Source organism: Barbus barbus, assembly GCF_936440315.1.
Source record: "Barbus barbus genome assembly, chromosome: 3".
Lineage (NCBI taxonomy): Eukaryota > Metazoa > Chordata > Actinopteri > Cypriniformes > Cyprinidae > Barbus > Barbus barbus.
Window position 1 is genome coordinate 34,218,555 of NC_136731.1, and position 57,372 is coordinate 34,275,926.

Here is a 57,372-nt window from a genome sequence, read left to right on the forward strand (position 1 = left end):
CTGTATTTAAATTTTACTGGTTATCAGATGAAGGCATAACACATTGATTTAATTTATATTTTAATTCATGAAAATGAAACATTTAAATTTTTGGCAAATAAAGGGGGTTTACTATTAAAATTAATATATTTTGTGATTATTTCTCCAAAAAATAAAGTTATGTTATTTTTCAACAGTAGTAGTAGTATATTACGCACATTTTACTAAATAATAGTAATATAGCCTATTTCTGGCACAATGTCTTTAATATGTTAAACCGAACTTTTATTTTGATGGGTTGCCGTGAATAGCTTTAAAGTTCTGCGTGTATATGATATGACGCTAGTTTTACTCAAATGAAATGGTAAAATGCTCGTGAAGTGACTCTCAGATCAGTTCTGGAGATATTGATGATCACCGCGCGCGCGCACTGTGTATCTGCTCCATTCATACAGAGACGCGCAGAACATGCAGGATTCATATTTAAATCGACTTTTGCGGCTTAATATTTGACAAATTACGTGACATTCCGCGTAAAACTGTAAATTCCGATTTTAAGACTGGATTCCGAGATTCCGTCCGCGTTTTCTGCATCGCGGAAATCATAGGGCCCACGTTTGGGTGTAATCATTGAATGATCCAGGTTCATTTGAAGCTTAAACAGTTGCCAGGTTAAAGGTATAACATTTACCAGGACAATCAATACGATGAACAAGCAATCAGTAACGTATTCATTTTTTACATTAATATACGTTTTTATTCAAACTAAGTCACATCAAAATAAATAAATAAATGCATAATCAAAAACAGCAACTACAATCATATAGTAACACAAACATTTTATGAGGTGCATTAGTGCCTTTAAAAAAGAAAAGAAAAATTATTTTAATTCATTTTTCCCTTAGGGATTTTAAAAAGTTTTTGTTAACGCTTTGGTTCATGGCTTTAACAACAACTTTTAAAAATCCTTAAGGAAAAAAAATCAACCAGCTACAAGGTGAATCACAACATTAAACTTTAGTGAGGAAAAGAACTGCAATCCCATGAAGCGCATATGACAGAATCGAATTTAAAATGACAGTGAAATATAAAACTATTCAGTTAAAGTTGTCGATTCTATAGAAACAATATATTTTAAGTTTATTGCATACAAATATGTAGCAAATATGCATACGCATACACACACTGTGGAAATTTACCTGTGGAAAAAATGATGTTTTACTTACAGAACCTGACTGTTGCACTGTTACTAATAGTCACCTACTTTTTAAGTCACAAATTACACCACAGATGTAATTAAGTTCTCGGGCATTGGTTTTTTTTTTTTCCAAAGGCTTCCTGAAAAGGCAATTGTACATTTTACATTCCTGTGTTTGAGATCACTTCATCAATTCTTGTCCCAATGTCCCAAAAGCCTGCAGTATGTGTACAACACAAGACTTTATTTATTTTTGCATGTAGGCATCTCATGCATTTAGTCTAATTTCATCAAAAGTTCTGCTTGTTTCAGTTCCGTCCAGCTGACTAGATATAAATCTAGTGTTCATACATCATACAGTATGAAGTGACATACTGACAAGTATGGTGACCCATACTCGGAATTTGTGCTCTGCATTTAACCCATCCAACGTGCACACACACAGCAGTGAACACACACACACCGTGAACACACACCCGGAGCAGTGGGCAGCCATTCATGCTGCGGCACCCGGGGAGCAGTTGGGGGTTCGGTGCCTTGCTCAAGGGCAATGACCTTTCCACCTCTCTACTAATTAACATGTATTAACTCTTGCTCTACATTAATGATCAAGCATGAAGGGCAACTTGCTCAAGGGCACCTCAGTCGTGGTATTGAGGGTGGAGAGAGCGCTGGACATTCACTCCCCCCACCTACAATCCCTGCCGGCCCGAGACTCGAACCCGCAACCTTTGGATTACGAGTCCGACTCTCTAACCATTAGGCCACGACTTCCCCCTCAAATCTGGAGAGATGAGAGGAACAGTCATGACCTTTCCACCTCTCTACTAATTAACATGTATTAACTCTTGCTCTACAGCATTAATGATTAAGCATGAAGGTGTAGTTGCTCTCACTGTCCCAGAGCAGCAGGATAATGGATGGGGAACAAGAATCTCCCAAGAGCTATGTTTTGTTCTAGGACAATTACACAACAGTTTTTCAGCTAACTAAATTTGTGTTTTATAACTTCAAATATGCTGAAATGAAGTGCACAGCTTAGTAAATATCTCACTGAGTAAGTGAAAAATTACTTAGTGTAAGTTGTCTTTTGTTAATACACTATAAGTTGATAAGTGATAAGTTGACTTAACTTAAAAAAAATTGAGGAAACCCGTTGCCTTAAAATTATCAAGTAAATAATAATTTTTTAAAAAGTAAGTTAAGTGAACCTGACAATTCACTTAACTTAAGTTTTTGAAATTCGGAGCTCCTCACTATCCGCGCTGAAGCTGAAATCCTTCGCCAGTTTTGTGAAATGGTGTGTGGCACATTATACACGTCACATGTAATGTCACGTGTCTTTATGGGATCTTTACAGGTTGTGTGTGAACGCACGCACAGATTCCGGGAAATCACTGGCAGTGTGAATGAACCATAATCTAACGATCCGGGAACGCCCGTTTATTTTCCGGAATCTCTGTGTGAAAGGGGCTTATGTTGATTTACTTGAGTTACCTTTAAAGACACCCATCTGAACAATCAATTGCCACTTTACAAAAAGCTAAATGTTTCTTTTTATTCTGAAATTTAAAAAAAAAGAGAAAAAGAGAGATTTGTTTATTTACCCTGATCGTTAGATTTGAAGTGCTCTCCTTCCTTTTTGTGTGAGGCTCTAGAAACTGCAGGCGGTTCAGTATCCATTGCTGCCTGCCAATCTTCTGAGCTCCAAAACTTCCTGAGGGTCCATGTTTCTTGTAACGCATGTACTGGGTTCGCAGTGAATCCCACCGCTTCTTGAGCTCTTTCTCTGGGGGGCAAAGTCCATTTTTTTAAGCATTATGTGTAGTTATTAGGTCAATTTCATGACTATTTGTAATACCAATCATGGACTAATGAAAAACAAACAAGTTTCTAAAGACCTCAATTGACAAAAAGGAGATCTTACCAGATATAACAAGTTTATTTTCGATCTCACGCCACAGCTCAGCTTTTGCCACACGGTTGACATAACATTTTTCCTTAATGTCATACAAAGCTGGCCTTTCCTGGATCATGCTAATCAATTCATCTTCACTCGCCTCGTTCCAGACAGCCATATCTTTTTTTAAATATTCACGTATCGGAATGAGAAATGCAAAAAAATAATGAGCGTTCTGTGTATTCCCTCGTGACTTCGTCGTTTACTTACTTCGTCACTTCCGGGTTTTTTTTTTTTTCCTCGCGCACTAGTTCGCCAGCTGAACAGCCAATCAGAATGATCAGATGGCCCGACTGACCGACGAGCCCCGACGCCGATTCAACATGTCGAATCGGCCGAAAACAAGCCGACGAGGACCAACTTCAGCCGACGCCACGGAAAGCCGGGCTCACACTGTGCGATTTTTAATAATCTTTTGCGATTGTTGCTTGTTACACTGTACGAACATGATCCCCATGTCAGACTGTAGGATCTCAGTTGTCTTAATGTCAGACTGTAGGACAGTCAAGACGAGACAAAAACGGACGTACTTTCTTTTTTTTTTTTTTACAAAAACGGACGTACTCAAGAAGACTTGTCCGGAGTTTTACGTCATCAATACGTGACCCGCGTTCTCTCGCTATAATGGTAGCTAGCAAACAACAGCAACGTGTAGCGTTAGTTTTATTAATTACATGCCTTGATGTAAAAAAAAAAAAAAAAAAAAAAGAAAAAGACAACGTGTGTGGAGCAAGTCATGGCTGGGCGAAAGAGGACTTTATGGACTTCCAGTTCTACAGAGCGAACTTGAGGTAATTTTGTTATTCGAGTTTAAACATCCTGCCCCTTAATAAATAAACTTTAAGTAAACTTTACTTTGTACATATTGTTTTTACAAATAATGAATGGTTTGACGTTGTCGCGCTAATTGCGTCATCAAGTTCAGTGCTCCTATTGGTTCTTGGTTTGACGGTCGTCGTAGGAGATGTCACACTGCAGGAAAGTGTCTGAAATCTTCTGACACTGCCAGAATTTAATCGGAGGAAAAAATTGATCGCAACGGCCATTAATCGGCTGTCGGTGAACATGTCAAACCAGCGATCTAGACAACCAATTTTAGCCTAGGATTATAGGAATCTTTTAGGATTTTAGGATTTTCAAAATTTGTCTCAGACGACCAAATCCTGGCCAAAATCGCACAGTGTGAGCCGGGCTGAACACACTGAGAAGACTTCTTCGGCCGACGAGCAAAAACTGCCCGACGGCCGACCGTCGGCTTGGTGTGTAACTACCTGGCTTTAGGGCACTCGACTTGCATGACGTGACTTGTTTGATTGATTGTGTTCACTGCAGACCTAAGCACTTGAAACCCGGTTGTGACTTGCATATGAGCGACTTACTCCCACTGTTTTCCCACTGCGCCTGTGAGTGTGGATATAAATTGGGTCCTGAGTCCCAAGCATGATGCCGGCTGAAAACGAGGATGTGTTTGCCTGTATGTTCTGCGAGATTCTTCTCAGAGACACTTAAAGTTTTCTTTTGTCTCAAAACTGAGATAGCAGAAGTTGTCTTATATTATTTCTCTGTTAAGAGTCAAGACCAAGTCAATGGTAAACAGAAATGTAGACAATCCTCAGTGCATAAACATTAACTTTTAGGTTGTATAATATGATCTTTTTTTTATTAATTACGAGGGTATAGCATAAATTAGATGTTAAGCCACTTGTGTGGTTATCTGTTTCTGAAAATGTTACAAAATAAACAGTTCTGGGGTCCCAGGGATGTCAATGGATACCCATCAACAGCATATTTTCCCAGAACACTTCTCTGTCTTAAGGCTTCCTGTGTGTTGTCTTTGTTCCCTTCTATTTTCATCCAGAAATAAAAGGCTTTTTTCCTTTTCTCCCACAGCCACTAAACTGTAATTAGCGTAATTCTTTTAATTAAAAGACCTCAGAGCCTTTTTAGACAGTCTGTGATAGCAGATGAGCCCACACACCTACAGCAGAAGTGTCACTGACAATTAGCCAAACAGGGCAAAACCATGCAGTCTCCACATTTGACTGTGTTCACACGGATATGATGAAGAATTCACACGGCAGGCTGGCAAAGCGTTTTCAATAGGCAGATAAAAATGACAGCCATGCTCTACGTCAAATTTCAGACGTCTGTAAGTTTAAAGTAACATTTCATGTACGCCAATAACCTCAAGTAGTCGGTCTGTATTACTATGAAATGAAATGATGAATGTACTGATATTATGAGATACGGTTAGCTCATTATACTGGTCATGAGTCAAAGTCAAAACCCTGCCATATTAATGAAGAGAACTGTAGAGAAAATACACCACCACCACAGCACCCATTAAATATGTGAAGTGACATTCAGCCAAGTATGGTGACCCATACTCGGAATTTGTGCTCTGCATTTAACCCATCCAACGTGCACACACACAGCAGTGAACACACACACACCGTGAACACACACCCGGAGCAGTGGGCAGCCATTTTATTCTGCAGCGCCCGGGGAGCAGTTGGGGGTTCGGTGCCTTGCTCAAGGGCACCTCAGTCGTGGTATTGAGGGTGGAGAGAGCGCTGGACATTCACTCCCCCCACCTACAATTCCTGCCGGCCGGTGACTCGAACCCGCAACCTTCGGATTACAAGTCCGACTCTCTGACCATTAGGCCACGACTTCCCCGGCATATGTGGGGAAATGTGTATTTATGCATGTCCAACTCACTTTCATGGCAATTTGTAGGCTAAAAGCCAGTTCACACCAAGGTCGACAACTACAATGATAACAATAATGAAAAATATAGTTCTAAGAATCATTCAAAATTTAAAAGAAATAGCAGAGTCCACACTGCAGTTATAATGATAACGGCACAGAGAAACAATATAATTGGAATCACTTTTTTCCAGCTAACAATACAAATATTTACAGGCAGAATCCGTTCTGATTTAAAGAGTTCAAGCAGGATGTAATCTAGTTGCTAATATAGTGATCTTTATAGTCATCTTCAAAGTTCTTGTTGTGAATGGGTCTAAATTTTTTTTAGTTTTTCGTTCAATCAACTCTATGCCCCCCTGACGTTTCGGTTTAGGGGTTGTCCTTAATCTTGCTTTAAACCGCTCTCTGTACAAATCACATCATATGAATTCATATTTGGCCACGACCTATTGGGTAAGACCTTTAAGAACAGTTTTGTACGTACAAATGCAAGAATATCCTCGTGTGTGTGTGGCTGTTTGCCATAAATGAGGTTATGAGGTGGATAATGTTACAGAGTTTCACTCCTCTGCCTTCCCAAGTTTCTATACTGTAATTACATGCATGAAAATCTCCCTCTGTTCTCTCTCTCATGGAATTCATGCATAATTACTTGCATAATTATAGTTCTCTCCATTCTGCCGATATGGTTTTGTCTTGCTCACCGTAGCACTCTCTCTCTGGTTCGCTCGGATCCAGAAGCATATCATAGGACACTGTATCTCAGCGCTTATCGAGCTGCTTACAGTGCCTCTCCTGAGCTGTCGAAATGGAGTATGTGAGAGGCCCTGCTGAGAAAAGGTGGTGCACACTCCCTGCCTGTACGCTTCAGACGAGTGTTTGTGTGAGTCCTTGTGCTCTGGAGTTAAGAGAGTTTGGTAAGAGAGACACAAGGATGTCAACTTTACCCATTTAATTTTTATGGAGACAATGCAAATGTGACGTCCCAGCAGGTACAATTAGCAAGACTGCTTAGCAACAGAATGTCACTGATGAGGGAGTAAAGGAACATGGGAAGATAAAGTGGAGCGTTGATGGGAGCATGACAGCTGGATGTAAGGTCTTATTTAGAAATGTCTGTAGGAGTTTATTTGGTTATAGCCTACTTTGAGGACAAATTCTCAAAAAGCAGAACATTTTCTTATAGGCTTAGGACTTGAGAGGTTAGAATAAGTGTGTGGTATAAGCTCATTTAGCTAAATAAGGGGACACAATAGCCTAACAAAGTCCAAAAATGCAAAAATGGGTCACTAAAGAAAGTAAATAAATAAATACAATTATTTTAGTAGGCTATAAAAGATGCGTGGGTCAGGGTTTGCATATTATGGGAAGCAGCCAAGAGAAATTGCTTAATAAACACTGCATAATGTCTTAATGGAAATCTAAAAATGCAAAAAGGTTTGTCATAGAAGGGTTAGCCAACTTGACCCTATAGAACAGGGTTCCTCAAATCTTTCCCTGGAGGTCCAATCTGCTGCAGAGTTTAGCTCCAACCCTGAAAAAACCCCTCACCTGCCTGTAGCCCTAGTAATTCTGAAGACCTTGATTAGCTTGTTCAGGCGTTTTCATTAGGGTTGGAGTTAAACTCTACAGGACAGCGGCACTCCAGGATCAGCGTTGCCTACCCCTGCTATAGAAAATAGCATACATAAACAACTGAACAATACAATAAACAATACAATTCAACTGAAAATCTTTAGGTGTATTAAGTCACATGAGCATTTGCTCTTAAATTGTTGTCTCTCACCAAAACACTGGACCCTCCACGTTTTCATTTTGATCTAGGCCTACCTCGTTTTACACTAATAGGCTACTTACTGCACATATTTCCACACTGTGCATGTCTGTACATTTTCTTATCATACTCAGCAAAGAAAAGGGGATATAACACAACGAGTGAACTTTTAGTGAAAGTAACTTAAATCCTTTAAGGTCATAGGCTATTATTAATTTATATGGGTTCGGATGTAAGTAAGGGTCCAATTTAACTTCATTCCAGCTGAAATCGTGTGACTGTCCTGAAGCTATTGTTGAGTAAGTTAGGGGCACCATCTGCTGGTCAGTTCGAGAAGCTTTTGTTTGTTTCACAAACTGACACATTCAGCGGCCTCCGCCTCACTCCTCGTATAATAACGTACGTGGTATTTACTTTAAAAAAAAATACATTTCATGTCTTGATGTTGCTCAAATAACTATTTTCTAATTTCTCAAGCCCACCTTCTGTCGCACGGATCAGGGACTCGGCAGCACCGTCCTGGAGCGAGCGCACCTCGGGGCCCGGGCCGCCGCTTCTCCCAGCGGAGCCACGCTGGTGTGTTTGTTTTACCGGTGTGTAAATTAGCCGTAATTCATTTGCTCAGTAATGACGTGGGAGAGAGCTAATTGGGGCAGTGTTGATGGCTGCGTAAATGAGTCTCTAGTGTGATATGCTAATGAGACTCTCCCTGATCAGCTAGCAGACATAGGGGATGAATGATATCATTTTGTTCACAAACATACAAACAAACGTCTATATGGCGGCTTTCATTTTAAGTTTACTATGAAAACAACAAATTTTTTATTTTTCATGTACTTTTATTTCAAGCTTTAACTTGACATACCGTCAGAGAAAAAATATTATACTAGCCCAATTATACTCACACAAAACAGTACCGGTATTACCATAGTTGTTTAGTGTTTTTTTGTTTTTTGAGTATTTTTGTAAAAGTACCGTGTAAATAACATGGTAAATGATCGAGGGATATCACCGAATACAATGGTATTATCTGGTAGCACCACAGTACTTTTTGTAAAGAGTCAAAAGTAAAAACACAGAGACAGCATATAATGACAATTTCATTCTAAATCGATAATTCTATTTTTTATTGCTTTTCTGACACTCATGATGCCGTCTGACAGCCATCTTTAGGGTATCTTCGTTCACTTCTTTGCCTCCTCCTTTTCTGTTACAACTTAAGCAAAACAAGATTACATTAGAAAATATTACAGAGGGTTGAGGGTTTAGCCACAAACTAAACTCATTTTAAATGCTACAAGTGAGTTTTGGCATCATAACATTGGGCTTTGTGTTATAGTTTTAAATTATCAGTGTTTTTAATGAGTAGCATTAAGTGAGGCAAATGTAATTTAAATATAAAAATAGAGGAAATGAGCATGCACAATTAAATATCCAAGGTACTGATTTATTGTGCATCCCTAAATATTATGTCATAGTCAGAGTTACAAACTGGAGATAATGGAGATTTTTGTCTTACCTCGAACCTCCAGCTTGCACTCTACTTCATCTTCTCCCAGGTCATTGATGGCTTTGCATGTATATTTCCCTCCATCAAACAAGCTGGGCTTACGGATGTTTAAAGTCAGCACACCCTGGTTATTCTGCATGAGATACTTTGGATCCTCGCCAATAATCATCTTATTTTTCATCCATATAATCTTTGGCTGAGAGGAGAACAAAAGCGAATGAGAAAGAGAGTGCATTGTTGCTTAATGGGCTTAGAAGCGACTGCATGGGTGAATGGGTTTATATAGTCAGGGACTATACTAACACTTACTTTCGGATACCCACGGACAGCACAGCTGATGGCAGCTCTGTAACCTGCGATAACAGACCTGTCCATGAGAGGTGTGATGAACTTAGGAGAGCGGTACGTGTCTTTTTCCTTGTAGGGTTGCAGATTTTGTTGAAGACCTACGAGAAAGAGAATGGAAATAGGATTGCACATTACAAGTATCGCTTCAGCAGAGACACTTGGGCAATAATCATCATGTAAAGCAACATTCATTGTTTCAAGATGAGTTTTTAAACCACCAGTATACCTGTTTTGGCGATGACAGCTGTGTTTTTGCACATGCCAGCATCATCACTCATGCCACAGATGTTCTCGCTGAACACACGGAAGGTGTACTCGTTCCCCATCACCAGATCAGACACGGTACAACTAGGTCTGCGATTGTGTTCAAAAACCGTGAACCACTCCTAACAGGTGAACCAGCAAAAGACAAATTTTTAGTTAAACAGCCATACACACAAAGAACACCTGCTGTTATTGCCCTTGTACAAAACCTAGATACAAACCCTTATCTATATCTTCTACAGTTGATATGCTAGGTTTTCTGTGCTACTTCTTTTTTTAAATGACTTCAAATAAATTATATATATATATATATATATATATATATATATAAATCGCAGACTACATAAAACCATTCAGGTTTATTTATTGATTTGAAGTATATAACAGCCAGAAATATTAATAAATCTAGTGTAGGCTAGTCAAGTTCTCTCACACCTGACTACAAGTTCAGTAAACAATTCTTCATGGTGCTCACTTTGTGCAGAAGGAGCGGAAAACAATCCTCTCAAAACTGTTGGAAACACTCAAACCTCTGAAATGGCATTAAGATTTAAGGGGCCTAACCTGCTAATTATAAAGGAGTATTCACATACTGTTGGCCAATACAGTAGGTACTGTAGCTGGTTTACCTTGGTTTTCAAGTCGGCCTTTTGGATGGTATAGCCAATGATCTCACAGTTGCCATTATCTTTGGGAGGCTTCCACTCCAAAGCAGCATTGAAGCCCCAAACATCAGTTACAGTGACAGCAATTGGAGGCCCAGGCTTGTCTGTGAGAACGGGAAGGAAAGGGAAAGAAAAAAAAGGACTGTAGGTATTACTGTAGATCTTGACACCAATACACTATCCTAATTTTAACCATGAGAATAATTAACGTGCACTAAACGGAGAAGACGCTACAAGTGAGTGAGCAGAGGAATGATAAAAATGAAAGAGAGAGAAGAGAAAAAAGAGGGTGAGCACATGAGCGTGAGGTAAGGATAGTGAGATCAAGCTAAAAAAGAGAGAAAAAAGATTGAAAGCGAGAGAGTTGGAGTTTGCGGCTTTAATCCTGGGCAGGCTGCTGGGATGCTGGCAGCAAACTGTGACTAAATGGCTGTCTGGCTCATCTGAAGGGTTTTTGCACTCTCATTAGCTTACCTCCCAGCGGGAACACAGAGTGAGTGTCCCCTAATCCTATCCTAATCCCGTTCAACACCAGGAATAATCCAAACAACACCCCGCAGAATAATCCCTGCAACCAAACTGACCTATGACATCCTCGATTTTGGTGAAAGTGTAAGTGTTTAATATGAAACCTTTCTGACAGTTTAGGAGTTGGAAATTCAGCGTCACTTTTCAAAGTGATCCTCAAACACTTTCCACAGGTTAACAAAATTAACCTGACTCACACTTCACTTCGCAGGGAAATTAACCTTTTGAACTGTGCAGTTTAATCCTTTAATTTTCTGTCATCACTGTATTTGTGGTCCAATATAGTGATGTCTATAATGTTGATCTACACAAATGAATGTGCAGCATCTTCAACACCCTTAAACAAAACTTTGTATTTTTTTCACATTTAGTTTTCTGTTTGCAAGGTAAAACTATCTGCATCTTTAAATTCACCTTTTTGTTACCATTAAACCATTGCAAGTACATCCGTACTCATTGTGGTGGATGTCTTCAGTCATCGCATCACATCTCCCTGTTTTTTGAGCATCCTGCCACGAGGGTTGCATTTTGTATGATGGCATGTCAAGTTGGAATAAACATTTCATAGAGACACAGCCTTGTATCACACAACAACACTTTGGGAGGTTTTATCCTGATATCAAAACAAAATGATTAAAATGTAAAATTCTTAAAAAAACCACAAAAAACCTATCACAAGATCCCAGCATTCTGTTCAAATTGGTTGCACAGTACTTATTAAACACAAGAACACATCTTATGTAAAGGCCCTAAGAAGTGTGTGCAACCTAAGTCAAGTGAATGCTTGTGACTTCTTAGTCAAATTTATAATTCAGCCAACCCACGCCTCTGTAACTCTTAAATTTGAAATTATGCTGTTGTGCATATCCCTATTAAAACATCAACCAAATCATTTTGTTGACACTAACCTACAATCTGGATTTGAAGATTGACTTTGTCCTCCATGTTCTCAATCTGCACGGAAAGGGTGTACTGGCCAGAGTGCTCTCTGGCCGCCTGCCTGATGAACAGGATTGTGTCCACATCACTTGTGCGGACACTCACCAGCCCGGTGTCTAGAAGCGCGCCATCCTTGAGCCAGGTCACCACCGGACGCGGTTTGCCCTGATAGCAGTTGACATGGTGTAAGTCGATAATTTGAAGTGCTGCAAAGAGCAGCGACTGAACGGAAAAGTAGCACTACATAAGTACAGAGCAGAAGAATGTATGTGCATGACTGACCTGGAAGGGAATGACAAGGTTGACCTTCTCACCCACTCGTTTGATGTACTTAGTCCTAAGCTGCCGAGGGAGGCGGATTTTAGGACGCTCTGAGAAAGGAGATTGAGAGAGGAAAAAGACAGAAGAAAACTTGCTGAAAATGACAACAGACAGTGGGGTGTTTATACTTCATGTTCAGTGAGTCAAAGACAAGTGTGTTGTGTCAAATCTGCATTGAGTAGTTAAAGGGATAGTTCACACAAAAATGAAAATTCTCTCATCACTTAAAGGATTTGTTCACTTCCATAATAATAATTTCATGATAATTTGCTCACCTCCATGTCATCCAAGATGTTTTTCTTTCTTCAGTCGCAAAGAAATTAAGGAATTAGGAAAACATTCCAGGGTTTGTCTCCATATAGTGTACTTCAATGGCGACCAATGGGTTGAAGCTCCAAATTGCAGCTGTAGCTTCTAAGGGCTCTGCATGATCCCAGCCAAGGAATAAGGGTCTTATCTAGTGAAACGATTGGTCATTTTCTAAAAAAAACAAAACAGTTTCTATTCTTTTTAACCACAAGTGCTCATCTTGCACTAGCTCTGCCATGTGAATGCTTGTCAATCAACATTTCAATCAATCAACATTTATTTATATAGCCCTTTACAACACTCAAAGTGATTTCCAATAAAAAGAGGACAATTAAAAACAAAAATATAAGCAAACAACAAAAAATTACATAAAATACACAAAAATGTCACAACATTGCTAGATATTAAAAGCCAGTCTAAATAAATAGGTTTTAAGCATAGCTTTAAAAAGGCCCAGATCAGTGTGCATATGGGGGTGGACGCTTATTCCAGAGTCTGGGCCCAGCTACAGAAAAAACCCAATCACCCCAGTGTTTGTCTTCACGCATTACGTAATCACGTTGGAAAGGTCACATGTGGTTAGTTCTTCGTCTGTGTACTTTGGTTCCGAAAGGTAGGGTAAGGTAAAAAACGCCATCTCATTTTCAACTTCAAAATCATCCTATATCATTGTTTTACCTTTTTTTTGTAAAGGGTGTTTGACTTTCTTTGCACGTTCACTTTGTAAACACTGTAATCACATTGGAAACGTCACGCGTGACTTTTCCAATCTGATTATGTAATGCCTGAGGACAGGTAATTTTTTCCTCAAATATTACCTGTAATTTTGCTAGATATGACCCTTACTCCTTGGCTGGGATTGTGTAGAGCCCTTTGAAGCTGCATTGAAACTTCAATTTGGACCCTCAACCTGTTGATCCCCATTGAAGTCCACTAATGGAGAAAAATCCTGGAATGTTTTCCTCAAAAACCTTCATTCCTTTTTGACTGAAGAAAGAAGGATATGAACATCTTGGATGACATGGGGGTGAGTAACTTTTATTCTAGAAGTGAACTAATCCTTTAAGAAGATATGTGGAAAAATGTTCATACAGTGACGGTCAGTGAGATCCAGTGTTGTTTTGAGCAATATTTATCCCTATTTTCTCCTATTTTTTTGGAAGACAATATATCAATATGTGAATATTGGCTTAAGGTTCATCTCTTCAGTTTTCATGAGTTTGAAATGAACTAAACTCCACTAGCTCCATTTTTGATTCCTGATAATGTATCGTATGTTGTTTGTGTGCAAGTATGCATGTGTGCGAGTCTCACCGACAATCTCCCGAACGGTGACAGCTTGCGCCATCACGGCCGGAGGGCTACGACCAGCGATGTTCACAGCTGTCACCCTGAACAGCATCTTCTCTCCAACGGGCAGACCTCTGACCCTGTAACTATTCTTCTCAACAGGGGTCTCGTTGGCCTGCACCCACTCAGTGGCTGTGAGTTCCACCAGGAGCAAAGCAAGCGGCACACCAATAAGATATGTAAACATGTCAAAAAATTATCAAAAACAATTACTTCACTGAGACGGCACTCTATGTCAGCTCTATAGCAAAGTCCACCGCGTGCCTCACCTCCCTCAACACAATATTCAATGATGTACCCATCGATGCCACCGGCTCCAATTCTCTCTGGGGGAAGCCATTTTAAAGCACAGGTACCATCTGTAACGTCATCTACCATCAGGCGTGTGGGTTCACTAGTTGGTGCTGTGAAGGAGCAGGAAAACCAAGAGAAGGAATGCTGAATGAGCTGAAATATATGAACTGAATTGAAAAAGCAATAAAATAAACCAAAAGTTGTGTCAGACAGCCTGATGAGGAACTAACCAATGGGCATGAAGGGTTTGGAGCTGGCGCTGGGCTGGGACATGCCAATACTGTTAACAGCAAATACCCTCATCTCATATAACACACCCTCAATCATTTTCTTAGCATCATATGTTGTGGACTCATAAATGTCAAAGTTCAGCTTTGTCCATCTGGATGAGCCCTTCTTCTTTCTCTCCATTAAGTAACCTTGAAAGTACACCAAAAGTGTAAGGGGTTTCCCCACACATGTATCAATGTAATTCATAACCTAATTAAATATTTTCCGGGTATGTTTAAAAAAAAGCAAGACTGAGAGCATACTGACAAAATATTACAACGATGTAATATCTGTTGTCAAATTGGAGACATACACAAATGGCGAGAATTTTACCTTTCACTGGAACTCCACCATCAAATTTAGGTGGATCCCACTGGACAGAAGCACTGTCCTCACCCACCCCAGTGCATTTCACATTCTCAGGTGGATCAGGTACATCTGAACACAGCACAGAAAAAGTACAGGGGTGAAGAGTTGTAATGAAGAGATTTGACAAAGCAGCTAATGAGCACAGAAAGAGAGGGTTGCAGATGGTTAAGATGCATAAACTCACCAACAATCTTAACCATGACATCAGCCTTGTCCTCTCCGGCTGGGTTGGTTACAATGATATGATAGAGGCCCTCATCGGATCTCTCTGCCCCTTCAATAATAAAGCAGCTCAGGTTTTTCCTGGTCTCCACTCTCACACGCCCTTCGGCTTCAGAGATCTCCTGCATCATACAAACGTCATGCTTTCAAGCAAGCTGATATGCTGGAGATGCTACATTTCAAAGTTGATTTGCATATCCTATGTGAATATTTTCCTGCTGGAAAGATCAGCATGAATTTCCATGCTGGTTTTGTGTTGGTGTAGGTGTTTACCAGCAAAATCTTAATCAATGGGGTCCACAGCATGGGTAAGCTGGTTGACTCTTGATGGTTAAGTGTGGTAGAGACACAATTTGAAATACAACATATGATTGTGACCAGCACTGCTGGGCTTTGCAGCAGGGTTTTCTCACTGAATCTGATATGAAAACAAGCCCATATGTGTTGTTGGCTTTACATAAAATGGTATTATGTGACAATTTGCCAGGAAGCTCTCACTGTATCTCCTTTTTTCCAGCATACAGTGGGAGGGGGCTCCCCTGTAATGTCAACATCAAACCGGAGCTTGTTTCCTGCAACGACGATAATGGTGTTTTTGTTGACAAAGCTGCCAGTGGTGTCCAGGTGGATTTTTGGTGGTTCTGGTTAATGAAAGAAAGAATTGTGTCATTAAAAAACTGTCGCTCTTACACAAGCTATATTGCTAGATTTGTCGATGCAGGTCAGACATTTACCTTGACGAGGAACATAATCAATCTTGATCTCTGTGGGTACAAAATTAAAAAGCTTGGTGAATGCTGAAATTTTAAATTTGATTAAAAAAAGAAAATAACTCTTGATTTTCTCTCTTACCCAAGAAGTTGAGTTTGGCAGAAAGAGAAAGAGCATAACCATCTGGTACAAAGGTGTAATCTCCTGCATCTTCAGGTTTTACATCATCTATCACCAGTTTGTGAGTCCTGAGATACCAGGATGTAAAAATGTTACCACAACATAAGAAGTGTATGCCACATTATTTTTACCCAAATAGCAATGAATACACTACTGAAAGAATACAATTCTTTCAATAAGAAAGAGCATAATGGATACTTGATGACTAATCGCTTTTAGTGTCCTGGCATAGAGCAATATTGGTGAGGTCAAGGACGAGGTGATGCTGCTTATGCATGAATCGATAAGGGTGGCTGTAGGTGGTCCGCTATACCTGCCGATGTGTGTCATTTTGATGCGGTTACTGGGAATGACCTCCACCCCATCTTTAAACCACTTGCCAGTCACTTTCTCATCTGACACTTCACACTTGAAGACAGCCTGTTCTGCTGCCTTCAGTGTCAGATCAGCTATACTCTGCAAAACCTCCAGTTCCTTCTCTATAATAGAGAAAGAGAAAGAAGGACAATGTGTCCATTAATACTAAAAATAAATACAGAAACATAACTTAAATACCAGCCAAATGGTGGAAGGACTAAGAAGGGAGAATTGTCATTTTACTCTATCAAAACAAGTACCTTCCACTTCCAGCTCTCCCTTGGACTCCCCCCCACTAGTGTACACATAGTATGTTCCAATGTCCTCTGTGGTTGCCTCATTGATGATGAGCCAGTGCTTTGTCCCATCTTTCTTAAAGCGATACTTTCCATCTCGGCTCAGTTCCACTCCATCCTTCATCCTGAGAGAGATGAAGAGAGACAGAGGGAGAGCGAGACAGAGAGGGACAAAGATGGAAATAATGTTCATAAGAAACCGAGGAAGGCAATTTATGCCAAAATTACTGAAGATAAAATGAGAAAGAGTGGGACGTGTACAAAGAGAACATGGATGGAAAAAAACTGGATGGAAAGATAGTTTGTCCTTTGATACAGTAGAAAACAACCTTGAAAGATACGTATGATACTGTAATTGTATTGAGAGGATTGATCCTACTGGAGCTTTTATCATTTCTTTAGCATGTAAATTAAGGTACATCTTAAAGCCTCAAAGCTGAAAGAATTAACACCATGAGGAGTATATAATAACACTGGAAAGTTTTCCATCTGCTTGTCTGAACTTGAGCAGAAATGTCGAAAAGCACAAGCAGTCACAGACAGTGCTCAGCCACATTACTCATTTAAGCAGAGAGAGGTAATGACAGAGAAAAATGCATAATCTGAAACTAAATGTGGCATTTATTATAGGCTAATAGGTTTTTGTGTTTTTTGACATAACCATAGTAGTTGCTAAATGAGTCATTGTATTCTATAATTGTTGGTAATAAAAGAAAAACAAAAAATCAGTCGGATAATTTGCCGTTTAGCCTATTCAATGTTAATAATGGCTTGGTAATGTTCAATGACAATAATTAGTGATGTTGACCTTGATAGTAATGAAATTAATTTAGTCAGCTGGTGATGTTTTCAGCATTTTAATTTGTACAGTTTGTCAATTTATTTGTAGGCCTGTTTACTGAACTAAAGAAGCTGGTGACCAACTGACCAGGTTAGTGTCACCACCTTGGTCCAGTATCTCACCATTTCACATTGGCTCCCTCGTCAGACACTTCAACCTCAAACTCCACCTTCTCCCCAACCACCACATGGACGTCATCCAACATCTTAGTGATGGTGACAGGTGGTTCTGTTCATATAAACACACCAATAAGTGGTTAATACAATCAAACACTGTAAAATTAACAACATTTTCATCAAAGTACAGAGCAGCTACGATGCCACATATCCATGAAGATATCCATGAAGAACTAAAATGGGAGACAGATGCAGAGACTTGGCTCAAGAAAAAAAAAAAAAAACATGGCTCATGTAAATACAAGGTAAGGACGGACAGCATAGACAGTTTTAAAATAATCAATAGGCAGATGGCTACCACTCAGGCAAGGCAAGGCAAGTTTATTTATATAGCACATTTCACACACAATGGCAATTCAAAGTGCTTTACATGTAAGAAAGTAAAAAAGTCATAAAAAAATAATTATAATAATATTGATCACAGCAATAAAAATAAGGAGTTGGAAAGGACAGACAGGACACAGGACAGTGACAGATAAACAGAAAGAACAAATAAATTACAAAAAGGGGGGTGTGCTAATGATGTCATTGATGTTGATGATGATGAAGATGGTGATAATGACAGTGTACCTTGGACAAAGACCTCAGTGAAACTCTTCTCCTCTCCAATCACACATTCATATGCGGCATCGTCAGCGAGGGTGCACTTGTTAATAGTGAGCTTACGGATACCACCCACACTCTCAAAGATATATCTAACAGAAAGAGAGAAATTCAGCACAAGCCTCATGTAAGGCATCGAGCATCAACCATCAATAGCGATCATCAATGATGACCAGTGCACCTCTCAAGTGCTGTGTAAAACCATTTATTCCAGTACTTTTAAACACAAATACAAAAGGTCATACTTGGCTGAAGGTTTGATCTCCTGTCCATTTCTTAGCCATTTGACTTGAGCGTTGGGGTCAGCCAGCTCCACACTAAGCAGTATTTTCTTTCCTTTCTCCACAGAGTAAGCAGGATCCAACTTCTTTAGGAAAGCTTAAAACAGAAGCAGCACTAACATATTCAGTCCATTACAATACTCGCCCACCAATACCAAATCTATTTTGCTTGTTTTTAAAAAAAAATCTAAATTACATATTAGGTTTGGATTTGTACCCTTCATATTTATGTACGTGTGTGTGAGGAATCATGACTTGGTACATCCATCATGTGTCTCACCATCACTCTTTTTGGGCTCAACCTTCTTCATCTTCTTAAGTCTTTTGAGCATGCCCCTGAGATCAGTAATGCCGTACTCAAAGGCGATCTTCTCATAGTCACATGGCTTGGCATTTTTCAGGATCTCCCACACATCCACATCCATCTCAGGATCCTCCTTCTGCTTCCTCTCTCTGAGACACATGGAATCCAAAAATATGGTTAATCTTCATGTTTGGTTGCGATTGGCCATTTTTATGTTGAGTCCTAGGGACCCCAGTGATGTTGTACTTCCTTCAAATTCTATTAATATGTTTCTATGACCTACTCAAAACCGAGTATGCTGATAGTAATGAGGCTGCTCAGTTGTATCATGAAATATGCATGCATATTTTAGAAATTTGACTCATCCAAATTTCTCAGACCCCAGACAGAACTAATGGTCAATGTTAAAGCCTATATTAAATTTCTGCAGTGAATAAATGACACAATTAATTATAATGAGGCAGTGATAACTATGTATGCAATTTGCAGAAAGCATGATGTGAAAGTGAAAGGGAAGCCCTTCAACTGCACATAAAGTAAACAGAGTGAGAAGAAAAACCATGGAGGGTGTAGAACATCTTCCAAACCTTTTCTTGAGTAAACCACTGAAGTCCAGTTCACCTGCATCCTCTCCTGCATCTCCCCTACAGATGACAGAAGGTAATTAAAAAGAAAAAGAAACAATTAGGAGTATATCATGTTTTTCATAAATACAGTTTACTATAAACTCACATAACAGATGCTTACTATTACACACTCTTAAAAATAAAATTTCATGAAGAACATCCATGGAACATCCATATTGCACAAAAGATCATCCATTGAAACCTTTGTATATATCAAGGATACAAGCAGCATATTACCGACAATTACAGTTATGAATTTGTCAAAGGTTTCATCTGAAATAACTAACACTGCATTTAAGATATGCATTTTATTGGTTCATGCATTCCCTGGGACTCAAACCTATGACACAAACCTATGGTATTGCTAGCATCATGCTCTTTGAGGAACTCAAGAGTAGATCAAGGAGTCTGGCTCAGTCCTGGGGCTAAACAAAGACCTCTCCAAGCTGGACCTGGAGTCAAACTCTCAGACACGAGGAAAAACATCTCTCAATCAGTCCATGAGATTATTACTGCTCAGAAGAGCTGCTTCTGGCAACAGACCCTCAATGATATGCAAGAGTATCATACAATCTTGCTTGTATGAACATGAGGAGCATGTGCACTAAATTTATGTACTCCTACAGCAGCATCTAAAACATAAAGTCACTCTGACAAACCATAAACCATAAACATCTTTGGAGTGCGTTAAAACAATGTGACATCAAGACATCTATCAGTTACTAATGAGTAAGAGACACAGACACACAAATGAACTTACGATCGTTTGAATGCCTCCAAAATGTTTGTTTGCTGTGTCTCTTCAGCAGCTGAAGGAGAAGATGAAATACATGATGATGATGATGTGAGTGTTTGATTTGCTCCACAATCTGATTACATCAAAGCCAATAAATGTGTAGTGCCGATTTACTAAGTGCTGCGAAACTAACAGGAGAGGATCTAATCAGCTAAATACCTACTGAATAATGAATCAGCTCTAGATTACAGTAAAGTGTGCATACACACATACCAGGTGAGTGTTAACTGACTTTAATAATCTGAAAACTACATTACAGTATATGCATTATACATGATGAACATCTGGTGTTTCAAACTAGTTTCAGAGATAACACGAGAGTTTGTGAATCTATTTGTACATCAGAAAATGTAAAATGTTCTTTTAATACCCATAGCTGCATTATGTCCTACCTTCGACGGAGATGTCAAACGTGCAGCTGTCACACTTGTCTTTGGAAGTGACCTCACAACGATAACCTCCTGCATCTCCATCCACAACCTTAACAATGGTCATCTCATAGGTGTATATCTGGAATTAAGAAATATAACAGTTAACTCTGATCTGTAATGAACAAATCTCAAATAAAAAGCACTGTTTTTCTCATACCTTGGAGTTCCTATCGTAGGTTTCTTTGAACTGCAAGTGTTTTCCAGCCTTGCTGCCCAGATCCATCCATTTCCCCTTCAGCCACTTCATAGCTGGCTTCCTCAGCATCTGAGAGGAGTCCACCTTAGCCACAAATGTGACATTTTTCCCTGTTACAAATAAAATGACATGAATAAACAATGCTGAACTTTCTATATATTTATGAGAATACATTAAGCAGTACCACACAAGCAAGTGTGCTATTGTTATGAATATAGGTTATTTTTAGCACAATTGTGTTTCTGATATTGTTTGTATTCTTACAGTTCAAATAAAAATACAGGATCTGCACTCACATGTATACGTCTTAATGATTTATGCACTTTTAATTATACAAAAAGAACAGACTGATCCATTTGTGCTTTTTGTATAATAAAAAAATCCATAAATCATTAAGAAATATACAAGTGAGTGAGGATCCTGCATTTTTTATTTGAATTCTTTATGATTTTTATTGATCTACACACCCAAACTATTGGTTGAGCGCAGTGATTTAACATTTTTTGATTACTTACAGTTCAATAAATAAGAAGTTACATTATAGCCACAATGTTGCCAGTTACCTTATGTATTGTTGCTCTATCAATGGAATTATTTCCATAAGAAGTTTAAACTGTTGCACGTCTCTGAGCAACACGCAACAGTAGCGTTTGGTTCCAGAATGAAGTGGTGATTATGATTTGTTTATGATTATATTTGCTTGTTTCATTCCTGAACAAATCAGTGCTTTGAAGGAAATCAATTGACTGAATCAATCATTGATCCGCCCATAATGACAAGCACTTGCTTCATTCCTGAACAAATCAGTGTTTTGAACGAAATGGTTAAGTAAATGATTCAATGACTCATTCATAAATGCAATCACTTTTATCATACTTAAATGAATAAGTGTGCTGAATGAACTGACTAAGAGAATAATTCAATGACTCAGTTAGAAAGACCTACTGGCGTAACAATTGAATCTGCAGAAGCAGTCACTAAAAATCACCACTAATGCGCAGACTAGGAGCCTGGAAAGAAATTGTACAGCACACCAATCTTGGAGTGAATTCAGCAGTGCAGCTACGAACAGTTCAGAATCTCACCTTTAATGGCAGTGACACTCTGAGGCTTCTCCAGAAACAGCCCACTTATCTGAGACAGCTGAGGCTCTTCTCCTGGGACATGTTCTACCGGCAGAGTCAGAGAAACAATGTAAACTGATATGAACTACAGAGAGCCCACATTAATGGACAATAAGACAGGCTATAGTCAACCAGGACTGAAAAGAGGCTGAAAACAGTGAATCATTCATGATACTTGCTATTCATATTGACATGTAAGCAGCATGGGGTAAAGCTTCCTAAAACATTTACCACCATATAACAAAACACAACTATTGACTCTCACCTTTCAACCCTTCCAGATCCATAAACTGATAGTTCACCCAAAAATAAAAATTCTGTCATTTTTTGAGTAAATGATGACATAATTTTATTTGTGTGTGTGTGTGAACTATCACTTTAGGATCTGCACTGGGATGTGAAAGACACTTACACAATTTCCTTTTGCATGAGAGATACATTTTTTTTTTCATGTATATGTCATTGACAATACATGCTAAAGGATTTGTGTGTCTTACCATCCTCAGGCAATTCTGTATCAAAGAAAAAGAGAGAAAACAGATTGAAGGAAACCATTAGGAACTTATATGGCGTAACATTATGGCTCTTTTAAGACTGACCTTTTAGGAGGCATTCACATACACACATACTGTACATACTAACACACATAAATGTAGAAACTGACGTCCTTCTGTCCTTCAGTATTTCAGAATGAAGAAAGTGCATAGCCGTTAATTAAGTTATATTCTTCACTATCCAGTCAAACCCAATCAACTTCAGTGTCCTGTAAACCATTATAATCATAGTGGTACGGATGGGTGGGTGTATTTTTTTGGTAGATGCTGGTTAAAATCGAGTTAAATGGATGGCTTTGATGATTGATTATTTAAAACCAATTTTTGCATTCTCACCCTCATTTTCAAAATCAGATAACATATCAATAGAAAAAGTCACAGTAAATACGAAACAGACAACATAACAAGCCTAAAAGTGTGTCTGTGGTGGGATTAGGCCCAGATAATGTCATGCATTTCCATAAAACCAGAGAACAAAAGCTTCACTCTGTTTTATGTTTATGCAAGTTAATTTGATAAACTGAACAAGGATGAAAGGTCACAGTGCAATGCATAGTTTGGCTTATATTCAAAATAGTTTTGCATAAGGCTCTCCTATATAGCTTAGAACCACCCATCCTATTTTATGAAGATGATTTACCCAGATACACACAACCCAGATAAGATAGATGTAGAAGTAGTTTAACACTAATGTCAGCCACTAAACATGTACACTGTGAAAATGCTTGTCCAGCTCTGGGTGTCCTAATTTCATGTTGCTAATTGGCCTGACCCTCACACTCGCACGCTGGATCTCATACACAGATCCAGATACTTCCAATGGTGAAACTTTCAGAGGGACAACCACTTCAGAGTATCAGTATACTGCATAACCTTGGCTTCATAAATGCTCACCGCATTTCTAAAAAGAGGTTAAAATAAATAAAACACATCTAATGTATAATAATATATTATTTTATAAATTAATTTTGTATGTCAGTCAATGGTGCTAAATTCAATTTGTATTCAGATGGTGGTGTTACGACATCTGCAGGGGTAAAACTATTACTATTATTACTAAAGTTGAAAAAAATAAATAAATATATATATTGTGGCGGGAGGAGCCAACGACAGACACAGTGGGCGTGGCGTCAAGCCTCGGAGAGGTTTTTATTAAACAATATTTAAAATAAAGTGTCCAAAGGGGGAAAAGTGTCCAAAATAAACAGGGATCTGGTGTCCTCGTTGTGCTGCGGGGCTCGTGAAGGAGGGCAGTGTTCAGGAGGGAAGGGTCCAGGTAAGGGGCGGAGTCCGGCGGCCGCACGCGCTCCCGTCTGGAGGTCCCGGGGCGCGGGTGACGGCGGCTTCTGTGGCGGCTTCGTCCAACTCCTTCATCCCCGGGTGCTCGACGGGATTCCACGGCCCGGCGCCCTTGCCCGACGGCCGTATCGCGGGTGCAGTGTCGGCCGGACTGCGGGTCCGGCCGCTCGCGTCTCTGGCGGCGGCAGGTAGTTCCCTCTACGCTCCCTTTCCTGGACCCACGAGGACACCAGCGTGCATGCACGGGGAAGAGACCGGTCTCTCGAGGAGAGGCGCGCTCGGCGTTTAAACGGCGGCGGTGATGAGGCTCCATTCACGTCAGGTGCGCCTCATCACACGCCGCCAGCCCTGCGTGTTCAGCGCCCCTCCTCTCTCACACACCCACTCCCGTCGGGAGCCTGGTGAAGGGCGGCGAATACAGGACGGGGTGGTGATGATGGACAGGGGGGAGGCAGCCGACTCGTCACAATATATATATATATATAACATGAAAAATTACATTAAAAAGTTTAAGTTGCAGGACTAAAATGACTAAAACTGAAAAAACAAAGCTGAATAGAAATATTATTAAATATTGAAATATTTAAAAAAATATGAAAATGACAAAAGAAAAATGAAAACTTTTTTAATGCTTTCTAGTAATATCTGTCAGGTAACGGGGATTTTATGAGTGAAAATCACTTACACTCTTCATCTGGATGCTTTGGCGAAACTTAATTTGAATAGACAGCCAAGACTGTTTTCTTTTATAGTTGGTCTAAAAAATTCATATGGCCGTTAAAAAAGAGAGCACTGTTCAGTGACCAATGAACTAACATGAATGAAAACAGACTTGCTGGCATTCGCCAAAGCAGTCTCAGATTTCAAACCACTTGTTTGCTTGCTGGTCTTGATTTGGCCAGTCAGAACCCCTGTGACAGACCTGCGGACCACCGACAGAGACAGTGACTGACATTTGGTCACATGCACAGTCACAGGAAAGCAACTTGCACATTGACAAATAAGCACACACACACACAAGCGAAACAAAAGGAGTGTTTCTTTCCCTTACCGTCGCGGCCCTCATCATCTAAATTTAAAGAAACAATGGAAGCATAATGAGGTTAAGGCAGCACATACAGAGAGACGGGTTAAACACCAACATTATAAAAAAAAAACTACGTCCCAGTGTCTTGTGTCTGGAAACTAGAGCTGGAGAGAAAGTGTAAACAGACCAAATAAAAGAATAGCAGCATACCTGTCAAACAATGTCAGCAGCTTTGAATAAACGTGATTTGTTTTGGCAGTTAGTTATATAATGCAGTGACATTTACTGTTTGGAGTCACTGTAGGCTGTTAACACAAATTCACAAATCCACACTGAAATGTGAATCCTAAGCACATCTGATTGAAAAAGTACACATGTTGACACCACATTACACTGTGTACAGATCTCACCCTTCACCCTAAGCATTGGCTCTCCTCCAGAGGGAACGATTTGTACCTCAGTACAGTGTTCATTTTATGACACTAAATTCATGACAACATGATCCAAGAACTGCAAAAACGTATGCACAAGCTTACTGTTCATTATCGTATTAAGCTACATTATCACAATAAAGCTCACAATCAGCTTCAGTGCACATTGTTAAAAGAAATGCATAAATGCATATAAACACACACACACAAATACACACTGTTTAAAGACTACAGCGCTTACTTCCTAAAGCTGTTCAAAAATATTCTTTGGGCCACTGTGGCACTTTAAAAGTGGCACTTAAACATCAATGACAAATTTCATTTTGTTTTTCAAGATTAAATAAAAGGTCTTTTTAGAATAGTGTTTACTGCAGTCTCACATTTTGCCCTTTAAATGCCAGTGACAGCATCTCCCACAGCAACTGGAAAATATTTTAAAAGAAATTGTAATTTAAAAATTTAATGTTTTTAAATGCATGCAGCACAGCAATAATAAGGTAACTTTTATATCACAGCATATGCTGGGCTTTTGTTTATAACACATCTTCCTATTTATGTAGGAAGATGTAATATACTGTAATTTATGTAAACTGTATTATCTAGACACAGAATAGTAAATAAATATGGCTCTGCATAAATACAAAGTTAAATTCACTTCTATTTATTTAAAGCAGGACTTAAGTCAGGACTTAACCGCCATAACACACACACACACACACACACACAAAGCTCATCTGTAGAAGTAAAGCTACCCCTTGTACCCTTGACAGACTGAATGAAGACAAATGGCATTCATGACAAGATTCAGAGCAGGTGACCCACCTTCAGCAGGCTTCCCTGTGAAAAAAAAGACATACTGAGAGTGAGTCTGACTGCTTTTAAATTATTAATTTAATCAAACAGATTATAAATACTTAGTAGAGTAAAGAGATACAAGTACAAACCAGCAGGTGGAGCTTCCACCTTCTGTCCCTTGGCACCTGAAAAAAATGAAAGATATAATCACAGCATTCAAAAGGGGTCATGTTAAAGTACATCACTTGTTAGTTTTGTTCAGTACTGTGCAAAAGTCTCAGGCCATTAATATTTTCAACAACAAAAAATAGTTTTAAACCAGTTATTTCTATCTTTATATTGTGTGTCTAAATGTAAACTATGCAGTATATACACATGCAAATGTAAAATATACGGTATATATGTAAATCATGAAACTGAGCAGGTAAACGGTGAAAAATTATACATGACTCAGAGCAGAATCAGAACACTAAATAAATGTATAAACACTGATTATATATGCGCATACGTCCTCATAACGAAACACTTCTGAGATAGCCTTCAAGGCTGCATGTAAAAAAAAAATAATAATAAAAAAACAGTATATGGAGTGAGGGCAGAAAGTATTTTGGAGTGCAGGCATCCGAGCCTCTCCTCTGGTCAGTATACGTGTAAACAGCTTTGCTACATCGTGCCACTGTCACTTTCCAAGTCGCAGTCTTGGCCTCGAATTGACATTGGACCTGGAAGGAGTGGTCAGACCTTCACTATGTAGTGTTAAGGATATGAGATACCGCACCTGGCCTCGGCCCTGAGGGTCAGATTGCGTGATCTGCTTGCATACCAAAGTACCAACACGTCTATTTTTGATTAGGTTGGTCTTTCAGATTGCAATATGTTAATGGGGTTCAGGCATTTCTGGTATATCTCCTCATCCCAGAGGAGGAGGGGGATGTGGTGATCCAGCGATTTATAAATGCTTCCCCTGCTTCAGGATCTAAGGAGCTGGCTAAGATGTCCACCCAAAAAAGGATAGAGCAGCGGGTTCACCAGACAGCTGAAGGTCATGACTATACACAAACAGGGACCTGTAACAACTCTACTGGGAAATGCTCAAATGCTCTGAGCAGCTCTCACCTTACCCATGATGAATTGGCCTGGCAATGTTAATTTGCTTGGCTAAAATATAGTTAAAAATCTTTGCTGAGGTGGAGGACCCAGTCAGCTTTTCATTAAAATGGCACTGTCCTCTTATCCATCGCTAACGCCTTTGCAATGCTGTGCATGTGGTTTGCTGTCGCTATGGAAACCAATATAATACTCTTGCTCTCACCTGTTGAGCTCAAGTAAACACCTATTAATCATATTTTATTCCGTTGGAAAATCAAAACAATCTTGCTGGTTAAGATAAAGGAGAAATCTGGTGGTGATTTGAGCATCTAACTCACTCATGTATGTTTTGCAAAAGCAATATTTTAGAATGTGTCTCAAAATGATACTTATGTGATATCAGAAATAATTCTGTTTCAAAAGATTATTAAATACTATAATAGTATAGAAATAATACTAAAATAACACTGTGCTATATTGAGACAGATAACTTTTCCTAATGATATTTTTTTGACCTAAATTCTCTAAGGGCTCCTGATCTCCTGCTCAACTCAACTGTTGGCTCTTCTCTGGTTTCCAGTCGTCAGCACTCTCTCCATCTTGTTAGTCTTGGTCGCTGTTGCTGCTACACACATCCTCAGTGCTAAAAACTATCAGACACTCACTCACACTCAACACAAACACACACGTTCTAAAAGTGTAGGTGAGGTAAGAAGTCAAATGGAGGCCAGTGTAGCCCTAATGCTAGTGCTAAAACACTAATGCACAGAGATTTAAAGTATTGCAGACTTAACCACTTTCACAGCAGCAGTGGTATTATTGTTATCTTAAACTATTAAAATTATTTTGGTAATTAATTTAAGTGAAGTTGAAATCAAATAAAATATAAAATTATGAAAAACCTAAAGGCTTTTGGACTCGGCCCTGAGGGTCAGACTGCATGATCTGCTTGCATACTGAAGTATTACTGTTAACTAAAACACTTGTTAACTAAAACTATTACATTTATTTTGGTAGTTAATTTGAAGTAAAGTTGAAATAAAATATAATATTACGAACAATCTAAAAATGTGAACAAACATATTAAAAACTAAAACAGAATTACCCAGCCATATATATATATATATATATATATATATATATATATAAAAATATATACACATACAATAAAAATAGCACATAAACATTACTAAAAGAAACTAAAATTAAAAAACTGAATATTCAAAATATTGAAATAACCCTCTTATTTTTTATTATTGTTCTCAGAAAGGGACATCTATAGATAAAAATCATATGGAAGCCCTTTTCCAAGCCTGTTTCCTCCTCCTCAAAACAAACAAATAGATAGATAAATAAATAAATTACAAGGTAATATTTTATTTTAAGGTGTCCTACACGTTACATGTACTTATGTACTATTATAATACAAATAAATGATGCATAATTACATGCAAGTAACCCAAAGCCAAACCCTAATCCTAACCCTAACTATATAGTAAGTACATGTAGTTAATTCATATTAATCAGTACTTAAATGTATAATTACACTGTAACACGAACACCTTCAAATAAAGTGCAACCAATTACAGTTACAAATTACCTTTTTTGTTTTTTTTACACTGAGGGAGGCAGAAATGGGCTTTCATAGGAGAGAGAAAGAAAGCCAGACAGAGATGGTCAGTGAAATTTAATGTGGTTGTGTTAAATTAGCATGGAGAAGACTCTAAAAGATATCTAAAAGTATGTTTCATAAACAACATATGAGTGTAAAGTCTAATGCCCTCTTGTCTCCTATGCCTCACTCTGTGTCGATAATGTGAATCCATTTCCATAAATACAACATCTACGATTACATATATCTCCATCCTCACATAGTCTGGAGAATATATCAATTTTTACGTCCCTATTCATTTCTGTCTGATCCAAAAATGGAAGGTTCTACGTTGCTAATCCATGGTTGTTTTAGAGACGCCAGCCCCACTGGCCCCTGGGTCACACAGCTATTCTGAAGCATAGCAAAACAAAACCGCAAGATGTAATTGAGAGCAGGCTGAAATCCAGAATCAGCATTTGAAACTAAATCGTATTCCTGGCCGCACTCAGAATTTGCTCACTTTAGTTACATTAGCCTATAGCGCTAGTACTCTCTCCTTCAATTTGCTGATAAATCACTCTCTACTCTGTGTTCCTCTCTCTCTCGTCGCTTCCTCACTCTGTTTGGCCGACTAAACTCTGTGGAATGTTCACGAAGCTAATCTCTTATGACATTTACTTCATTACTTCTCTATATCTTATTCTTCACCAAAGGTAAAAGTCTTTTTTGAACCAAAAGCCTCCTGACTAATCAAAATACAGATGTGATTGAGGACAATTCAGTTCAGGTTGTCTTAAAAGAAACGAGAGAGCATGTCATATAATAACACACACAGATGATTTCAACCATTGTGACAGGCCAATGAAGGAAGATAGACTTCACAACATTGTAAGGTCTCTCAGACACATCTTGGGATGTGATAACTGAAAGCAGGGGCTTCACTCCGAGTGGCCTTGAGTTAACATGTCGACCCACACCACCCTGCGTTAATGTCGACAAATGCCCATCGCATATCAGCACATATATGCTTCCATTGCACTGCGACTTGTCACATACAGTGTTATACAAACAAAACTTGAAAGGATGTCTGAGTGTTTAGAGTCAGGCTCAAATGTGTTTCAAGTGTGACTAATACCAAAAATCCTGTGATCTCTGCCCTTCGAAAGCACAGCCTACTGTTATTTCTCCTATATGGTCAATCCAATCCCAAGTGAATGTTTTAAACTGTCAACAAATTAGGTATGGTACTGAATATTAGTAACCATTTCAATTAAGATGCAAAATATAGAAAATATCTTGGTCTGGATCTGGGTTTCAGTTAATGATCTCAAACGTTTCAGCAAGCTAAAGGGAGCCAGTGTAGTCAGATTTACAAATGACTCCTTTTAGGGAATCAAAAATAAAGCACAAACAGTGTAGTTCCAGTCACAAACAAATGACTCTTATGAGTTGATTCTCTCAGTGAATCATTCACAAACTTTCTATACACTTTCTTGGGAGTTCATAACTGAAGTGCCCATACGTTCATAATTGTATTAATTGATATTTACAACAAATGCAATTTAATGTTATTTCCGTTAGTATCCACAGTATTAGTTTCTGGTTTTATTATTATAACTCTTAAATTAGTGATTGATCTGGTTATGTACTAGTTTAGAAAGATCCCTACATAATTTCTAACATTACCTGAGAGATCATTTATTATGTCTAAATATCAATCTCTGCATGACAATACTGATGATTTGAGTTATGGATATAGATCGTAATATATTATCATTGAAATTTGAGAAAGTTAATTGATCAAAGTGAATCAGAATTGAATAAAATTATTGTAAATTGAAAACAAATTGAATCTGAAATCATTTAACCCATTAAGTTAAAGGTCTGTGGTCCAGTTGCAACAAACCCATTAAGTATCCCTAAAAGGGATAGTTCAGCCAAAAATGAAAATTATGTCATTAATTACTCACCCTTATGTCGTTTCTAACCTGTAAGACCTTAGTTCATCTTAGGAACACAAATTAAGTTCTGTCATGACAACTCTCGGAGGGATTGGCATGTTAATGTATTTGGTCTTGGTGGAATAGATCTGCTGCTGCTGCTGCTGCTGCTGCTGTGGCAGAGCAAGTACCGAGACTTTCTACTGCCAATACATCCAGAACATGCTGCTATGAGCATGTAAGAAATACTGCTGCTGCAAATATTACATACATAAAATAACCCCTATAGCATACATCACCTCGTAGCAGATCTATACAGGTGGAGCTGGGGAAGGTGGAGGGTTTCTGAAGCATGCTGCAAAACTGCTACAACAAACACTAGTCATATATTTGAATGTTGAGCAGAGAGCTCATTGGCTACTGATACAGGAGAGAACCAATCAGCTGTGCCATGTGGTAATGATGTCATTAGGTGAGATCGAGTTAGACCTTTAAGACTGCACCATCTAACGTTTCATGCCAGAACTCTGTATATATTTTTGATGAAATCTGAGAGCTTTCTGACCCTGAATAGACAGGACTGTAACTGAAATGTTCCTAGGAAAATAGTCCATGTGATATCAGTGGTTGAACCGTAATTTTACAAAGTTTTTTGTGTGCAACGAAAATAAAAATAACGACTTTATTCAACAATTCTTCTCTTCTGCGTCACAGTCCTCCGCCATTACGGACAGCACCACTACGCATGCGTGTGCATTCCTCTGCTCGTAAACAAGGCACTGCACTTGTTCAACATCAGCAAACGCAAATGTTGTGGTACTCTCAATAAAGTACGCACAAAAAGTGTTCTCATAGCTTCATAAATTTAAAGCGGTCATGACATGAGAAATCAAAATTGCCTTAATCTTTTGGCATATAAGAGGCCTTTGTACCATTAAAACATCCTGCAAGTTTCATAGCTTAAAACGTCCTCCTCATTATAAACAATGCATTTATTTAATCAAGCTCCAAAAACGGCAAGCTGACTCCACAAACATTTGCATAAGCACTGCCTCCAGAGCAATACATCGACGAATAGTCATCTTCTCACCATAGGCCCCGGCCACTGGTATTCACTTGCTTAACATCTGATGCTGAATGCGAGTGTCACGTCGCCATCAAAAGCAAATAGAAATTACAATCACTGCCGCTATCTTGCTACATGATCTTTGATCATGTTGTCAAAATACTCATATGCAATAGCGAGGGGGCATTGATACTGTTTCCTATGCAAAGACATTAGCCATTCATTACAGTGGCTGATTCCTGACAAGCCTAGAGAACACGCCCCTTAAAAACAGGGTCAGAAAGCTCTCAGATTTCATCAAAAAAATCTTAATTTGTGTTCTGAAGATGAGTGAAGGTCTTACGGGTTTGGAACGACATGAGGGTGAGTAATTACTGACAGAAATTTAATTTTGGGGTAAACTAAAGAGTCCGAAATTCTCATCCAAAATTTTCGCACGTTAAAAAATAAATACAACCTCATGATGTGTCAATCACATTTGCACACTGCCTCCAAAAATTTCATCCGTCATAAAAAAAATAAGGATCGGGTTAAATTTTCTGTGTTTACATATCTGTAGCAAGCATTTTGATAGTAAAGGATGATGAATATGAAAAAAAGGAAAAAAGGCATATGAAAATTTCAGATTCAGTGTGCAAGGCCCTTAACCCTTTAATTCTATTATTAACTAGGGATTCTTATTGTAAGGAGTTTGTTGAAACTGGCTGCTGTTCCAGGATATTTCAGGATAAACAGACTCTGATGGGAACAGCCTAGTGATATATGTAGTGTTTCTAAGGATATCACACACACAAAAAAAAAAATCCCCTCAGGCTTCATTCAGCTCCTCAGATCCAGATTGAAAGCAGCTATTTTTACAAGCGGGTGTGTGATGGAGTGTCTTTGGCATTAGAAGTATTTGGAGTGAATATAAGTGCGGGGAGGGTCGGCCGCACATGATGAAGTTTCCCCGTTTTATGAGAATGGAGAGAGTGATTCTTTTGGCAGCGAGAGGAAACACTTAAGAGAAACGCTACAATATCTATCAGTCTCTGCGTGACAGTACTGATGATTTGAATTATGGAAATAGGTCGTAAATATCTCTTTCCTACATACATGGAAAGATGAGTTGGTGAGGATAAAGATGAAGATTGAAGGAGATGGTTACGCAGAAACAGTTTGATCACGATCATCTGATCTGAGAATATAAATAAACCGGTTGCTATGGGTCATGCTGTGTATGTAAACACAATCTATATCATTTCTAAGAATAGTTATAATTTTACATGAATTTGTCAAACTGAATATCACTTCTGCTGATTCAACAAAAATATTTCCATGAGCTGAAGTTCAAACATGATTTAAAATAAAATATTAAATTAAAATGATTCTTCTCTCTCCCTGTATTTATGAACTAAAGACAGGCTATCATGTAAAATAAATGTCAAAAGGTGTGGTTTATGGTGTGATGATGTTGAGATTAATTATGGCCTCTTTACTTCCTGACAGTGATCTCTTTCTCTTTTCCATTCTTAGGATAGCACATCACATTGGTAATAAACCAAGCAAAGTTGTAAATGAACTTGACAGCCAGTGATCATCATGCATTAAGGAAAAGAGCACATTAGAAATTTGAACTTATTTGGTTTTTTATGGGGAGGAAAAAAGTTTTGAGCAAGTTTTTGAAGATGGAGAGAAAATAATGATTTTTCACAAATATAAATTTATGTTTTCATCACATGTAAAGGATAATTTACATTTCTAATTGCTTGACAGAAAATGTTTAAAATATGTATACAATATATAATGTTAAGTGCAAACAAAATAAATAGATCAAATAAAATTATATTTGTGAAAAATGTACAATGAATAATATACTTTTAAATAATTTAAAATAAATGTTAAATCTAAATTCAAACAACACAAACTGACGGTGGACCGAAACGTTGCTTGTACTTGTAATAATAAATTTCTATATTTAGCATGGACTGATAGTGTGCGGGATTGCATTTTTTTTTTAATATAAACAAATTTAAAAAATAACAAAAATTTATTAAAATTGTTCAAAATGATAGTAAAAATGTATTAAAGAAATGTTGCGGACTGAAGAGGGCAAGCAACAGTTTGGTCAAATGTCCCGAAACTCTTTCACATTTGTCCCAGGTCAGTGGGCCATCCTTATTGTTGAGTCATGCAAACACTTTATTACTTACACTGCTTTATGCAATTTAATTATTAAGGATACACTTTTTCTTTTGAAAGTTGCATTAAAAATGAGCATGTTGCTTCTACATAAATGGAAATTATTTATACTGTGGGTGCCGAGATTTTGGGTGGTGAAGGAAAGGTTGACGATTTAACAGAGATAAAGAGATACAAATTAGCACAGTGGTTTTTGTCGGGGCGCTCGAGGAGATTTACCTTCCTGCCGAATTTAGTTAAAATCTAATCAAATACTCATGAACCAGCTAATCAAGGTCATTGGTTTCTCTTGAATATTTCATGATTCCAGATCTCCAGGAGGAAGACTGAGCAAGACTGGTGTGTGGAATATGCAACAGGGTTTATGACTCATATACTCATACAACGATATTAGGTCATGCAGTACATATCCCATTACGTACGTTAATTTGGAGGACATATTACAAAACATACAAAAAGCAAGCACTTCCATCTCTAGGATTTTGACTTTACATGACATCTCTAGGATTTTGTAATAGGATATATATATATATATATACATATATATAAATTTTTTATTTTTTTTGTAATTTCTTCCTGATAAAATATTATAGAGCTTGACAACACTTATATACATTTGTTTATATAAATTGTTTAAAGTAATTTTAAGGCATCTTGCATCCCCCTTGGAGGTGTGCTGAGGCCCTCTAGTGGGTACCGGCCCCCCGGTTGAGGACCACTGGTATATGTACAACTAAATATTTGTGTGTGTGGGTCAAAAAAGAGGATGGAGCAAGAATATGTCCAGTTTGGATCACATAGTTCACAGAGAGTGTCTGTGTCATTCTGTGCTGTGTTGTGGTGAAAATAGGGAGATTTGGGAAAAGGGACCACCATAATAATGACATTTCAGACGGCAAATAAGAGGCTTAAACTTCCCTAATACTCAATACTCTGGGTGTTTCATTAGCAAGGTTACAGGGAACCAAACTCTTGTTGTTCTGCCAGGACAGAAACAACATTATTTCAGCCTGGCAGGGCAACACAGGCTTATGGAAAAAGAGCCTCGATTTTGTCACAGAAGATGCTTAAACAGCACGAGCAAATAATCATTTTAGGAAATTTTAGAAGTCCAAAGGAATCCTTCACTAATCTCAAACTGTCACAGGCCGGACATTTGACTATTATGGTAAAGCTTGGATATTATATTAGATTCTTTGTGAAGTCATTTATATTAATGTGACACATGGGCTTTATTTCAGCCTCAATCCAATATTAATGCAAATGCACAATTTATAGCGCACAGCCTTGACCCACTATTACAGTACTATCATTACAGAGTATCCATAATCATGGAGCAATATGCAGAGACACACAACTCTGAACACTTCTCCACTGTCAACATGCTCATTTGTAAAAACGCATACCCTCCTAAAAGCTGCTCAAGGCCACAGGGCTATTCTGGAAGCTGTTTATTAAGGAATCGTGCTCCTTGCCAGTCACTATGGCTTCAGGAGATCCAGACAGACTTTATCTTGACAGTTCCCCACTCTGAGCAAAGTGGTCTGTGTGTGTAACTGAGGGACTTGAGTGGAGGGTGGTAAATGTGATCTTTAAAAAGCAATAAACTAAAAGAGAGGCCTCGTGTGTGGTCTGAAGTGTGGAGGTAGGATGAATGAGAAAATGAAAAAGGGACAGAAGGATAGGCAAGAGAAGACACAAGAGGTTACGCTCCGGTGAAATGATCCAGTTACCTGACACTCTGATGTCATGCTCTCCGACTGGGATTAACACGAGTCATGAGGCTGAGTTCGAAGGAAAAACTGAATCATAACAGAGACAAGGCAGATCTCAAGAAGGGATGGTGACATAAGCCCAAAGACATTGAACTGACCTTGTGTTTTTTAAAAGGGTCATGCTCAGGAGACATTTGTTTGCTAAACATGCCTATGACAACCAACTGATGTACTTAACAGAATACTGAACCTTTTCACATTACACAACAGTTTCATGTGTAAAGCAAAGGCTGAAAATAATAAAATAAAAAATGGAATATTAGCCAATATGCATGTATGCATTATTAGATTGTTATATAAATACAAAAATGTCCTGCTATGGAAATTATAATGTTTCACTATGTAGTTTTCTTTATTAAAATGCTCATAGACTTTTCATTTGCATCTGCATTTTCTGATTATCCCTGACAAATTATTTGTATAAATGAGTTTTTAGTAATATTAACAACTAATATTAATTGAAATAACATTTTATTTTTTAATCATTCTTTATATTTTTAGCCTAAATGGTTCCTTTTCTTGAGAATGGTTATTATTCCATATTTCTAGTTCTAAATATCTGGAATTTCCGGTTCCATTTACAGTAATTACAAACATTCTGATCTGTTTTCCTTAACTGCATCCACCGTTAAGCAGCTTAGAGCCACAATTACTTCCCTGTACATTAAATGCATTTTGAGGGTGTTACCGCATAGCGGTGGTTTTGCTTATTATCCTGCTGTTGCTGGAGTAATGACTTCTCCATGAGGATGACTTAGATTTGAAACACAACCTCTATTTTGCCCTCCAAATCTGCTTCTATGCTGAACAGCACTGCTTCTTTCACCTGAAGATTTTTTAGTGTCTGTCAAATCTGTCATTTCTTTCTGCCTCGAGACATGTACTGCACAATGAAAATGAAGAAGGTCATATTTTAGAGCCTCAGTCAGATACACAAGTTCACAGCATCATTACATGGCTGAACATAGGCATCCTTTGACATCAACTTCTGAAATCTGATGCTAATGATTCCATCTGCTGGTTACACTTCAATGCCTGCAATTCACTCTCCTTTTAAAAAGCTCCATACAAAGGTGTGGCAGGAAAAGCTTTTACCTCTGTATCAGTGCCAGCAAATTAAATCATGTTCAGAACTAACCCCCTCCAAATATCAGCATTAATACTTTGAGGACCATACTTGATATGCTATTGATTTTTAATTGTGCACTACTTCAATCAATAGATTCATTTTCATAATGATCAGAATGTCACCTGCAGGGTCAATCAAGAATTGAGTGTTTGAATGAAGGACGAAACAACATATTCATGCAGCGTTATGTGATATCCTTTGAGTATTCACATAATGAGTCCTCTTGGAACGGGATTCTACCGCAGATCATTTCAGTTGAGTTTCATTACAGAAAAGTATTGTCCATTGGTTAATAATTAGTCATAATGATTCAAGGCTGGAATACACCACAACAATGCCAGAGTTACAGTCTGGAGGAGTTGCCTTTAGTTGCCAAAAGTCAGAGTCAGTCTGCAAATTTTAGGAGCTCTCTTTTGAAAATCGCATCGTGTACAATGGACACAGATTTAGATGATGATTCCATCCAGATGGAGGATATCAAACATGTTTGATATTTCGAGCCAGTTTTAGAACACATATTGTTTTCATTTGTCATAAGTCTCCAAGCAACAAGGCACATGTTTCTGTGTGAATTTGTGTTCAGAATCACCTTAAAGTCTGGTAGTGTGAGATCCTCAGTCGTTTTAGAGTATTATGCCCAATTTTCCTCTGTAGCCATATACAAAGTCAACAAGTGTATGCCTAGTGTTTTAAAACCTCTTCAGATTTGAAAAGTCGTGCACTGTATCCCAGCCTTAAAGTAATCATCACAATCATAATTCAAACTGGGTATCTTCTCTGTCTAGTCGCCCATACTGCCAAACCCCAAACTGAAAATTGACCTCTCACTCCTGCTGCTGCCAACCCAACCTATAAAATTAATCTTTCAGCGCCTGTCACAGCTGAGACCATCTAAACATCTCCTTACAACAATTTATACATTCAGACCCATGATTTACACTTTAAGCAACTAAAGCAACATTTCTCAGCCTCAGCAGGTAATTAGCTAGCAAAAAGTGTAAGCTAGTGATCGAGATTTAAGTAATTCAGCTTGATGAATGAAATTATCAACAAATGGATGTTTTTATGGATGGGCCAGACACTCAAGCATTCTGCCAGTCAGAGTAAAAGAGCATCATTTACATCAACGTGACACATAAAATGACAAATAGTGGTGACAAAAATATACCGTAGTGTTGAATGTAAAATCGATGTTGAAATGAACTTAAAGAGGCTTACCTGGCTTCTTCGGTTCAGGCATGGTGGTTCGACATATGTCGGTCACCCTGACTTTTCTTTCTCCCACACTTTACTCATCTTTCATCCCTTTTATTCCCTCCTCCCTTGGCAAGCATGTCGTCCCCATCCTTGAGAAAGATAGAGGAGGGTGGGTGAGAGAGAAAAGAGCGATACAGGGAGAGAGAGCGACAGAACGAGTGTTACTTGAGATCTTAAGGGAATATAACTTGGACAAGAGGACTAGACGAAAGACAGAGACAAGGGTGAAAAAAGTTTAACATTATAACAAACAGGGTGTCGCTATGTTAATTGGTTATCTTGTTAAGGCGTGCTGTGAAACAGGCTATTCGCTAATGGCATGATATACTCATAGATATTTTAACTGACAGCCTGTTTGAAGCACATTACAGTAGAGCTGCTTGACACCTGCGATTATTTATGTAGTGACTCTTACCTCAGAAAATTAGAGAGACTTGTCAAGAACAGTCAGGCTGCTGAAATGCTGTCAGAGGTTAACTACGTTTGGCAGGCTGACCCTTGGCCTTATAGCTCTCTAACCACTCCTTTCTTTTCAACAGTTATAAGTGCTGACAATTCTGTTCATTCGTTAGGCCGGTCTCATAGACCCTCACAAGACACACACGGACTGTGTTTTACAAATACATTGAATGAAAGCAGTTAAACTGAGGTAGCTTTGTGTGCTTTGGTAGCTGGGGCCAGTTGCAGAAACTTAGCCTCTGTGTCTTAAATGCGTGTTTGATCAACTAGCAGTTAGCAAAGGGGTAATCAGTCCCATTTTTGGATGTAACTAAGACTAATCTAGGATTTAATGTATTAAATTAATTTTGTTTTTAAATTATGGCTAGTCTTAAAGAAAATAATTAGATGACTAACTTTTAAGACTAGTCTAAAGCTTTTATGGCTCCAGGTTAAATAACTCACCCAAATACATACATATGCTGACACATTTAAAAATAATGAGATATTTAGCCAACATAATTTAATAATATAAGAAAAATATAACAAAATGACTTGAATGCTCATTATAATATTATTTCTCGAGTGCCAGTTTTAACAACACAGAGGGTTTTTTTTCAAATGTTGATATATATGTTCACACCGCCACCGGCGAGAGCGTCAAAGTGGCCGGAAGTCATTCAGTTTCAATGTGAGCCGGTGGCCAGCTCGGGCAAGAGCGGCGCGGCGCGTCTTGGACGGTGAGAGCGTCGAGGAGAGTTGAAGTCAGGTCAACGTTATGGTAATGAGCTATGACGCGGTTGGGCGGCAACCAATCGAAATGTAGAAGTCCTCCGCTTGAGAGGGTTCCAGAGAACGCGGTCCTGTAAACTTTGGTTCCGACCACATTAGTTCCCAAGCATTTTCACGCTAGAACGCTTGTTTTTCAGCGGAAATTAAATTAATTTGCTCAAAACAACACCGATTTGACCAATTGCATTTAGGCTACACTTCAACCAGCCAGGACAGTTTGGAATGTAGGCTGCGCACAAATTAATGTTAATATTAATTAAAGACCTAGGCTAGTAAACCATGAACACAAAAACACACCACACAAAGGGCTTTTATTGCATTATTTCGTTAGCAAACATGTAACTATAATTAAGTTCTTTCCATCGATCAATTTCTTACTTTCACAATTAAATTATTTCATGAAGTTAACTTATACTCTACTTGTGGTCAGTCTACACAAGATCAACCTGCTTGTTTCCTTTGCGGCTCCTTTAAATACAAGACCAAGCGTTCGATCGTCAGAGCGTCAACGAATCTTTCTACGGCGTCGCTGCTGGCAGGGCGGCCAGAGCGGGCGGCGGTGTGAACACTGAGTAAGAATAATTGACGAATTATTAGAAAATCGTTTGCGTCAAGTGCGTCTGTCATCAATTCACACATATTATACACACATGCACACCTTAGAACGTTCATCAGCCAATCAGATTCAAGCATTCAATAGCTCCGTAGTGTAAGTTTACATTAATACGCTACCATTCAAATGTTAAAGTCAGCAAGACTTTTTTAATACTTTATTTAGCAAGGATGGATTATTAAATTAATAAAAAGTGACAGCAAACATTTACATTGTTACAAAACAGTTTGTTTAGGGTTTTCTTTTTTCTTTTAAAATTTCTATTAATCAAAGACTTCTGGGGAAAAAAAGGATCATGGTTTCCATAAACATATTAAGCAGCACACTCTTATTAAGACTGATAATAAGAAGAAATGTTTATATTAAAATGATTTCCAAAGGATCATGTAACACTGAAGAATGGAGTAATGACTGCTGAAAATTCAAATTTGCCATCACAAGATAAATCTACATTTTAAAATATATTAAAATAGAGAGCATTCGTTTTAAATTGCAATAACAATTGACAATGTTACTGTTTTTACTGTATTTTCTGATTGAATAAATGCAGCCTTAATAAGCAGACACTGACCCCAAACTTTTAAACAGCAGTGTATATAAAATATTTAAATATTTGTCATTTTTATCAGCTAAAACATTATTTTTGTCATGTAAACTCTGAAGACATGTTATGGAAAACTGACTAAAATGAATATGATATTACATAATAATGACCAAATTAAAAGGATAGTTTCTTCAAAAGCCATCAACTGGTTAAAACAAAAAGAATATAAAAGGAACACTATACGAATATGCTGTGAAACACTAAAAAAATTGCACAACGCAAAGATGACAAAATGCCCTGTGTACAGATCTCTTTAAAGGCAAAACTGCGGAGATCAGAGTTTAGTCATGCCCCTGGTGCGAAAGCTTGAAGTGTAGAGTTCAGTGACGCTCTATTAAGCTTGACACACCAATAAATGCTCTTTTGAACTTTAATTTGGGGGAGAGAAGACTGGGCAGAGACTGTGCTATTTATAGAAAGTGCAACTTGAGAGGCAGGTGTCAAGGAGAAAAGGAAAAAGATAAATATTACAGAGGAGAAGAGACGCACGTACATGCACAAGACATATGCAGTGGAAAGGAAAGTGATATATTGAAGACAACAGGTATAAAACAAGACACTTCATGCTTCATAGAGTGCTAACTTAATTTATTTGATTCAATTACACGTAATAAGTGCTTGGCAAAGAAAATATAAATCATGTCAAAATACATAAGAGCAGAACGACTCTCATCATGAAATGTAAGCAGAAAATGTTACGATGCTTTATGACAAAATGTCAACGCATGAGTAACACACATGCCTTTTCAGTGAGGAGATGGCTAATTATAGTCCTGCAGGAGTGTGGGGCTGTACCATTGTCTGAGGGTGTGCTGACAGACAGCAATGACTAGATGGAAGAGGTATACATTCATTTCAAAGTAGGAATGTCTTGGAAATCACATGGCATGAGTGCATGGAGAACCCAAGCCCTTCTGCTGAAACAGTCTATTAATCATACAGGCGCTCTTAAGTGTTCAGTTATGGAAATGCCAATACCCCACGCTGTATCACTTAGCTCACTGTCATCTGATTAATGTAATTGAAAGGGCCTGCGCGTGTTTGTTTTTCTCCTGCCTTGGATCTTAATGGCAATCCGTGGGTCCTGTACTGAGTGGCACAAATAGGTACACTATTGATTGGGGGAAAGAGTGTGAAAATAATTGTTAACTTTGATTTACAGTACAATAGGAACAGAACAGTACAGAACAAAATGAGTTTGTGGAGCACAACAACTGTGTGCTACTGTAATTGATTGTAATCTATCTAAGCTGGTGATTAACCTGTGGCCCTGGTGGTTCATTCTGGAACTGTTGTCAATGCACTTATTATCTTTTAGGTTCACTGCCATGACAGATGTTCAGGCAAATTAAGTTCTCATGTGCTTGGAGAACATCAAACATTTTATGCGCACATAACTTCGGTCTTGTCTGCAATGGCGTAAACTGGAAAACATTTGATCTTTTTTCCTTTTTGACGTAATTTTAGACCTAGTGTTACTGTATCTAAACACTTAATATTTTCCCACTTTTTGCATGTTATTACCTTAAACGCTCTTTGTTTTCTCCACACATCACGTATTATATGCCTCATTATATCACAAGCAATCTTTCCAGTCTTGACTGACACTAACCAAGTTCCAAGAAGAGGGAAAAAATGATGTGTGATGTGACAGTCATTTGAGATGAATGGAAAGGTCTTGTCATCTATCTATGTATGTGACTTGAGCCATGTTGAAATGTGTTTTACCAACGTGGGCACATTCTCCTGTGTAACTACTAAACCACTCTCTAGTATCCAACTGCAGTCTTTACATTTTATTATTTTCTTGTGACAACAGGTTTAATGAAGTTAACCATAACTTGTAACACAGAGAGAGCCCTGTAAATGGGCGCACATATTTATTGATCTTTCTCGTACCTTAAAGATCTCTATCTTTTTCAAGAATGTGTTTTGTCCAGTTTGCTCGTTAATGTCTTTTGGAAATCCATCTTTGTCTTACAGTGAACCATGTTGATTGTAGACTCGTGATAAAGCAATCATAAAGTGATAGGTTATCAGAAAAAAGGAAAAGAAAAGACCACTAAATATGGATTATAACCGTGGAGAAAAATCCCTCTCATTAACTGAATAAAAAAACAAATGCGAGCAGCGACGTCTACTGGTTCCGTGATTCATGCTGCACAAAATTCAGGTGTGATTTCAATTTCGTACACAGAGGGGGCAGTACATCACTTATTTTCTCGCCACTAAAATGGCATTAAAATGAACCAATTTTTGTGCAATTTTGCAAATAAAATGCATAAATCAGCATATTTTTAATTTTGGAGATAGATAACGTTGACTAATGTACCAAATAACATTAAAAGTTAAATTTAAAAAGTACGTTTAATCAAATATAAACTGAGAAAGTGATGAAAAACACAAAAGACTGAGTCCCGCTGTATTGCTCAGGCTGCACTGCAGTGTCTATTCACAGGCGCGATCCCACTACTGATCGGCACGGGGGCTTTGACCTGCTCCGTTTCCGACCTGGGCCGGTGCACCCCTCCTTAGACGACCTGGTGGTCCCGAGCTCCCCCAGGAGCACCATATCGATACCGAACTTAGTGCGGACACCCGATCGGCATAGTCCACTGCAGCCCAGAACCCCTGAGCTCAAGCGGTCCGCCAGCCTCAGCCTCCCAGCAGCTTGGATTACAGGCGCACGCCACTGCGCCCGGCGAAAAAAGCCTGATCTGAGCAGCACTTCAATGTAAGTGTGCTCTAGTGCGCGGCGCGCCCTCTTGCGCTCAAGAGCACAAACAACCACAGTGTTGCCATGTCCGCTTCAAATCAGCGCATTTGAGCTTCTTCAGAAAGGTGCTTGCATTTGTATGTTGTACTTTTATTTTTTTCAGAAAGCAGGGTTACACTACATTTTAAGGTGTCCTTGTTACAGTGTAATTATAGATTTAAGTACTGAGTAATATTAATTAACTACATGTAGGCTACTATATGGTTAGGGTTAGGATAAGGGTTTGACTTAGTGTTACTTGCATGTAATTATGCATAATTTATTGTTATTATTATTGTTAGTGAGTACATGTAACGTGTGTAATAAGGACACCTTAAAATAAACTGTTACCGAAAGCAGTTTTTTTTTATCTTTTTATTGCATTTTAAGTATACAAATGTACATATAAAATTCCATGTAACAGAGAGAACAAGAACAAACAAAAAAAAGCTTATATTTTACCTTAATTGAAACTGAAATAAATTGAAATCTTCCCAAAGGGGGAAATTTGTGTTGGACTCAAGTTGTTCACATTAACAAGACCATTGAATCAACAAACAACAAAACATTAACAGATCCATAAACAACAATACACAAGGAGAGAGAGGGAGTTAAAACAAAAACACATACCCTTTAAAGACACTCATTCATCATTTAACATTTTAATTGACAGGAATGAATGACTTTTTAAAAGATTACCTACAGTCGTTTAATAAAATATCACCTCACCTTCTCCTAGTCTTTTATCAACATACTCCCAACTCCATCACCTTGAAACCCCATCAAAATTGTATATTTATCTCTAACTATATAAGTTATCTTTTCCATTGACATTTGTTACAATTTGTTTCAGCCAACGTCCTGTATTTGGTGCACATATACTTTTCCAGAAATAAGCCGTTTTGCTTGAAGAATACATATATTTACAAATATACATTCCCTGTATTTTTACGAAAGTTGTTAAAATATGACAACGATCGAGTGCTAAAAGTATATTCAAGATGTTTATTTGGGGCTGTTTTGTCAGAGCAGGTTTTGTTTTTTTCTGGTAAAACTTTTCTAGTTCATTCTAATGGTTAAAGAAAACGAGCATAATTATCAGGAAGACATATTAATGATTAAAAATGCCGCATTAATATAACAATGCATGTACTTCGATCGGCATTTTTAATATTTCTACGACTTTTATTTTGAAACGCTGTACTTCCGGTTACACAGAGGAAAAGTCTTTCAATGCTTGTGACAAAATGGCCACGATCAGAGTCTTGTCGCTTGTTCTGTCAGGTGTAACGCTGTTATGGACACAATCTGGCGAATGCAATACTGGTCGAAGGGTAAGTCCTATGTATCTGTGAAGCCTCACAGTCAGGTGATTGTATTGTATTGTATTTGCTGTCTTGTGTAGGGAGCTTGTTAGCATGCTAGGCTGCTGTCTGATCTGAATGAATGCAGATGAATGCATGACAATGAATGTGAATGTTTTTTTCTGCCAGTCAGGAGATGCTGTGGACACCGATTTTAGCGGATTTTCTGTGCCACTAGAGCACTCATTTGAAGTGGGTGAGTATTAAGGTAATTGGTTAATAATTAGTGTATCTGTCTTTGCAGTTTAGTCACTGTTTGTGTTTGTTTCAGATGATGTCCCCAGATTTCGCCTTCGTGGTGCCCTGCAATTCAGGGGTGGAAGAGAAAACAGTGTGCATCTCTCCCAAAACCAGCTCTCTGAGAAAGACAGGAGCACACTGAAGGTGAAAAGAGGCCTTTTGTAGGAAAGCGAGGATATTTGTGGCTAAGGAGGGAAGAATGTCATGTTGAAGTGTCTTAAGTGTATCTGCTGTCTCTCTGGTATGATATAGTTTTTCTCTGTCTGTGTCCTTCAGGATGTGGCAGCAGTTGACGGTCTGTACAGGATTCGAGTGCCTAGAGTCTCTCTACAGGTGGATCGACAGACAGAGAGACAGTCTGAAGGTTACCTTACTACATTCGTTAGAGCCGTAAGTCAACCTCCTGCAAATAACAACATTAGATATATTTAATTACAAATATTAATGTGTGTGTGTGTATGAAGAGTTTATTTGCAAAAACAGATAACTCCATTTTTACAAATTTTCAAAAATCGTGTTTTTGGTGTTATCATGTTTTTGTGTTAGTTAGCTGTTTTATAAAGTAATTTTTTTAACCTAGTCAAAATAACCCAACTGCAGTTTGATTGAGATTAATTGGAAAGCACAATGAAAAAACAGGATTTTTGAGAATTGTAAAAAACGGAGTTATCTGTTTTTGCAAATGAACTCTTCATATATATATATATATATATATATATATATATATATATATATATATATACGCACACATATATTCACACTAAAGTTCTGGGTCAGTAAGATTTTATTTATAAGAAATGAATTTTATCCAGTACAAATGCATTAAATTGATCATAAGTGACAGTAAAGACATTTATAATGTTACAAAACTGTCTATTTAAAAAAAAAATACTGTTCTTCTGAACTATTTATTCATCAAAGCAACATGAAAAATGTGTAAGTTTCCGCAGAAATATTAACATTGCATATTAGCATTGATAACACTGATTTGAGCACCAAATCTGCATATCAGTATGATTTCTGAAGGATCACGTGACACTGAAGAATAATGAATAAATTCCATCACGGGTATAAATGACATTTAAAAACGTTGAAATACAAAATAATGTTTTTACTGTATTTTTTAACCTTGGTGAGCATAAGAGATGAGCTGTAGTGTGTATATAAATGTAAATATATTTATATAGTATGTAAGCAAAAAAACTAAAATTGGACATTTTTAGCTTTAAATCTTGTCTTGATTTTCTCCCAAGTGCTCGCTGGTGGAGTCCCACCTTAGTGATCTCATCACGCTTCACACTGATGTCAGTGGATCTATCATAGGCATTTCCATAGTAACAATCCCTGGGTCATGTCGTGGGGTCGAGGTGGAGGATGAGGTTGACCTGGAAGTCTTTAACACGACAATAAGTGTCGTGGCGCCAGTCACTGCACCTCCGTGAGTACACACGCGCACACACACACACACACACTTTCTCAGACAGCTACTTCTGATACTTTTTGGACTCCAAGGCCCCCTTTGTCCAAGACATTATCAAATGTCTTGGACAAATGTGTGTGTTTTTTTAAATAAGTTTGTTATAACTAACTGTAATTGATTATAAGACTTATTGGAGAACCCCTGAAAGTTTGTAGAGGCCTCATAATGAATTTGTACTATATTAGTTGGCCTTAAAATAAACTAATTGCATTGTCTGCATATGTTATTATCAGCTCATCTGAAAATTAGTTTGTCTCTTCTGGCTCTGATTTAGACCTGAAACAGCACCCTACATTGAGAGAATGGAACAAGAAATGGAAAAGAAAGGCAAAAACCCACAAGAGCAGAAATCCTTCTTTGCCAAATATGTGAGTGTTTTTTTTTTTTTTTTCAGTATGACGTGGCACATTACTGTTTTTCCCGTTTTTACTTTGGGTTCCTCTTAAGTTCACATAAATAATTGTTTGCATTTGACTAATTATTAATGTGATAATTTTTCCCAGCTGTCTCGGTAGTAAAAGTGTGAAATGTTTTGTATTATTACATTAATCTCTTCTCATCTTTTATTTCACCTCCTGTCCAAATGGCCTCAATTCCTTGCTAATATATTTCTCTATGTCTCTTAGCGTATTTTTTTTTCTTTTTCATGTTTGTTTTCTGGAACTAGTGGACTGCAGTGCCTAAGCTGACCGTTACTATATGTTTTGGGTGTTATATATTGAGCTAACCGTTATTTAATTTGCTGCTCTGCTCCGTGTTGAAGCTGCTGGTCTGTTCCACCCCGTCCTGAATATGTCTACCAGTACTAATGTCTCTCTTTGTGACCGATTTCTTAATTCTCCAGCAGCGTGTGTCGTGCTCGGCTGTTCTGCATTCACTATGCTGTGACTGTGCTGTGTCTGTGTTGACTTTGTGCCGGTCTGTGCTGTGTTCCAGTGGTATTTGATTCTGGGAGGTGCAGTGTTCCTCATGGCCACCAGTTCAGCACAGACCCCACCAGGGGGCGCCAGAGAGCAGAGCTGATTTCCATTCATTTCAAGTACTGAAATCTCATTTTAGCCTACTTGGTTACTCTGTCACTCACTCCAGCTGCATTTCTCAATGTTGTGTGTGTATATGGGCCAGCACACGCACCCACATACATACAAACTCAAATCCTCTGATCCTTCCTCTGTTTCAGCTTGGTGTTCAGTTGTTTGTGTGCGTCCTTCTTATGCTTTTTGAGTGCGTTTCCTGCTGGGTCATGACCAGATCAGTGGTGTTTTGATTAAATAGGGGCCTCTCAATCAGGTTGGCCGGTGATTGTAGTCTCAATCTAAGAGATGTTCATGACCCAAGCTGCTTGCTTCACTCTTTCCTGTTTTTTTCAGTCTCATTTCTCCCTCCCAGTGGAAACTCATTTATAAGAACCAGTAAGTGGTGGAGGTTGGACAATGAGAGAGCAAGGAAGGATGAAACTGAAAATTATTTGCTTGGGGAAACCAATTAATTCAATGGCTTGTTATTGTCCCACACCTAATCATTGACTCTGGAGAGGAACCGTCATGTGTTGCATTTAAAAATGTTCAAACTTTCTGTTGTTTTTCTTTTCTCTTTCATCAACAGTGGATGTATATTGTCCCTCTCGTTCTGTTCCTGATGATGTCTGGAGCTCAGGATCAGTCTGGAGGCGGAGCCGGAGGTGGGGCAGCCAATGGCGGAGGACGATAATTCCCATGGCAACTAAGACTCCTGTGTTGTACATAATAATTTAAACCACATTTTGAGTTTGTTGACATGCATAATGACATACATTTACAAACAAAGGATCATTCTAGAGAGATGATTGAAAAACTTAACTTTTAACTGCATTGTTGGATTGCGTTTCTACTACTGATTTAATAAAATAATTTGATGACCGTTGAAGTTGTCAGCATGGTTATTTACTACAAGTCATGCCATTCATAAATAATAATACAGGCATTTTGAAACGCGTGATCAGTGAATGCAGAGCTTTAAAAGTTCATCTCTTCATTCTGTTATATGTAGCCCTTAGACTTGTTTCCTGGCCCAGTGCCATTTGAGCTAGTTTGTTTTGAATCATGTTGATGCAGGTAATACCACAACTCTGCACCTTGATGCCATAAAAAAAAATAGTCATCTACTGTACACCAAATATCTCGTCATCATGGTTATGATATAAGCTCAATACTAAATTAATATACATTAAAATAACCGCAAAATAAGCAGCATATTAGTATGATTTCTAAAGGATCACGTGGCACTGAAGAGTGAAGTAATGGCTGCTGAAAATTCAGCTTTGCCATCACAGGAATGAATTACATTTTATATATGTTTACAAATAGAAAACAGAGTAGGATTAGAGCTTAAAATGGAAGGTAGGTTACCGGCAAAGCTAAACAAAAAACCATTTAAGTTAAACTTTCATCCATTATTTAGTATTAATTAAAACTATTATAGTACCTCAAAAGCTTTACACAAATTATTCCCAGTTTTTTATTATTGAGATTCATAAAAAAAGCTCATGGCTACAGTTGTTTGAGATTAATCATGGAAGCTTGACTTTGCACAGACATGGCTTTTTGAGATTTTATCCATCCTGCTTCATAAGATGTTGCTAATCATACGGCTATTAGTGTGTGTGCTGTAAACAGAAGCGAACTTGGGGAGAGAATGTTCTAGACCGGCTCCCGCAGACCTGTGGCTATCTTTGTCAGTTGTCAGTCATTCTCAGCTCGTATGTCTGTTTGTCTTGGGTCTGTTCATGTGTAACTGGCAGTGTGTGGTAAATCTGGATCTTACGAGGCTCAGAGCCGACAACACTGTTGTGTTCCCCTAAACCCTCAAGCACACCACCCACCCGTGTTCTCTGAAAGATTTTGTACTCCCATGGAGCAGGACATCTACAAGTCAATGACCTCGATCAATCACTGTTTCAGGCCAAAGTTAATAGAGTTAAATTATGAAGCAAGGAGGAGAGAGCTTGAATGAATTTCAAAGTCATTTGGAAGTAAAAGGATCTGCTGGTATGTAAAGGTCTGGCACCTTTGTGCTTACAGGCCTCTGTAAACAGCTTTGGTGGGCTAAAATGTACCAGGTCAAAGGACAACGCAGCAGGAGGTTATTTGTTTCTACCGCTTTAGCTGTGTTAAGCTAATGAGAAGTAAAAAAGTGTACATCTGACTTTACAAATCAAACGTTTATCCCTCTGTAAATATTTGGTGTTAGGTAACTCATGATTTTCTTTACATAGAGATCCAATTCAGTGTAGAACTATCATCGCAGCTCTGATGAATGTGTGGATACCAAGAAGCACATGGTTGAAACTGAGACAGAACAGAGGTGTGTGTGTGCCATGGTAAGTGCATTTCTTTCTCACTCACTCTGTCCCTCTTTGCCTGCCGATGTGTTTTTTTTCAAACGCACACAGAAAGACTCAACAGACACGGTATGACATGCTAGTTTTACTTAATTAGTGTTGTGTTTAGGACACCGGACATCTTCAAAATAAGACAATTTTGAATAGAAATAAGATATTTTGAAAAAGAAGAAATGTTGTTGTTTTTCAGGAGATACATGGTGTCACTTGCTCAGCCTTTGCTAACATCTGATTCTCAAACCCAATCCACTTAATTTGTGTCTACAAGAAGAATTGCATGACATATGATACAACAGCAATACATATTGCAGGAAAAGGAAACAAACACACTTTTTGTCAGTGGAAAGACATAAATCTCACATCCTCTCACTATGTGACCAGTTATGTCACAATTACTACCTGTTACTCAGAGCACACCTGTGTTTAGTTGACACTGACATTAGCCAATTGGTCAGTGATTTTATATATATATATATATATCAAGTCGTCACCTTTATTTATATAGCGCTTTTAACAATACGGATTGTGTCAAAGCACTTAACAGTATCAAATTGGAGGATAGAGTGTCAGTAATGTATAATAATAAGATTAAACACTCAATTTTCATTTAAAGGCATTTCATTATTGAATTCAGAGATGTCATTGTGTAGCTCAGTTTAGTTTAAATAGTATCTGCGAAATCAAATTGATGATAATCGCTATTAATTAAGTGTCCCCAACTGAGCAAGCCAGAGGCGACAGTGGCAAGGAACCAAAACTCCCTCTGTGACAGAAAAAAAAAAACCTTGGGAGAAACCAGGCTCAGTTGGGGGGCCAGTTCTCCTCTGGCCAGGATATTATTGTTTATTTATTGTTTTAATAAAAATTTTAAATGTATAAATGTATTATATTTTTAGTTATTTTGTTTTATTTGTATTTTTATTGTATTTTTAGTCGAGGTCTTCACTAGGGATACGTCTCTGGGGCTCATCCAGGTGTCCGGCCTCCGCCGACGATCAGGGAGACATCATCTACCAGCGCCAATCCACCATCTGATCCAGACACGGACTGAGAAACAGAATAAGAAAGAAACCATGCTTCTTATGATGTAACGAGTACATCGTGTTATGAGGAGTGTTCCTGGTTCCGGTTGATCTAATTAATGCAGCCTAACAATCCTTTAACGGATTTGAATAATAGAAGCGTATTAGTGTGTTATGTGTAAGCCATGTTAAAGAAATGTGTCTTTAATCTAGATTTAAACTGACAGAGTGTGTCTGCCTCCCGAATAGTGTTAGGTAGATTGTTCCAGAGTTTGGGTGCTAAATAGGAAAAGGATCTGCCGCCCGCAGTCGATTTTGATATTCTAGGTATATCAGTAGTATAGAATATAGTAGATATTCCATTATCAAACGGCCAGAGTTTTGAGAACACAGCGGACGTGGAGGACTATAATGTGATAAGAGCTCGCTCAAGTACTGAGGAGCTAAGCCATTCAGGGCTTTATAAGTAATTAACAAGATTTTAAAATCTATACAATGTTTTATAGGGAGCCAGTGCAGTGTTGACAGAACCGAGCTAATATGGTCACACTTCCTGGTTCTAGTAAGGACTCTAGCTGCTGTATTTTGGACCAACTGTAGTTTGTTGATCAAGCGTGCAAAACAACCACCCAGTAAAGCATTGCAATAGTCTAACCTTGAGGTCATAAACGCATGAATTAGTATTTCTGCATTTGACGTTGAGAGCATAGGTCGCAATTTAGATATGTTTTTGAGATGGAAATACACAGTTTTACAGATGCTAGAAACATGGCTTTCAAATGAAAGATTGCTATCAAACAGCACACCTAGGTTTCTAACTGATGAAGAATTGGCAGAGTAGCCGTCAAGTGTTTGATAGTGTTCTAGGTTATTACATGTGGGGTTTTTAGGTTCGATAATTAACACCTCTGTTTTTTCAGAATTTAACAGTAAGAAGTTACTCGTCATCCAGTTTTTTTATATCGACTATGCATTCTATTAGTTTCTCAATTTGGTGTGTTTCACCGGGCCGTGAAGAAATATAGAGCTGAGTATCATCAGCATAACAGTGAAAGCTAACACCATGTCTCCTGATAATATCTCCCAAGGGTAACATGTAAAGCGTGAAAAGTAACGGCCCTAGTACTGAGCCTTAAGGTACTCCATACTACACTTGTGATCGATATGATACCTCTTCATTCACTGCTACGAACTGATGGCGGTCAGATAAGTACTATTTGAACCATGCTAAGGCACTTCCACTAATGCCAACAAAGTGTTCTAGTCTATTCAAAAGAATGTTGTGGTCGATAATGTCGAACACAGTGCTAAGATCCAGCAGAACTAATAAAGAGATACAACCACGATCAGATGATAGAAGCAGGTCATTTGTAACTCTAATGAGAGCAGTCTCAGTACTATGATATGGTCTAAATCCTGACTGGAATTCCTCACAGATACCATTTTTCTCTAAGAAGGAATATAATTGTGAGGATACTACCTTTTCTAGTATCTTTGACAGGAAAGGGAGATTTAAGATCGGTCTGTAATTAACTAGATCTTTGGGGTCAAGCTGTGTTTTTAATGAGAGGCTTAATAACAGCCAATTTGAAGGTTTTGGGGACATATCCTAATGACAATGATGAATTAATAATAGCCAAAAGAGGATCTGTGACTTCTGGAAGCAGCTCTTTTAGTAGTTTAGATGGAATAGGGTCTAACATAGATATTGTTGGTTTAGATGATTTAACAAGTTTATACAATTCTTCCTCTCCTATAGTAGAGAATGAGTGAAATTGTTCCTCAGGGAATCTATAGTGCACTATCTGATGCGATACTGTAGCTCAGTGCTTCTCAAAGTCCGGACTCCGGTCCGGATCCGGACCCGGAGGGAATTCAATCCGGACCCGCTTCTATTTCATATTTCAAGAACACTAATTATATTTCCTACTTTGATAAACGCACGTTAAACTTGTAAATCATTTGTTTATTTATTCTTATTTTTTAATGTCTTTTGGAGAAGGTCCGAAATTGCAGGCGAGATATTGAAACGTTTCCTTCATGACATTTGTTGTCATCATGACATCCAGTGAGCGTATGACGTTTGACGTAATCGGGCGACATTTCACCGCTAATATTTTAATTTTTTGTTTTGTTTTGCTATCACTTATATTATGGCAATTTGTCTTATAGCAGTGCCCAGTGTATACATTTATTTGTGGCGGCTTGTCACAATATCAAAACTGACCGCTACAAATAGATTTTCCAAAAGGCTTATACTTCGTTGAATAAACTGAGCACTGCGCGTTTCAAAAATAAAATGCTGCGCGGGTGTTTTTATATGACTGTATCTTTTAAAAGAACCGTCCGTTTTCTTCAGAAAAGCTTTGATGTCAATTTTCATTTGGTCTTTCCTGTAATGGCTGATAAAGTAGTGCTTATTTGATTACAGTCGTTACCGGGGAAACAGCTATATATCACGCTCCAACAGCGCCTCCTGCTGGCAGAGAATCAACTTGCATTTGCTAGTCTGCGGGAAACACTGGTGTCTGTCAGCAAACATAAACAAAAAAGCATGCTTCAGAACTGTTTTGAGAAGGTGCTTAAGTTTTGAGCCATGTATTATTACTATGAATTAGGCTACTACTACTACTATTACTATCTTATGCCCTGCAATAACCATTTACGCAAACTCTCTTTTGATATAAAGGGAAAAAAAGAGAAAATCGGCCATAGGCTGCGTAGATTTCTAAATATCGCCATTGGCCAGAGAAAAAACATTATAGGTCGACTTCTACTGCTGACACTTAAATTAATTGTTTTGCCACTTTTGCACTTGTTATTAACGTATTTTGAATGCAAAGGGAACCTTTTTTTTTTTTAAATGAGTGTTTATTTGTTATATGTTATGTATGTTTATTAAAAACACCTTTTGTAATAACCAATTGTTCCGGACCTTTGACACTGATGAAAATTCAGATTTGGACCTTTGAATGTAGACTTTGAGAACCCCTGCTGTAGCTGATGGCTGCATGGTTACAATTTTATCTCTGATAGTATCGATCTTGGAAGTAAAGTAGTTCATAAACTCATTACTGCTGTGCTCTTGGGAAATGCCAACACCTGTTGATGCTATATTTTTTGTTAATTTAGTGACTGTATTGAATAAATACCGGGGGTTATGTTTGTTTTCTTTGAGAAGAGACGAAAAGTAATCAGATCTAGCAATTTTTAATGCTTTTCTGTAGGATAGGGTACTTTCCCACCAAGCTATACGAAATACCTCTAGTTTTGTTTTCCTCCAGCTGTGCTTCATTTTCCAGGCTGCTCTCTTTAGGGTGCGAGTGTGCTCATTATACCACGGAGTCTGACTGTTTTCTTTGATCTTCCTTAAGTGTAAAGGAGCAACTGTATCTAAAGTGCTAGAAAAGAGAGAGTCCATAGTTTCTGTTACATCATCAAGTTTTTCTGCGCTGTTGGATATGCTGAGGAATTGAGATAAATCAGGAAGACTGCTTTGTAAGTAATGTAGAATTGTAGAATTGATGGTTCTACCATACTTGTAACAAGGAGTAGAATTTACAGTTTTAGCTATATGGAGTTTACACAAGACTAGATAATGATCTGAAATATCATCACTTTGCTGCAGAATTTCAACACCGCTAACATCAATTTCATGTGACAGTATTAAATCTAGAGTAGGATTTTGACAATGAGTAGGTCCTCAAACTTGTTGTCTAACCCCAATAGAGTTCAGAATGTCTATGAATGCTGATCCTAGTGCATCTATTTCATTATTGACATGGATATTAAAAATGCCAACAATTAAGACTTTATCTGCAGCCAGTACTAACTCAGATAGAAAATCAGCAAAAAAAATTATTAAAGTCTGTGTGGTGCCCTGGTGGCCTGTATACAGTAGCCAGTACAAACATCACAGGGGATTTAAACATCTAGATAATGTTATACGCAGCACCATAACTTCAAACGAGTTATACTTAAAGCCTGCCCTCTAGAAATACTGAGAATATTGCTATAAATTGTAGCAACACCTCCCCCTTTACCTTTTGGATGTGGCTCATTTTTATAGCAGTAATCTTGTGGGGTAGACTCATTTAAAGTAATGTAATCATCTGGTTTTAGCCATGTTTCTGTCAAACAGAGCAAATCTAGGTTATGATCATTGATCTAATCATTTACAAAAAGTGCTTTTGTAGAAAGGGACCTGATATTCAGTAAGCCAAGTTTTATCAATTGTTTCTCTGTATTGTAAACATTTTTTATTTGTTGAACATCAGTTAAATTGTTACTCTTAATTTGGTTTGGACATTTCTGTATTTTCTAGTTCAGGGAACAGACACAGTCTCTATAGTGTGATATCTAGGTGAAGGAGTCTCTATGTGCTGAGAATTACCTGACTTCTGTGACATGAGGCGGCTTCCTGACCTGGGCCCCAGTTGGTCAAGTACGAACTCTAAGACTATGTGCCATATTTCTAGAGAGAAGAGCGGCACCACCCCAGGAGGGATGAAGACCATCTCTTTTCAACAGGTCAGGTCTGCCCCAAAAACTCGTCCAATTGTCTATAAAGTCTATGTTATTCTGCGGGCACCACTTAGACATCCAGCCATTGAGTGACGACAGTCTGCTATGAATCTCATCACCCCGGTAAGCAGGGAGCGGACCAGCATATTACAGTGTCTGACATCGTACTTGCAAGTTCACACACGTCTTTAACATTATTTTTAGTGATCTCCGACTGGCAAAGTCGAACATCAGTAGGGCCGACATGAATAACAGTCTTACTGAATTTACGTTTAGCATTAGCCAGCACTTTTAAATTTGCCAATATGTCAGGCGCTCTGGCTCCCGGTAAACATTGTACTATGGTGGCTGGTGTCTCCATTTTCACGTTCCGTACAATAGAATCACCAATTACTAGAGCACTTTCATCAGGTTTCTCAGTGGGTGCGTCACTGAGTGGGGAGAACCTGTTTGATGTTTTGATCGGAATGGAAGAGCGGTGTTTTGACCTGCTACTAGGCCGTCTTACAGTCACCCAGTTGCCCTGCTGCACGGGCTCTAATGCCGGAACCGAACAATGTACAGGACTCCCTGAGCTAGTCGCATCCAAGGCCGTATCTAGAGCCCTCACATTCTTACTATCCTCAACTAAAGCTTGGATGCGTGTCTCTAGTTCTAAAATCTTCTCTGTCAGCCTAACTATTTCCCTGCATTTATCACATGTGAATCCCTCATCGCCGACAGAGATACTGTACATGTGGCAAGCAGTGCAAACAACAATAGCAGGAGAAGAAGGCATTACTCACCGTGATTGATGAATGATACCAACTTAACTTACCACTTACCACTGTTGTTTGATGAACTCGTGAAAAACGGAGCGAGAAAAAAGAAAACAATAATAGGCGTGAATAGAAACGCGAATGGAACCGCGAATAACAAGCTAACCGGCTAACGAATGCTAATGCGCTGCACTCGCGGTTTTAAAAGCGTACAATCAAATTAGTTAGATTAGTTTGATAGATAATACCAGAAATATGGTGGAAATTAAGTTATATATTATCACTTTAAACAGCAGAGAGTGAAAGTAAGGTAAAGATTCAATAAAAAAGAGGAGCTACAATTGCAAACCTCTCTGCAGCACAACAGCCCTATATATATATATATATATATATATATATATATATTTTGTTTTTAGAGGAAAATATAGGGAAGCAATTTTTAGAAGCTTCCCTATATATATTCATATAATTTAATATACTATATAAACGTGTTATTTGTGTAGAACAGACAAAAACATTAATAATAATAATAATTACATGTGTAATACTAAATGTGATATAATATATATAATAATATAATTATATATTCATATTAATTTAATAATTTAATATATACACACACAAACATTACACATATTCAGATGCAATATTACTTTTGTGATGTTATTATTAATAATATCAAAAGTGTAATATCAAATATGATACACACACACACACACACACACACATATATATATATATGTATGTGTGTGTGTGTGTGTGTGTATGTGTGTATATATATATGTTTTCATATTAATATATTAATAATACTTAATATTTATTAGTAGTATTTATATTATATTTAATAATTAAGTATTATATTATAATTGATAGATAGATAGATCCGTCTGTCTCTCTCTCTCTCTCTCTCTCTATTACATTTATAACATTTGTGATATTTTTATTATTGTTATGTGATGATTACTATTATCACTGCACATAATTTGCATAATGTTTTAGTCTGTTATGCATAAATCACAGGTAACTAGCATCAAACAACTGAAATAAGCAATGCAGATTATATATACTCTGATTTAATTTATGCAGAGCAGACTAGCACACAAACAGTGTCAAACTATGGGCAGGTTAGCCTACAAATCATTGTCACTCTGCCAATGCTATTTCGGAGGGAGGCATGGTTAGGGTGTCTCTTAAAACGTCCTATACATTCACATACCCATAAAATGCTCTGTATTTTAGCTAAACATAGTGTACAGTTGCCACCTATTCAAATTCCACCGCCTAACTTACAAATCTTCAAAGTGTGAGGAGCTAATGAAACAGAGAGCTACG

The 57,372-nt window shown here is 38.1% G+C and overlaps 2 protein-coding genes across 3 annotated transcripts; one reads left to right on the forward strand and one right to left on the reverse strand.

The window, feature by feature from the left end:
• Positions 1 to 8,453: 8,453 nt before the first annotated feature.
• LOC306845249 (myosin-binding protein C, fast-type-like) lies at positions 8,454 to 38,097 on the reverse strand. The gene is made up of 28 exons (XM_079377937.1): positions 38,033 to 38,097; positions 26,180 to 26,225; positions 21,896 to 21,979; positions 20,772 to 20,920; positions 20,576 to 20,693; positions 20,148 to 20,196; positions 19,349 to 19,405; positions 18,738 to 18,910; positions 18,422 to 18,554; positions 18,144 to 18,268; positions 17,520 to 17,625; positions 16,521 to 16,681; positions 16,217 to 16,382; positions 15,865 to 15,971; positions 15,747 to 15,776; positions 15,511 to 15,653; positions 14,975 to 15,134; positions 14,755 to 14,859; positions 14,382 to 14,570; positions 14,127 to 14,261; positions 13,822 to 13,989; positions 12,160 to 12,248; positions 11,847 to 12,042; positions 10,375 to 10,514; positions 9,708 to 9,867; positions 9,443 to 9,579; positions 9,143 to 9,329; positions 8,454 to 8,839 (listed from the first exon to the last, which is right to left on the reverse strand). The coding sequence occupies exons 4-28, from the start codon at positions 20,877 to 20,879 to the stop codon at positions 8,808 to 8,810; spliced, it is 3,174 nt and encodes a 1,057-aa protein (XP_079234063.1). The 5' UTR covers positions 20,880 to 20,920; positions 21,896 to 21,979; positions 26,180 to 26,225; positions 38,033 to 38,097; the 3' UTR covers positions 8,454 to 8,807.
• Positions 38,098 to 44,491: 6,394 nt separating this feature from the next.
• Positions 44,492 to 48,258, forward strand: LOC306848700 (ER membrane protein complex subunit 10-like). Of its 2 annotated transcripts, XM_079383413.1 has the most exons (8): positions 44,492 to 44,607; positions 44,767 to 44,833; positions 44,909 to 45,021; positions 45,154 to 45,267; positions 46,131 to 46,315; positions 46,632 to 46,725; positions 47,294 to 47,396; positions 47,963 to 48,258. In XM_079383413.1, the coding sequence occupies exons 1-7, from the start codon at positions 44,521 to 44,523 to the stop codon at positions 47,378 to 47,380; spliced, it is 747 nt and encodes a 248-aa protein (XP_079239539.1). In that variant the 5' UTR covers positions 44,492 to 44,520; the 3' UTR covers positions 47,381 to 47,396; positions 47,963 to 48,258. The 2 variants fall into 2 exon arrangements, with proteins under 2 accessions (XP_079239539.1, XP_079239538.1); XM_079383412.1 differs by lacking the exon at positions 47,294 to 47,396.
• The last annotated feature ends 9,114 nt before the right edge of the window (positions 48,259 to 57,372 follow it).

What these genes read in the sequence shown, in the direction of transcription:
- LOC306845249 (XM_079377937.1), bottom strand. Translation starts at nt 20,879, where the DNA reads ATGCTGAGGAAGCCAGCTATGAAGTGGCTGAAGGGGAAATGGATGGAT. An exon ending in CACCGTTCGGGAGATTGTCG is followed by an intron (nt 12,249 to 13,821) that starts GTGAGACTCGCA and finishes CTCCTTTCTCAG; the next exon opens with AGCGTCCTAAAATCCGCCTC. An exon ending in AGCTGTCATCGCCAAAACAG is followed by an intron (nt 9,580 to 9,707) that starts GTATACTGGTGG and finishes TCTTTCTCGTAG; the next exon opens with GTCTTCAACAAAATCTGCAA.
- LOC306848700 (XM_079383412.1), top strand. Translation starts at nt 44,521, where the DNA reads ATGGCCACGATCAGAGTCTTGTCGCTTGTTCTGTCAGGTGTAACGCTG. An exon ending in AAGACAGGAGCACACTGAAG is followed by an intron (nt 45,022 to 45,153) that starts GTGAAAAGAGGC and finishes TGTGTCCTTCAG; the next exon opens with GATGTGGCAGCAGTTGACGG. An exon ending in AATCCTTCTTTGCCAAATAT is followed by an intron (nt 46,726 to 47,962) that starts GTGAGTGTTTTT and finishes TTTCATCAACAG; the next exon opens with TGGATGTATATTGTCCCTCT.